This window comes from Vulpes vulpes, chromosome 11 (assembly GCF_048418805.1).
Source record: "Vulpes vulpes isolate BD-2025 chromosome 11, VulVul3, whole genome shotgun sequence".
In the NCBI taxonomy this organism is placed as follows: Eukaryota; Metazoa; Chordata; class Mammalia; order Carnivora; family Canidae; genus Vulpes; species Vulpes vulpes.
The window spans coordinates 52,529,937-52,602,025 of record NC_132790.1 but is presented as its reverse complement, the minus strand read 5'-3'; the positions used below and the strand labels follow the sequence as shown (position 1 = coordinate 52,602,025).

Here is a 72,089-nt window from a genome sequence, read left to right as displayed (position 1 = left end):
GTGCATGGAGCCTGCTTCTCCCTCTGCCTATGTCTCTGCCTCTCTCTCTCTCTCTCTCTCTGTGACTATCATAAATAAATAAAAATTTAAAAAATAAAATAAAAAATAAAATAAAATAAAAGGTGGTTCTAAACTCTTTGCAGAGATTGATGCATGCGGAGAAATTTTTAGTTCTAAAAGGGGCAGTTTGTCCTCAGAGAATCATAAGACTATGGTGTTGAGAATGTAGTAATGTTTTTATAAGCATTCCTCCCTGCCAGAGTGTAGAATGATTATAGAAGAAAGGTTAAAGTAAAGGTTCTCGATGTTTTGGTAGTAAAAATTGGACTCTGTAGGTAACTTCAGTTCAGTTGTAGTATGGTATCATGGGGAATGGAAGAAAAATGGTCACAAGGAAGACCAAGTGGCATCTGACATCGTGGACAAATGGGAGGGTTTTGACAAATACAGCATGTTGAAAGTTATCCCCTTTAGCAATGGCTTGGGAATATGGATGATGGCAGTATCTTTCCAAAACAGTTCCCTAGTAAAAGAAAGAGAAAAGAAAGGGTTTCATGTTTTATGTTAGTGAAAGTATGAATTCTTGCTCTCGTGTCTTAAATGGAACTGGTCTACCACATGAAGTCGTTGGCTTCCTAGTTAACTTCGTTTTAAGGTCACCCGTTCAAGAGGAGAAACAAGTGTCAGGAGGATCCTTTTCAGCTGGGAGATGTGTGCCCACAGTTTAATGCCTTCTGGTTTTGCAGTAGTGTCAGTTATCAGGAGCACCTTGTATTGTCCCTTCCAGTGGGGTTCTAGGGCCGTGTTCCTCTGGTGGCATTTCCAACATACCAAATCATGCATGACAGGATCTTTTGTATTGGGATCTGGATCAATTTTTTTTCTCACCTGCTGATGATGGATTTTAGAATAAGACACTAAAGACTTGCAGTGCAAAAAAGAGATCAACAGAAGGTTGTATACCAAAATATATAGGTCTACGGGTGACTATCTCACAAAGAGGGTACTACAAATAGTCAACAAGGCCAAAGGCAATACCTTAGGCCAAGGGAGTCCAGTAGTTTCAGTGAGTTTAAAGCTTTTGAGTTCCTTTAGTTCTTCAACTTTGCCTGATGATTGAGAGTGATAAAAACAGTGATAATTCTAAGAAGTTTGCAAAGTTTTAGTTAAACCTTATTATGTTCCCAGTGAAGTGGGTGCCTCAGTCACTAGTTTTCTTGGTGTGTAAACTCCAAGTAGGAAATATGTTTTCCAACAGTTTCTTTGCCACTGTGAGGGTGTCAGCCTTTTAGCAAGGAAAGGGTTCAACCCATCCAGAAAACATAAACAATAACAAGAACATATTGATAACCCGTACTGAGTGGCATTTGAATAAAGTCTAGGTGTTCAAATGGTCCAGAGGGAGGATGTTCAAAGACTTAGAAACAAAAAAAATTTTTCCAGGTTATGAACCTGACAGGTCAGACATTGGTGATACATAGTTTTTGCAATTTTTTACAAGTCTTTTCATCAATATTTATGTATAATTTGAGTCATCTTAGCTGCACCTTGGTGGTTGAATGAATGCAAGAATAAGAAGATGGGGTTTGCCAGGGAGTCAGTATAGGGGCCAAGGATAGGCTCCCAAAATGTGCCACTTTCGCATATTTGATTATTTTAAATAAAGGTTACTTAGGAAACAAGCAGTTCAAGACAGACCCTTCTCTGCTCTCCTGAAAGCAGGAAGCAAATCTCCCATATGAAAAATAGCCTCCCTATATGAAGGAGAAAGACATCTTTATCACCAGAGATACAGACTTTAAAAGTCAAGAAAGCTGTAGAAATAAACCTTGTTATTCTACTAATCTACTAATCTTTTCTACTAATCTACCTTTTCTACTAATCTACCTCTACTAATCTACCTCAGCCCAAATTCTGCTTAGAATTCCTTACTAATTAAAGCATCCAAACACCTGTTTTCCTTATCCTATCCATTACTCACAAATTTATCATCTCTTTGTCTAAAATGTATAAAAACTATCTGCCTTGGTAATGTCTTTAGGTCTCAATTTCATTACTGGACCTCCATGCACAAATAATTTTGGGTTTTTTCTCCTGTTAACCTTTTCATGTAAATTTAATACTTAGTCCAGCTGAGAGACTTTTGAGGGTAGGAGAAAAATTCTCCCTCTCTTACACCAGGAAGAATCAAGCAGCAATCTTAAGTCTCCCATGACCCCAACTATTGAATGTAAATTTGAGTTTACAGACATTGTTTGCCCATTATGATTTCTCTGATTCAAGAGCAGACTGCTGCCATGTTACAAGACCCTCGAGATGACAAGAGGCCAAGTCTGGCAACGAAGAGTCATTTTTTTGCAGAAGCAAGAATGGACTTCAGCCACATGTTCTGAAACCTTTGTAGTTTTTGTTGCTGCTACATGAAAATCAGTTGGGCATTTTTCTGATGCTCATTTTCAGTCCTTTTGGACAGTAATTTCAGGAAGTAAGAGAATAGCAGCAAATAATCATTTACTTACTGTCCATTTTTCATTGGAATTCCAGTGTATGTGAGACAACTTTGTTGCCATACATCCAAAAATCAGGGATGACCCCAAAGGCATACCAGCTGTCATTATAAATATTAATAATTTCTTCTCATGATTGGCGTGCTCTGGTAAGGGCATAGAGCTCTGTTTATTGGGCTGATTTAGCTTGTGGTAGGTTTACCCTCTCAAGTAGTTCACATTGCATATTAACCAAATAGCCAGTTTGGAAATTCCCTTTTCATTTTTATAGGATAACCCATCAACAAACAAAACTAGATCAGGATTAGTCAAATGAGTGTGTCATGAATCCAGACATGGTATCACAAAACAGGACGTGTTTATCTCTCAGTCATGGGGTTCACTTTCATCAGGCAAGGGCAGGACTGAGAAAGCAGAAGGATCTCATAGAAGGTTGGTCTGCTTGCAGAGAAATGCTGAGTCAACTCAGAATTAAGAAGACTTAAGACAACAGGTGGAGTTCGCAAATAATTGTCATCCCCTAGGGTTAAATCCACTGAAATGTTTACTAACTTTGCAACTACAGTAAAGCCTTAAGAAAGTTGGGATAGGCAGGAACAACTGAATCAAACTGTATGCTATAATAGGTAATATGCCTGTTCTTATCAGCATTCTCCTTTGTGAGCATTCCCAGGGCTTGATTATCTCTCTCCTGCACAGTAAGGTGTAGGGCTTTGAAGAGGTTAGGTAGCCCTAGGAAAGGCAGTTTTTGTAGTGCTTATTTTAATCTTATGATGGCCTGTTCATGTTTATCTTCCCAAGGAAGGAGTTCAGGGAATTGCATTTTCATAAGTTCATAGAGCGGGGAAGTTGATAGAGAAAAGTCAGGAACCCAGAGTCTACAATATCCAGCCAGGGTAGAAATCCACAAAGCTGTCACTCACGGTGAGCCTAGAGAATTCCTGAATAAGCTTAAAATAATTTTTGCAGAAACTGGATTTCTACAGCACTTACACTATGACTTACACAATCAATACTGTGTAAAGATAATTGCAATTTCTCCTTAGAGATTTCATGTCTTTTCTCAGCTGCTTGCAACAAATAAATGGAATCTTATACAGATGCTTCTTTGGTAACTGAGGATAGCAGGAGGTGGTCTACATATCATAAAAACATTGATTTCCCAAGGAGCTGGAGGAAACTTAAATCTTGATGGAGCACTTGGGAGAAATAAGAAGGAGCCTCAGTGAACCCTTGAGGCATGACTGTACAGGTAAACTGCTGGTTATTGTAGGTAAAGGCAAACAAGTATTGGCTGCTGAGGTCTACAGAAATGCTGAAGAAGGTAAAACATAGATCTACATCTGTGAATCATTTGAAGTCTGCTAGGACTTGTGACAAAAGGGTGTTAAGGTTTGGAACAACTGGGAAATGGAATATATATATATGAAGAAATAGATATATATTTCTTCTTCTTCCTAAATAAGCTCTACACTCAACATAGGTCTTGAACTCATGACCATGAAGTCAAGAGTTGTATGCTCTACCAATTGAGCCAGCTAGGCACTCTGGGAGAACTATCTTATTAATAGCTTTCAAGTCTTTGACAAATCTCCATCCTTACCCATAAGGTTTCTAGACTGGCAAAACTGGTATGTTACAAGGATTGGTGCAGGGAATGATCAGCCCCTGGGTAATTAGGTATTCTACTCTTAGTGTGAAGTGTTGTGTGGCCTCAGATTTTAATAGATATGGAGATAACTTGGGAATAGTTTTAGTTATGTCTGTCTGAAATTTTTATAGGTTCTGCACTTTTTATTCCCTCAATGTCAGTATTTTTTATTTTTATTTATTTATTTTTATCTTTTAATTTTATTTTTCCTCCTCCTCCTCCTCCTGTCAGTATTTTTTTTTAAAGATTTTATTTATTCATGAGAGACACAGAGAGAGAGAGAGGCAGAGACACAGGCAGAGGGAGAAGCAAGCTCCATGAAGGGAGCCTGACATGGGACTCAATCCCGGGTCTCCAGGATCACGCCCTGGGCTGAATGTGGTGCTAAACCGCTGAGCCACCCAGGCTGCCCTCTCAATGTCAGTATTAGAGGTAGCCCACAGATATTTGGGCACCTCAATTAAATTAGGGATCTTTTGCTGGAAATTCTTCCTCTCCTTATCAAGGAGAGATTGTAAGGAATATTAAAACATCAGGTTTAGGTAGTCTGTATATTCTAAGGTAAGATCTATAAGAGGGCTGAAAAGATCTCTGCCTTATAGATTGGTGGGAGCTGTATCACATAGCAAAAAAACAATGATTTCAGTGAAAGTGAAAGTTCTCAGTCATTTGTACTAATTGACATAAAAACTACCTGATGAAGATATTTGCAAATGTCTTATCAGATAAAGGACTAGTATCCAAGACCTATAAAGAACTCGTCAAACTCAAAACCCAAAAAAATAATCCAGTTAAGAAATAGGCAGAAGACATGAACAGACATCTCTCCAAAGAAGACATACAGATGGCCAACAGGCACATGACAAAATGCTCAACAGCACTCAGGATCAGGGAAAAACAAATCAAAACCACAATGAGATACTGCTTCACATGTCAGAATGGCTAAAATCAACAAGTCAGATGTTGGAGAGGATGTGAGAAAGGGGAGCTCTCTTACACTGTTGATGGGAATGCAAGCTGGTGCAGCCACTCTGGAAAACAGTATGGAGGTTATGCAAGAAGTTAAAAATAGAGCTACCCTATGACCCAGCAATTGCACTACTGGGTTTACCCCAAAGATACAAATGTAGTGGCTCAAAGGAGCACCTGCCCCCAATGTTTATAGCAGCAATGTCCACAATAGCCAAACTATGGGAAGACCCCAGATGTCCATCAAGAGATGAATGGATAAAGAAGATGTGGTATATATCAACAATAGAATACCAGTCAGCTATCAAAAAAATTGAAATCTTAACATTTGCAAAAACATAGGTAGAGATAGAGGGTATTACGCTAAGCAAAATAAAACAATCAGAGAAAGACAAATACCATATGATTTCATTCATATGTGGAATTTAAGAAACAAAACAGGATCATGGGGAAGGGAGGAGAACATAAAATAAGACGAATTCAGACAGGGAGATAAATCATAAGAAACTCTTAACTATAGGAAACAAATTAAGGGTTGCTGAAGGGGAGGTGGGTGGATAAATGGTAACTGGGTGATGGGCATTGGGGAGGCTACTTGATGTAATGAGCACTGGGTGTTACAGGCAACTGATGAATCACTGAACTCCACCTCTGAAGCTAATGATATGTTAATTAGTTGAATTTAAATAAAAAATAAAAAATAAATCTCAAAAAAGAAAAAAAAAAAAACCCTCTCCGTGAATTTAATTAGATACCACTCTATGGAGATTTTTTTTTTTTTTTTTTTTAACTCAGAAGAATTTGTTGCCCTATAAGAGTTAGGGTTTCAAGTGGAGTATAGGTCTGGTATCTATCAGAATTTGTCAAGGTTTTCTATTGATTTTTATTTTAGTTTACCCTTGACTGCTTATGAAAATAACTAGCAGTAGTTTACTGGAGAATCCTTCAGAGTCCTGTCACCCCTGGGAGGGGCCCATAGAGGGGCCTTCAAAGGCATTTGAGTTGGTTTTGAAAGATTTGTATATAACCTTTGAAAACAATCTTTTCCAGTGTCCCAGTTGATTATAAATGAGAACCAATGTCTGGGTGTTTTGATGATGGACCCCAAAGAGGAGGCAATGGGGGATGCCCAGGTATTGCTTTAGGTTTCTGCCCTTAAACCTATTACAACTGTAAGGGCACTAACTTGGCAGACTTTTGTTTACAGTCTTATTGCAAGATCCTTTCAAAGTACTCAGCTATGGTCACAAGTTCAGCCAGACCTGTGGCTTCCCATCCTATTTTCTGCCTTATAATCAATCCACTAATCTCAGGAGATAATATGTTCACAAATAAGGCGGCTAGAGCAAGTTGGGTAGCATCATCTATTATACAAAAACCAGAATGCTTTGGAAGAGAGCTTTAGACAGGCTTTAAAGTCTGTCACAGATACAACTTTCTTTTGCTTACAGGTTTGAATAATAGACCAATTAGTGCAGGCAGGGAAGATGCTATGAGTAACTTTTAAAACATCTACAGCTAGGACAGCCTGGGGGGTTCAGTGGTTTAGTGCCTGCCTTCCGCCCAGGGCGTGATCCTTAAGTCTTGGGATCAAGTCCCACATCCGGCTCCCTGCATGGAGCCTGCTTCTCTCTCTGCCTCTTTCTGTCTCTCTCTGTCTCTCATAGATAAATAAATATATTTTTTAAAGATTTCATTTATTTATTCATGGAAGACACACAGAGAGAGAGAGGCAGAGACACAGGCAGAGGGAGAAGCAGGCTCCATGCAGGGAACCCAATGTGAGACTCGATCCCAGGACTTCCGGATCACGCCCTGGGCCGAAGGCAGGCACTAAAATGCTGAGCCACCCAGGGATCCCCTAAATAAATAATTTTTAAAAATTATTTATTTAATAAATATAAAAGCTCTTTCACAAGCTTTTTCTGATTCATAAGGACATTACATTGGAGATTGAGGATCTTGAATATCATTTTTAGATTTATACTATTCTACTTCTGGCCTCCATTTTTGGGCTTCACAATGTACACAAGTAGGTAAAAATATGGCAACCCAGGATCATAGGCCCTAATAGGGACTCTAAATTTTTCAGAAAACCTTTGGGGATCCTGTCTGGATTTAGGAAATTCCTTATGACCTTTAGTTCAGTCTTTGTCCAAGGAGGGAAGATACCTGAAAAGGATCACCAGTAATCACAGTGGTGTTATTTTAAAAGACAGCTGGTTTAGTAGTTTCCTCAAAGTGGAATAGCAATTCAGATAGAGAGGATTAGTAGATTGTAAGTGCTCAGTACGAGTCACCTCCGTTTTTTAGGCTTTGGTTTCAAGTACTTCTTGTGTCTTTAATTTTTCATCAACCTTTTTCAATGAAGCTATTTAAATATCTTGAAGCCTTTTGGAGGCTTCTACATGCCAATTAAAATAGATACTCCATCTTGTTTGTTTGATTTGGGAACCCTTGCTTTCAAACACTTCTTAAATGAATAACCTAATTGAAATGTTCTCCATAATGGCCATTACAATTCTAGGTTGTCTTTAGTAAGATTTTGCCATTTTTGTAGAAATCTATAGCTTACAGGACCACAGGAAAAGAAAGGAAAAGAAAGAAAGAAAGAAAGAAAGAAAGAAAGAAAGAAAGAAAGAAAGAAAGAAAAGGAAAGAAAAGAAAAGAAAGGAAGGAAGGAAGGAAGGAAGGAAGGAAGGAAGAAAGAAAGAAAGAAAGAAAGAAAGAAAGAAAGAAAGCCAGAAAATGGAGCACTCATTTGTGGATCCATCCTCAAGAATTTGAGGATCCATTTCTTTAGTTAAGCTTTGGGTCTCTCAGATCCAAATTAATACCAAAGTAATCCAAATTAATTTGGATGGGTAGGGGATTTTTTGGTGGTACCTTGTAAAACACATTTTCTTGAGGTTGTCAGATGACCTAGTGTCAATCTAACCCATTCAATGACAAACTTATCCAGCACAGAAGTCTCACATTTAGATGGCCAGTGCACTAAGTGCTCAACCTGTGCCTATCAATTTTGCAGTTCTGGTTCCAAAATTCCCATTAACAATAGATCTATTATTTCTTTACCTATGGTAACATTAGTTGAAATCAACAATAAACAAGGAAATAAAACTGTGGATGCCAGCAGTAACCAAAGTACTATAGACTAACCTAGGGCTAAGGACTAGTGCATTGTTGGAGCCTCCTGTCAATATAGACCAACCCATTAACCCCAGACTGGGAAATGAGTTAATGGGAAAGCCAGTAAAAGTAGAAAGGTCCAACACAAGAAGAGCAAAACTCAGATCTGGGAGAAAATTACCCATGCCTTTGGAAACAGGAGGAAAGATGGAGAAATAAAAGGTTCAGCAGGCACCAAAGCCTCTGCTTCCCATTGTCCACATGGCCATTAGAGGATCCCATCCTCATTGCCAAAACTGTAAAAGAACAAACCTCGAGGAGGAGGGAAGAGGCAAGATGGTGGAAGAGTAGGAGTCCTCAACTCCTCTGGTCGCACAAATTTTAGCTTTCAAAACATCCTGAACACCAATGATTTCGACCTGAGATGTAAAGAGAAAATAGCTGGGATGCCACACAGAGAAAAGTTTTCCCTTCTGACAAGGTAGGAAGGTGAAGAAAAAATGGTGGGGGAGGGGAGCTGCAACAAGCTGGCCCCAAAGCCCAGTTGCGGAAACCCTGGGCAGGAAAGCCAAGCCACGAAAGCCGCCAGAGGACGAAAGCCCAGCCCTGGACAAGTGGGAACTTTAAAAATCCGCACCTGAGTTTTCCCTGACTGAAAAGTGCTTAGCAGGGAAATAGGGCAGAATCGCTGGAGGGGCAGTGAAGCCTCAGGATTCCCAGAGACACAATATGAGTAGGGGCGCCCAAGAGAGCAAGCCGTAGTCCAATCTCAGTAAAGGGCTGGAGCGCAGCAACCCTCCAGGGCATTTGGGGGAAGGCAGCTTATTATATGGGCTGGCTCTGGAGCTCCCCTTACCCTAAAGCCTGGCAACGGACAGAAGAAGCTGTCCTCCATTTCCTTCAGGAGAGGCAGACCCCAAGAGGGGAGAGAACAATAAGAACTCTCCTGCCAGTGGGCGCCCTTCAATTTATGCAGATCAGTGCACACATGCCTGCCCCCAGGAGCATTTAGGCCATGGCGGACTGGGAGACTGCAGTTTGGTACTGCGGGAAGCTCTTGACTCTGGAGCAGGAGATCTGGCTGCCACCATTTTTGTTTTTCCTTTTTCTCTTCTTTTCACCATTCACCTAGGAGAGGCAGGGCCTCTAGGGAACAAAGGCCTCACAGGATAAACAGCTCACACTGAGCCCAGCACCCAGCAGGAGGCAGGGCATCTCCGCAGGTACACACACCTGAGAATCAGCACAGCAGGCCCCTCCCCTGGAAGACCACCTAGAAGGACAGGGGAAGAGAAAGTTTACTGAACAACCAGCATTGGAAAGCTCCAGGACCGAGGGGAAATAGTATATAGAACTAGAGGGTTGTTTTTTGTTGTTGTTGTTTGTTTGTGGCTGTTGTTAATGATTCGTCTTTATTTCAGGTTAAAAATTGCCAATATTTTTTTTCTCTTTTCCTGCCTTAATTACAATATTTAAACAACTCTTGATTTTTAAGCTTTTTCCTTTTTGACTTTCATATTTCTACACTTAACTGTCTTAGATATATTTTTCATTTTTGGATTCCCTCCAATGTATTCAATTTAATTTTGGTAGATATGAGTTAATGGGTTTTTGTTTTTTGTTTTTTCTGTCTCATTTTGTTTTCTAATGGTGGAAGTTAAAACCTTCTAATACACGAAACAAAATACACCCAGAACCAAGTGGAATGCAGTGTTGGTTCATTCTGTGAAACTATATTCTCTCTTCCTTGCCATTTTGCCCCCCTCTTTCATCTTCTTCATGTTTTTGTGGTCAAGTTGGTCTTTACATAAGTTTTGCTGGTTTATATAAATTTGGGATTGAGCATCTTATAACATACAGAACAAAATACACTCAGAACAAAGAGGATCACCCTCTGGGTCCCCTCAGGGAGACTATTCTCTCTCCACCACCACTTCCTCACCACCTCCCCCTTCCTTTCTTCATCTTTGTTTTTGTTTTTTTATTCTTACTATTTTAAAATTTCCTTTTCACTTTAGTGCTCCTTTTGTTTTATTTTGTTCTTCTTTCTCTTTTATTTTCTGGTTTCTGACCTCTTCACAATTAGCTACAGTGTATTTTACTTAGGTTGTGGTTGATATTTTTAGCTCATCCTGCTCATAGAGCCACTCTGCACTGGACAAAATAACTGGAAGGAATAATTCACTACAAAAGAAAAAACCTGAAGCAATACTCTATGCCACAGATGTACAGAATTTGGATTTCAATATGATGTCAGAAATTCAATACAGAAGTACAATTATAAAGTTACTGGTGGGGATCCCTGGGTGGCGCGGCGGTTTGGCGCCTGCCTTTGGCCCAGGGCGTGATCCTGGAGACCTGGGATCGAATCCCACATCGGGCTCCCGGTGCATGGAGCCTGCTTCTCCCTCTGCCTATGTCTCTGCCTCTGTCTCTCTCTGTGTTACTATCATAAATAAATAAAAATTTTTTTAAAAAATTAAAAAAAAAATAAATAAAGTTACTGGTGGCTCTGGAAAAAAAGCTAAAGGACTCTAGAGACTCAGTTACTGCATAATTGAGATCTAATCAGGCCAAAATTAAAAATAGATTAACCAAGATGCAGTCCAAACTGGATACTGTAATTACTAGGGTTAATGGGGTAGAAGAGAGAGTGAGTGACATAGAAGACAAGTTGGTGGAAAGGAAGGAATCTGAGGAAAAAAGAGAAAAACAACTAAGAGCCCACGAGAGAAGGCAGTGGGAAATAAATGATAGCTTGAGAAGGAAGACTATATGTCTAATTGGGATTACAGAAGAGACTGAGAGAGACAGGACCACAAAGTATATTTGAACAAATCATAGCTGAGAACTTCTCTAATGTGGGGAAGGAAACAGGCATTGAAATACAAAAGATAGAAAGGGCTCCCCCAAAAAAATCAATAAAAACTGCTCAACACCTCGATACTTAATTGTGAATCTTGCAAATTTCAAGAGAAAGAGAAAATTCTTAGAGCAGCATGAGACAAGAGATTCTTAACTTATATGGGGAGAAATATCAGATTAACAGCAGACCTCTCCACAGAACCCTGGCAGGCCAGACAGGGCTGGCATGATATATACAGGGTACTAAATTAGAAGGGCATGAAGCCAAGAATACTTTATCCAGAAAGATGTCACTCAAAATAGAAGGAGAGATAAAGAGCTTTCAGGATAGGCAAAAACTAAAAGAATATGTGACAACTAAACCGGATCTGCAAGGAATATTAAGGGGAACCCTGTAAAAGAAAGAGGAAGCCCAAAGAAACAATCCACAAAAACAGGGACTGTAGAGGTAATATGATGACACTAAATTCATATCTTTCAAAAGTTACTCTGAACGTGAATGGCCTAAATGATCCCATCAAAAGACGTAGGGTATTGAACTGGATAAAAAAGCAAGACCCATCTATATGCCCATCTACTAGAGACTCATTTTAGACCTACGGACACCTCCAGCCAGAAAATGAAGGAGTGGAGAATCATTTACCATTCAAAGGATCCTCAAAAGAAAGCGAAGGTAGCAATCCTCATACCAGATAAGTTAGAGTTTATACCAAAGACTCTAATAATAGATGAAGAGGGACACTATATCATACTTGAAGGGTCTATCCAACAAGAAGACCCAACAATGATGAATATTTATGCCCCTAATGTGGGAGCAGCCAAGGATATCAATCAATTAATAACCAAAATAAAGAGATACATAGATAATAATACACTAATAGTAGGAGACTTCAACATGACACTCTCAGCAAAAGACAGATTGTCTAAGCAGAACATTAACAAAGAAAAAAGGGCCTTGAATGATACACTGGACCAAATAGATTTCACATTATATATACAGAACATCCCATCGTAATGCAACTGAATACACATTCTCCTCAAGTGCACTTGGAACTTTCTCCAGAATAGACCACATTCTATTGGTCTATTTGAGACAAATCAAGTCTCATCTGATACCAAAAGATTGGAATTCTCCACTGAATATTTTCTGACCACAGTTCTTTGAAACTAGAACTCAATCACAAGAAGAAATTTGGTAGAAACTCAAACATGTGGAAGTTAAAGAGCATTGTACTAAAAGATGAAAGGGTCAAGAAGTAAATTAAAGAAGAATTAAAAAGATTATGGAAACTAATGAAAATGAAAATACAAACATTCAAAATATTTGGGATAGTGATCCTAAGAGGGAAATACACCACAATACAAGCCTCCCTCAAAAAATTGAAAAAAATGCAAACACACAAGGTAACCTGGCACCTAAAGGAATTGGGGAAAGAACAGCAAAAAAAAGCCTACCCCAAGCAGAAGAAGAGAGATAATAAAGACTAGAGCAGAACTCAATGAAATATAGACCAGGAGAACTGTAGAACAGATCAATAAAACCAGGAGCTGGTTCTTTGAAAGAATTAATAAGATAGATAAACACCTAGCCAGCCTTATTAAAAAGAAAAAAGGCTCAAATTAATAAAATCATGAATGAAAGAGGAGCAATCACAACCAATACCAAGGAAATACAAATGACTTTAAAAACTATATGCCAACAAATTAGGCAATCTAGAAGAAATGGACGCATTTCTGAAAAACCACAAATTACAAAACTGGCACAGGAAGAAATAGAAAGCCTGAACAGGCCAATAACCAGGGAGGAAACTGAAGCTGTCATCAAAAACCTCCCAAGACACAAAATTCCAGGGCCAGATGGCTTCCAAGGGGAATTCTATCAAACATTTAAGGAAGAAATAATACCTATTCTACTAAAGCTGTTTCAAAGGATAGAAAGGAAGGAAATACTCCCAAACTCCTTCTATGAGACCACCATTACCTTGATTCCAAAACCAGACAAAGACCCCACCAAAAAGAACTATAGACCAATATCCCTGGTGAACACAATGCAAAAATTGTCACCAAGATACTAGCCAATAGGATCCCACTTACATTAAGAGGATTATTCACCATGACCAAGTGGGATTTATCCCCGGGATGCAAGGCTGGTTCAACACTCATAAAACAATCAATGTGATAGATCACATCAACAAGAGAAAAAACAAGAACCATATGATCCTCCCAATAGATGCAGAGAAAGCATTTGACAAAATACAGCATCCATTCCTGATCAAAACTCTTCAAAGCATAGGGATAGAGGGAACATTCCTTAATATATTAAAAGTCATTTATGAAAAACCCGCAGCAAATACCATTCTCAATGGGGAAAACCTGAGAGCCTTTCCTCTAAGATCAGGAACATGACAGCGATGTCCACTCTCCCCCCACTCTTATTCAACAGAGTACTAGAAGTCCTAGCCTCAGCAGTTAGACAACAAAAAGAAATAAAAGGCATTCAAATTGGCAAAGAAGTCAAACTCTCCCTCTTTGTAGATGACATGATATTGTATGTAGAAAACTGAGCCTCCACCCCAAGATTGCTAGAACTCATACAGCAATTCGGCAGTGTGGCAGGATACAAAATCAATGCCCAGAAATCAGTAGCATTTCTACACACTAACAATGAGACAGAAGAAAGAGAAATTAAGAAGTCAATCCCATTTACAATTGTACCCAAAAGCATAACATACCTAGGAATAAAACTAACCAAAGAGGTAAAGGATCTATACCTGAAAAACCACAGAACACTTCTGAAAGAAATTGAGGAAGACACAAAGAGGTGGAAAGACATTCCATGCTCATGAATTGGAAGAATAAATATTGTGAAAATGGCTATGCTACCCAGGGCAATTTACATTTTCAACTCAATCCCTACCAAAATACCATGGACTTTCTTCACAGAGTTGGAACAAATAATCTTAAGATTTGTATGCAATCAGAAAAGACCCAGAAGAGCCAGGGGAATATTGAAAACCAATGCTAGGGGCATCACTGTGCCGGATTTCAAGCTGTATTACAAAGCTGTGATCGTCAAGATGGTGCGGTCCTGGCACAAGAACAGACACATAGATCAATGGAACAGAATAGAGAACCTAGAAATGGTCCCTCAACTCTATGGTCAAGTTGTATTTGACAAAGCAGGAAAGAGTATCCACTGGAAAAAGGACAGCCTCTTCAATAAATGGTGCTGGGAAAATTGGACAGCCACATGTAGAAGAATGAAACTGGACCATTCTCTTATACCAGATACAAAGATAAACTCAAAATGGTTGAAAGATCTAAATGTGAGACAGAATCCATCAAAATCCTAGAGGAGAGCACAGGCAACACTCTTTTTTAACTTGGCCACAGCAACTTTTTGCAAGATACATCTATGAAATCAAGGGAAACAAAGCAAAAATGGACTATTGGGACTTAATCGAGATAAAAAGTTTCTGCGCAGTGAAGGAAACAGTCAACAAAACTAAAAGACAACCTACAGAATGGGAGAAGATATTTGCAAATGACCTATCAGATAAAGGGCTAGAATCCAAGATCTATAAAGAACTTATTAAGCTCAACAGCAAAGAAACAAATAATCCAATCTTGAAATGGGCAAAAGACGTGAACAGATATTTCTCCATAGAAGATCTACACATGGCCAACAAACACATGAGAAAATGCTCCACATCACTTGCCATCAGGGAAATACAAATCAAAACCACAATACAATATGATGCAATATAATACAATACAATACAATCACCACCTCATACCAGTGAGAATGGTGAAAATTAACAAGACAGGAAACAACAAATGTTGGAGAGGATGTGGAGAAGGGGGAACCCTCTTGCACTATTGGCGGGAATGTGAACTGGTACAGCCACTCTGGAAAACTGTGTGGAGGTTCCTCAAAGCATTAAAAATAGAGCTACCCTACGACCCAGAAATTGCATTATTGGGGATTTACCCCAAAGATACAGATGTAGTGAAATGCTGGAACACCCATACCTCAATGTTTATAGCAGCAATGTCCACAGTAGCCAAACTGTGGAAGGAGCCTCAGTGTCCTTCGACAGATGATGGATAAAGAAGATGTGGTCTATGTATACAATGGAATATTACTCAGCCATTAGAAAGGACAAATACCCACCATTTGCTTCGACGTGGATGGAACTGGAGGGTATTATGCTGAGTGAAGTAAGTCAGTTGGAGAAGGACAATCATCATATGGTTTCACTCACATGTGGAATATAAGAAATGGTGAAAGGGATTATAAGGGAATGGAGGGGAACTGAATAGGATAAATTAGAGAGGGTGACAAACCATGAGAGACTCCTAATTCTGGGAAACAAACAAAGGGTTGGGGAAGGGGAGATGGGTGGTGGGATGGGGTAACTGGGTGAAGGGCACTAAGGAGGCCACTTGATAGGATGAGCACTGGGTGTTATGCTATATGTTGGAAAATTGAATTTAAAGTTTTAAAAACAAATTTCAGAATGCCTGGCTGGCTCAGTTAGAAAAGCATGTGATTCTTGATCTTGGTGTCATGAGTTTGAGACCCACATTCGGTGTAGAGAACTAAAATAGCATAATAGTTTATTAAGCTTTAGAAGAACAAAATTCAACTGAGTGAATTTTAAAAATCTTATTGGCATTTGTTCAGCAGTTCATGAATTGGACAGAATCCAATCTAGCAGATAGAAAAGATCTCTGAAAAGTTATATAAGGCAAAAGATTTTGTAGACAGAAAGGAGCAGGAAAAAGTAAGTTACCCTAGGCATTAAGAGAAATTTGGTTATCCCACGATTACTTTACTTTTAGGGGATTTTGGGGATTTAACAATCAGATTACCTAACTAATGCTAATCAGGAAATTCCTCATTGACGGATTTAAAGTTCTATTTCTGGGACAGCTAAAGCTGTAATTAAGTTGTTTTTGTGAGTGGGGCTTAGCATAAGCAACTCCATTTGGGGCCTGTTGTCTTGTTTTTAACACTTCCATAGGTGACTTGTAGCAAGGCTCACCTAATGGATGAACAATGCCATCATTCGACAATATATAGAATCCTGGGAGAATAGGTACAGGGGTGGAGTGGCCACTTGAGGAAGAACTGAAGCAACATCAGTCTACTGCCCAACCTCTGCTGGAGCAAATGCCTTCTATCAATAGCATGAGAGAACCTGAAGGGTATGGAGCCAATGTCATAAAGACCACCTGCTGCAATTGGAGGGCATACTAGAAGCTCCTATGCCAACAGGCCCAGCAGCTGTCCTGTTTATCCTCTGGCATATGCTTTCTAGTGGCAGGCCTCAGCATGTTGTCACTTGATCTTTCGGTAGGAGGGATATACTGCATGCCAAGGTTCTCCTGCACCCATCTGAACCACCCCCAGTTTCTTTTCAATGTCTTAGTCACCAAGGTGGCAACAGAGAATGGATTCTGGTACCAGAGAAAGGGTGATGAAGCAGAAGAGAAACAGATGGCATATTCAAATGGTAAATGAGGAGAGTTCAAAGGTGATGTACAAAAGGTGGATGGGTTAAGCAAAGTTGACATGGGTGGTACAGAACTCCAGGGCTAGCAATATTTGAAAGCCATTACCACTGCTAGGAGCAGGCTAACTGACAGAAGCTGTGGCCTTCAGTTGAGGGGCACTGCCAAGCCATGGTTGAGTAGAGTACATGGTTCCCCACAGAGGGAAGTGGGAGAATAAGTATCCTGGACCCTACTCTCCTTCTGATCTCCTGCAAGAGCCTGCCACTGGTTTATTTCAACTGGAAACTAGAGGGCATTCCAAGGTCAGCCTCCCATGTCTTGGGACAGAGTTGAGAAGGACTGAGCATGAATATGGAGGGACAACTGGAAAGTATCTGTGCACTAAAACTGCAGTAGGTGACTGATGTCAGCCTCCTGTGACCATGTCAAGTGACCTCAAGGAAAAATTAAGAACAAGAAGCTAACCAGAAAACCAGTTAAGCAGAGCCATACAAGCAATATTTTGAAACAATCAGATATGATAGAAACCTAATGTATTAAGATGACCTAAGGGTCTTTCTCAAGTCTATGTGGAAATCAGTAAATCCCAATACTTAAAACTGCAGTAAGTCACAACTCATGAAGCACAAGTATTTGGAAGACTGTTTGCAAACATGTATATCCCTTTCTCTTTCTCTTTCTTAATCCCTTTCTCTTTTTTGTATGTCCCCCATAGCTAGCAAGCTTTGGAGCAGTTCTCCGAAGCAGTCTGAAAGACCCTTTCCCAGGTTATAGTTCTCAGTAAAACAATGAATGAAGCCTTTACTTCCTAACCAACTTTGAGGTTGGCTTTCTTTCAGCCATATCCAACACAACCAAAAAGGAAAATGGGAACCACTCACCACTTGTCAATGTCTAATCACTTCATTACTTTCCTTTTAAAATAATGATCTTAGATAACTTGACTCCATGACATAGGTGGTATGAGGTAGGGGCAGAGTTAACATTTATAACCATCCATGGGAAAGAGTTTTGAGTTCTGTCTCTTTAAGAATTAAATGTTCCCATTATAAAGGAGCTTGAGCAGGTTCTCTGTGTTTGGGGTGTGCTTAATGGATGTTTTTCAACATGACTAGGCAGTCAGCATGGTAGCACCCAGACTGATGTGAGAGAACAGATCCATCAGACCAGCCCTCAGCACTGCAAAGCTGACAGCAGCCAGTAGGAGAGTAGCTCTGTTTTGAGGTCCTGCACAGCTTTTGAAGCTCGGCCCACCTCTGCCAATACCCAATTTCTCTGAGAGCCATGGCACAGAGCCTATAGCAATGAGGTTTCTGCCCTCTTCTGAGCATAGGCTTATTCTTGTGAGCTCTATTTCCCCTGAGTGCTTTGCCTCCTTACAGATTGGGCCAGTGTGATTGGTATGAGCTCTAGACAGAATTCTTCAATTTTAATGTGCATATGAATACAAATCACTTGGAGTTTAAATGGTTAAACTGTAGATTCTAACACAGGAGATCTGAGAGGGGCCAAAGGGTATTTCTGACAAAGTCAGTTGCAGGTGTGCCCATGTTGTGTTCCTGTATGAGGCTTTGAGTAGCAAAGTACTGTGAATGTCCATTACTGGCACCTAACTTGCTGCACATCATATACCCCTGCAGAGCTTTTAAAGAAACTGCATCCCATGTCAATTAAACCCACAACATGTGGGTGGGACCCAGGGATTCCTAGTGGCTGCAATATATAGCCATGGTTGAGAACCTAGGAGTTTAGGACTCTTCATTTTACCCTGATTCCCTGCTGCATACAAAAGCTACATGATGGTGTTTAATTGGTTTGCTTATTTTCAAGTTAAATGTATTCATTTTTTTGCATCTAAAAAGAAGAGGGGAATTTCACCCCTCAATTTTTTTCTCCTATTTTGGAATGTGGAAGAAAGATTTGGAGATGGGGGTGGGGTGTGGATGGGGGTCTGCAATGTGACCAGAGAAAAAAGGAAAGAATATAAAACTGAGAATCAGTGCTCACTTTGGCAGTACATATACTAAAACTGAGAATCAGCTGTGGTCAAGTGACAGAAAGTAAATTGTCCTGGTGAGATTTTCATTCCTTTTCTGTCCACAAACTCTGAGCGCCTTCTTTTTTGGGGGAAAATAGGAAGTAAAAATTTCCTGTTTTAGAATGTTATCTTTTTAAATGAATTTTTAAGTTAGTTTTTAATTTATACTGGGGCATCTGGGTGGTTCAGTTGGTTAAGTGTCTATCTTCAGCTCAGGTCATAATTTCAGGGTTCTGGGTTCGAGCCCCATATTGGGCTCCCTGCGTGATGGGCAGCTGGCTTCTCCCTCTCCACTGCTGGTGCTCTCTTGCACCCTCTTTCTCTCTCAGGTAAATAAATAGATTCTTTAAATTAGTTTTAAATTTATACTTAAAAAATACTGATACTTTAAGCAGTAAGAAAAGGATTTATTTTTTTTTTTTTTTTTTTTTTTTTTTTTTTTTTTTTTTTTTTTTTAAGAAAAGGATTTAAAATGGAATTCAGCTTCTCCTTCCATTGGACACACCCCACCTCCAACCTAAGCCCTCTCCCATAGTTTTGTAAAAAAAAAAAAAAAAAAAAAAGAGTATTCTTTGCCTAGCAGGAGTGGAAAGAAAGGATAAATAAGCCAAGAAGGGGGATCCCTGGGTGGTGCAGCGGATTGGTGCCTGCCTTTGGCCCAGGGCGCGATCCTGGAGACCCAGGATCAAATCCCACATCAGGCTCCCGGTGCATGGAGCCTGCTTCTCCCTCTGCCTATGTCTTTGCCTCTCTCTCTCTCTCTCTCTCTCTCTGTGACTATCATAAATTTAAAAAAAAAAAAAAAGCCAAGAAGGGTCTCATGGGAGTTTAAATTTTATTGGTAACGACTGGAGGATCTGTCTATCCTGAGTCAGGCCATAGTCATAAGGAAAAGAGATTAAGGAAACTGTTTATTGTTGTATCCCAAATATTCAGAACAGGACATAATATATAGCAGGTGCTTAGCTAATATTATTGAATAAGTAAATGAATATTCTCTAAATCTAAGTCAAGTTGATGGGTTTTTTCTCTTGTGACACTTTATATTCAGCTTATACCATAGTTATGGACTTTTTTTTTTTTTTTTTTTTTTTTTTTTTTTTTTTTTTAGTTATGGACTTTTAAAACCCTCTTGAGGCTAGGAAGCCAAGCCAAGTATTTGCTAGATGTAACCTGAAACACCTATAGATTTGGGTGAATTTTTCAATTCCTGAAGTTCTGAAATATCTTGATGCTCCTGGGGCTGCCAAGAAATGACCTTTCTTACTTACCTGATAAGACTGAGAACCCTGTAAGCAAGGTACATGGAGAGTCTTCCCAAGGGCCTTTATTGGCTCCATAAATCCAACCTTAGTTTCTTAAAAACATCTGGATATACTGAATTTTATGTACATCATTTAAAACTATGACATTCCAATCAATGAGGTAGTTATATAATATGTCCAATTGTATCCTGTTATAAGGAAAATGGATTTTTATTTTTTTTTAATTTTTATTTATTTATGATAGTCACAGAGAGAGAGAGAGAGAGAGGCAGAGACATAGGCAGAGGGAGAAGCAGGCTCCATGCACCGGGAGCCCGACGTGGGATTCGATCCTGGGTCTCCAGGATCGCGCCCTGGGCCAAAGGCAGGCGCTAAACCACTGCGCCACCCAGGGATCCCAGGAAAATGGATTTTTAATTGAATTTATGCAAGTCATTATATTCCACAAAAATAAAAATACTTCATAAAGGTTCATAATTCTGGAGGGATTAGGTGGACGGAAAAGATAAAGTTTTAATTCTGTTTACAAAGCTATAATTTGCCAAATTGCTGTAAGTTATATGTAGCTTAAGAGGAAAAAGAAAAAGATTTCCTTAAATCTGGAAAATAAAACATTATAGCACTTAGCAACATTTCTAACAAAAATCATAAAAATTATAATCATCTTTATCAGTTCACATAATGATCTAATTCTTGTTCTGCTTAAATCCAATTTTTCCATTAATGTCCTGGAAATTCTTACCTAGTTTAGTGATATAATCTTAAAGATATCAGAAACCTGTATTTTAGAGTACTTGTCGGAGTGTCAGAGTCCTTTTCATGAATCTCTCTGAAGATGAAGCACATTTACAAAAGCATCAGAATAAATCAGTAACTGTATTTATATTTTAAATTCAGCTATCAAGCATAGCTAATTTTTAAATTTTAATTTGCCAATATATAGTATAACATCATGTGCCCTCCTTAGTGCCTGTCACCCAGTTACCTCATCCCCCCACCCCCTCCCCTTCAACAACCCTCAGTTTCTTTCCCAGAGTCAAGAATCTCTTATGGTTTGTCTTCCTCTCTAATTTTTACCCATTCAGTTTGCCTCCCTCCCTTATGGTCCCTTTCATTATTTCTTATATTCCACATATGAGTGAGACCATAAATTGTCTTTATCCAATTACTTATTTCACTCATCATAATACCCTCTAGTTCCATCCATGTCAATGTAAATATGTAAATGGTAGGTATCCGTCCTTTCTAATGGCTGAGTAATATTCCATTGATCACATCTTCTTTATCCATTTATCTGTGAAGGACATCTAGCTCGTTCCACAGTTTGGCTATTGTGGACATTGCTTCTATGAACATTGGGGTGCATCTATCCAGTCAATTCACTGCATTGGTATCTTTGGGATAAATATCCAGTAGTACAATTGTTGGGCTGTATGGGTAGCTCTGTTTTTAACTACTTGAGGAACCTCCATACTGTTTTCAAGAATGGCTGCCCCAGCTTGCATTCCCACCAACAGTGGGACAGGGTTTCCCCTTATCCCCATCCTCTCCAACATCTCTTTTTCGCTATTATTAACTTTAGCCATTCTAACTGGTGTAAAGAGGTATCTTATTGTAGTTTTGATTGTATTTCCTGGATGACAAGTGATATGGAGCATTTTTTCATATGCCTGTTGGCCATGTGTATGTCTTCTTTAAGGAAATGTCTGTTCATGTCTTCTGCCCATTCCTTGACTGAATTCTTTGTTTTTGGATGTTGAGTTTGATAAGTGCTTTATAGATCATGGATACTAGCCCTTTATCTTATATGTCATTTGCAAATATCTTCTCCCATTCTGTAGGTTGTCTTTTAGTTTTAGTTTTAGTTTGTTGATTGTTTCCTTCACTGTGCAGAAGCTTTTTATCTTGATTAAGTCCCAATAGTCCATTTTTGCTTTTGTTTCCCTTGACTTCATAGATGTATCTTGCAAGAAGTTGCCGTAGCCAAGTTCAAAAAGGGTGTTGCCTGTGCTCTCCTCTAGGATTTTGATGGATTCTGTCTCACATTTAGATCTTTCAACCATTTTGAGTTTATCTTTGCATCTGGTATAAGAGAATGGTCCAGTTTCATTCTTCTGCATGTGGCTGTCCAATTTTCCCAGCACCATTTATTGAAGAGGCTGTCCTTTTTCCAGTGGATACTCTTTCCTGCTTTGTCGAATACAAGTTGACCATATTCTGGGTTCTCTTCTGGGTTCTCTATTCTGTTCCATTGATCTATGTGTCTGTTTTTGTGCCAGTACCATACCATCTTGATCATCACAGCTTTGTAATATAACTTGAGGTCAGGCATTTGATGCCCCCAGCTTTGGTTTTCTTTTTCAACATTCCTCTGGCTACTGAGTGTCTTTTCTGATTCCACACAAATCTTTGGTTTTTTTTTTTTATGATAGTCACACAGAGAGAGAGAGACAGAGACACAGGCAGAGGGAGAAGCAGGCTCCATGCACCGGGAGCCTGACGTGGGACTCGATCCCGGGTCTCCAGGATCGTGCCCTGGGCCAAAGGCAGGCGCCAAACCGCTGCGCCACCCAGGGATCCCCATGATTCCACACAAATCTTAAGATTATTTGTTCCAACTCTGTGAAAGAAAGACCATAGCATTGTGATAGAGATTACATTGAATGTGTAGATTGCTCTAGATAGCATAGACATTTTCACAATATTTATTCTTCCAATTGAGTTTGGAATGATTTTCCATTTCTTTGTGCCTTCCTCAATTTCTTTCAAAAGTGTTCTGTAGTTTTTAGAGTACAGATCCTTAACCTCTTTGGATACATTTATTCCTAGGTATCTTACAGTGTTTGGTGCAATTGTTAATGGGATCGATTCCTTAATTTCTCTTTCTTCTGTCTCAGTGTTAGTGTCTAGAAATGCAACTCATTTCTGTGCATTGATTTTGTATCCTGCAATGTTGCTGAATTCCTGTATGGGTTTTAGCAATTTTGGGGTGGAGGCTTTTGGGTTTTCCCCATAAAGTATCATGTCATCTGCAAAGAGTGAGAATTTGCCAATTTGAATGCCTTTTAATTTCTCTTTGTTGTCTGACTGCTGAAGCTAAGAATTCTAGTACTATGTTGAATAACAGTGGTGAGAGTGAGCATTCCCGTCATTTTCCTGACCTTAAGGGAAAGGATCTCAGTTTTTCCCTAATGAGAATGATATTCGCTGTGGGCTTTTTGTAGATGGCTTTTATGAATTGAGGTATGTTCCCTCTATCCCTACACTGTGGAGAGTGTTTTATTTAATCATGAGAGACACAGAGAGAAGCAGAGACATAGACAGAGGGAGAAACAGGATCCCCGCAGGGAGCCTGATGCAGAACTCGACCACAGGACCTTGGGATCGTGACACAAGCCAAAGGCAGACGCTCAACCACTGAGCCACTAGATACCCTTGTGGAGAGTTTTAATCAAGAAAGGATGCTATATTTTGTGAAATGCTTTTTCTGCATCAATTGAGAAGATCCTATAGTTCTTGTCCTTTCTTTAATTAATATGATCTATCATATTGATTGATTTGTGAATGTTGAATTACCCTTGTAGCCCAGGAATACTTCCACTTTGTTATGGTGAGTAATCCATGAATAATCCATGAATAATCCTTTTAACGTACTGTTGGATCCCATTGGCTAGTATCATGGTTAGAATTTTGGCATCCATGTTCATCAGGGATATTGGTCTGTAATTCTTCTTTTTGGTGGTTTTTTTTTAATCTGGATTGGGGATCATGGTAATGCTGGCCTCATAGAAAGAATTTGGAAGTTTTCCTTCCATTTCAATTTTTTGAAACAGTTTCAGAAAAATAGGTAGTATTTTTTCTTTAAATATTTGGCAGAACTCGCCTGGGAAGCCATCTGGTCTTGGACTCTTATTTGTTGGGAAGTTTTGATTAAAGCCTCAATTTCCTGTGGTTATAGGTCTGTTAGATTTTCTAGTTCTTCCTGTTTTCACTTTTGGTAGTTTTTAAGTTTCCAGGAATGCATCCATTCTTCCAGATTGCCTAATTTGTTGGCATATAGTTGCTCATACTATGTTCTTAAAATCCCTTGTATTTCCTTGGTGTTGGTCATGTCTCTCCTCTTTCATTCTTGATCTTATTAATTCGGGTCCCTTTTCTTTTCTTTTTGATACGCCTGGCTAGGGGCTTGTTGAACTTATTAGTTCTTTCAAAGAACCAGCTCCTAGTTTTGTTGATCTGCTCTACAGTTCTTCTGGTCTCTATTTCATTGAGTTCTGCTCTAATCTTTATTATTTTTCTTCTCCTGCTTGGTTTAGGCTTTATTTGATGTTCATTCTCTAGCTCTTTTAGGTGTAAGGTTAGCTTGTGTATGAGATTTTTCTAATTCTTGAGAGAGACTTGTATTACAGTGTACTTCCCTCTTAGGACCACCTCTGCTGTATCCCACCTCTGCTTATCCCAAAGGTATTGAGCAGTTGTGTTTTGCCTCCATGAATTTTTCAAAAGTTCTTCTTCAATTTCCTGTTTGACGTGTTCACTCTACACTAGGATGCTCTTTAACCTTCAAGTATTTGAGTTCCTTCCAAATTTCCTCTGTTGTTTGAATTTAAATTTCAATGCATTGCGGTCTGAAAATAGGCAGGGAATAATCTCATTCTCTTGGTAGAGACTGAGACCTGATTTGTGATCCAGTATGTGATCTGTTCTGGAGAATGTGCCATGTGCAGTTGAGAAGACTGTGTATTCTGTTGGATTAGGGCGGAGTGCTCTGTATATATCTGTGAAGTCCATGTGGTCCAGTGTGTCATTCAAAGCCCTTGATCCTTATTCATCTTCTACTTTAGACGATCTGTCCATTACTGTGAGTGGGGTGGGGAGGTCTCCTACTATTAAAGTATTATCTGTGTGTTTCTTTACTTTGGTTATCAATTGGTTGATATAATTGGCTGCTCCCAAGTTAGGAGCAGAAATTTTTACAATTGTTAGGTCATGTTGGATAGACCTTTTATGTATGATATGGCATCCTACATGTCTTTTTTTTTTTAATTTTTTTAAATTTATTTATGATAGTTATACAGAGAGAGAGAGAGAGGCAGAGACACAGGCAGAGGGAGAAGCAGGCTCCATGCACCGGGAGCCCGACGTGGGATTCGATCCCGGGTCTCCAGGATCGCGCCCTGGGCCAAAGGCAGGCGCCAAACCGCTGCGCCACCCAGGGATCCCATGATATGGCATCCTACATGTCTTATTACAGTCTGTGATTTAAATGTAACTTGCCTGATAAAAAGATTTGTACCCCAGCTTTCTTTTGAGGTCCATTGGCATGATAAGTGGTTCTCCACCCCCTCACTCTCAGTCTGGAGTCTAAAATGAGTCGCTTGTAGACAGCATATGGATGAGTCTTGCTCCCCCCCCCCCCCCCACTCTGGTATTCTTTGTCTTTTGTTTGGAGCATTTAGCTGATTTACATTCAGAGTAACTATTGAAAGACATGAATTTAGTGCCATTGTATTACCTGTAAAGCCCCTGTTTCTGTACATTGTCTCTATTTCTGGTCTTACTCTTGTGCTCTCTCTTCGCTTACAAGATCCCCCTTAATATTTCTTGCAGGACTGGCTCGGTGGTCACATATTCTTTCAGTTTCTGTCTGTCCTGGAACTTCTTTATCTCTCTTTCCATTCTGAATGACAGCCTTGCTGGATAAAATATTCTCAGCTGCATGGTATTCTCATTTAGTACCCTGAATATATCAAGCCAGCCCTCTCTGGCCTGCCAGGTCTGTGGATCAGTCTGTTGTCGTCTAGGTCTTATACCACTGTAGATGAAGAACTTGTCTCAAACTGCTTTAAGAATTTTTCTTTTCTCCGAAATTTGCAAGCTTCACTACTATATGTAGCAGCACTGATCTATTTTTATTGATTTTTGGAACATTCCTCCCTACCTCTTTGACTTGAATGCCTGTTTCTTTCCTCAGATTAGGGAATTTATCAGCTATGATTTGCTCAAATATACCTTCTGCCTCCCCCTCATCTTCACACACCTCAATAATTCTGGTGTTAGTTCTTTTTATGACATCATAAAAAGATTTCTCAAAGCCTCTCCCCATGGGTATTGTTTTTCTCTCTTTTCTTCACCTTACTTAATTTCTATCAACCCTTCTTCAATGTCACTTTCTCTCTTCTGCCTCATTTACCCTGGCTGTTGGAGCACCCAGTTTAGACTGTATCTCAGAGTATTTTTAATTTTGGCCTGATTAGATCTTACTTCTGCACTAAAAAAAGTCTCTAGTGTCTTTTATGCTTTTTTCAAGCCCAGCTAGTAACTTCATCATTGTAATCCTGAATTCCAGCTCTGCCATCTTACTTATATCCATATCAATTAGATCTGTGGTAGAGAGTAGTTTCTCTGGTTCTTTCTTTTGTTGTGATTTCCTCCTTCTAGTCATTTTGCCCAAGAAGAATGGATGAATGAGTGAACAAATCAAAAATATCAACCATGATGCAAAGGAAATACACACTAGACAAAGCCAAAGAGGTCAGAAAGCAAAAAAAGAAAAAAAGGAGGGGATTGTGGAAGAAAGGATATAATTTCACAGGGTGAACAAAACAAGGTGATTTATTTGTTCCTGAGTGTATTTTGGTCTCTGTGTTAGAAGACACTGAATCTAAAAATTGTAAAGGAAGTTTATGTTATAAGCTTATGTATGAACTTATATATACATATAACTTATTTATATATATGTTTTGCTCTTTTGTATATCTATACATATATATACAAAATATATAGATGTATATATGCATATGTGTGTATATATACATATATATACAAAAATAAAATTGATTCCAGTTAAAGGAAGCCAAAAATGAAGAATATATCTTTAAAAAAGTACGTGTAGGGACACCTGGATGGCTCAGCAGTTGAGCATCTGCCTTTGGCTCAGGGCGTGATCCCACCATCCCGGGATCGAATCCCACATCAGGCTTCCTGCATGGAGCCTGCTTCTCCCTCTACCTACATCTCTGCCTCTCTCGGCGTGTCTCTCATGAATAATAAAATCTTTTTTAAAAAAGTTAAAATTTTTTAAAAGTACATATAAAAATGAAAGTTAAACAAAGACTTAAAAATAAAGAATTGATAAAATAAGAAGCTAGTTCAAAAGGGGAAAAAAAGAAAGGGAAAATTATAAACCTAAATTTGAACAAATCATGAGAAATCAACTAAAGTTCTATATACAATTTTCCTCTAGTGCTGGAGTTTTGCAATCCTGTGTGCTCCATAAATTTGGTGTTCCCTGCTCTTCCAGTTTGTCTTCTGATGGAGGAGCCTGCTGTGCTGATTCTCAGGTGTCTTTGCCAGGGTGAAGTCACACTACTTCTTGCCAGAGGGCTGGGCTCAGTGTAAGCTGTTTCTGGTTGCTCTGTGTGGCTTATGTTCCCTGAAGACTCTATGCCTCTCCAGAAGATGAAAATAAAAATGGTCACCACCACCCCACCAATCTCCAGCCCTGGAGCTGAAAGATTTTGGTCTCCCGTCTTCAGTAAACCCTTAGGGATAAGCTGGTCTTCTCTTTTGAGTGTGCCATACTCTGTAGACTCCTGTAGTGTGTGTCCACACTGATCCTCCTTGGGGAAGGCAGGTTTGCCCTGTTCTCCTTTATAGAGCCCCCACAGTTAGAGCTGTCACCTGGTCATCTGTGTACTCACATCACTCTGCAGGTGTCTTTAGGTCTAAAATGTGTCTCTTATAGGCAGCATATAGATGGGTCTTTTATCCATTCTAATGCCCTATGTCTTTTGTTTGGGGTATTTAGTTCCTTTACATTAAGAGTGATTATTGATATGAATTTAGTGACATTGTGTTACCTATAGAATTGATGTTTCTGGTGATGTTCTCTGTTCCCTTCTAGTCTTTGTTGCTTCCCCTCCACCCCCTACTCAAAGTGTCTCCTTTAATATTTATGAGACTCGTTTAGCAGCTATGAACTACTTTAGATTTTGTTTGTATGGGAAACTTTTTTTTTTAAAGAGATTTATTTACTTTAGAAAGGAGTAGAGGGGTAAAGGGGGAGAGAGAGAGAGAGAGAGAGAGAGACAATCTCCAGCAGACTTTTGAGGAGCCTGATGAGGGGCTTTATCACAGGTCAGACATCAGCCAAAATCAAGAGCTGGATGCTCAACCAACTAAGCCACCGAGGCATCTTGGAAACTATCTCTCCTTCTATTCTGAATTATCTTGCTAGATAATATGCTGGCTGCATATTTCCCTCCTTCAGCACATTGAATATATTGTGACTTCTTTTTGGCCTTCCCTGTTTCTGTGAATAGATCTGCTGCACACCTGATCTGTCTTCCCTTGTAGGTTAAGGACTTTTTCCCTTGTGACTTTCAGGATGCTTTCCTTGCCTGTGTAACTTGTGAATTTGACTTTAATATGTCTTGGTGATGTCTGAATTTGTTTAATTTAATGGGTGTTTTCTGTGCTTCTTGGATTTTGATATGTTTCCTTCCTTAAGTTAGGGATGTTTTCAGATGTAATTTGGTCAAATAAAACTTCTGTTCCTTTTTCTCTTTTCATCTTGTGGGACTCCTATGATTCGAATGTTATTACACATTAGGGAGTTGAAGTTCCCTAAGTCTACATTCATGATCCAATGCCTTTCCCTCTTCTTTTCACCTTCATTTTTTCCATAATTTTATATTCTATATCACTGATTCATTACTGTGCTTCAACCAGTCATTGTCATGGCATCCATTTGGGTTTGTATCTCAGTTGTAGCACTTTTAATTTTGGCTTGAATAGTTTTTAGTCTTTATCTTTGCAGTAAGGGATTCTCTAGTGTCTTCTATGGTGTTTTCAAGTCCAGCCAGTATTCTAATAATTGCTGTTACTAGTTTTAGTTCAGACATCTTATTTATATCTGTATCAATTAAATATCTGGCTGTCAGTACTTGCTTTTTCTTTTTGGGTGGATTCCGGTCTTATTTTCTAGGTCAAAGAAAACTTAAAAAAAAAAAAAAAAAAGATCCTAGGTGTGTTTTACTCTGTTTACTAAGAGAAGCTTGATCAAAAAAATCTTTAAATAAGATTTTAAAGTTTAAAAAATTAGGGATCCCTGGGTGGCGCAGCGGTTTGGCGCCTGCCTTTGGCCCAGGGCGCGATCCTGGAGACCCGGGATCCAATCCCACATCGGGCTCCCAGTGCATGGAGCCTGCTTCTCCCTCCGCCTGTGTCTCTGCCTCTCTCTCTCTCTCTCTCTGTGACTATCATAAATAAATAAAAAATTTTAAAAAAATTTAAAGTTTAAAAAATTAAAAACAAATAATAAAATAACAAAGAAATTGCTTTTTCTATATTAAAAAAAAACAAGAGGCTAGATCCTGTTTTCCCTACAGCTAAAGCTTTGCAGCATACCACGATCAGTAGATTTGGTTGTTCAAGTTTTGTGTTGGTCTCCTGGGGGAGGGGCCTGCTGTTGAGTCTCAGGTGGACTTATCCTAATGGAGATGCACCAGCAAGGGGGGCAGGTCTTGGTGTAAGCATCTCTGGCCTCCACTGCGTGGTGCTGTTTTTCTCACTGAGGTTGGTCTGTGCTGGTGGGTGAAAATGGCTTCACCCCTCTCTTATCCATGAGGGGAGCTTGTGTCCATCATTCCTCAATAAGCCCTTAGAGAGGAGCAATCACCCTTCCTATGTCCCTAGCTTCTGTCAGATCCTGCCTTCACCCTGTGTCTGAGTTGTCTGCCTGCCAGGTGGCACAGCACTCCTGTTTTATCTCAGGTGTGACTGGGTTTCAAAACTCCAAACGTCAGAGATCTCGATAGCACAGACCCATGCTGATCCTTTAGGGGTGGGTTTTGCTGCACTGTGTCTGGTGCTGGCTTGTCCAAGAAAATGGTCGCACAACTGGTAAATCAAAGCACAAAGCTGATGCCAAGGTTTGCTGCCCTCAGCCTGAATCTTTGTTCCTATGCTACTGAATGGGTAGCTCATGGCATCTGTTGGGTCTTTTACCCCAACAGAGAAGTGCTATCACCTCTACCACATGCATTCCAAGCAGGGGAACTATTTCTCCTCAGACAACTCAGGGGATCCTTAGACCATGCTGCCCTCTCCAGGTCTCCACTCTTCTTCCCCACCAGAGCCCTGCTCAACTCACCAGGCATGACTCTGGTGATGACGTTGACTTCTGAAATTTGACTGTCCTCTGCTGTTTATAAAAACATCAGGTAATTATTTTATTATTTTAATTTTTAAAAGTTTATTTGACACACACACAGAGAAACTGTGCACATATGCAGGAGTGCCAGGCAGAGGGAGAGGGAGAAACAGATTTCCTGCTGAGCTGGAAGTCCAAAGCAGGCCCAGGACCCTGGGATCATGACCTGATCCAAAGGCAGACAACCAACTGGGCCACCCATGCACCACTATTTTTTATTTTTAAACTTGTGGTATTTAAATCCTCTTTTTCCCAGTCAATGGTTTTGGGAAGAATTTTTTCTTGTGTAATCTCCTGCCCATGTTTTCACTCTTTCTCTCTTGCTTCTCTCTCTGCAGTCAGGCTTCCCTCCCCTCCGCAATGCCTGTGGCTCTTTTCTACCCCAAACCAACTCTCTGCAGTTCCTACCTCCCACAAGTTGGCCCCTTTTTTTCTGCCTATCGACATGCAGCTTTGTTCCCTCAGTCTACATTTCAATTTCCTGGGTGTCCAAAATGATTTGATATTTTTCTAGCTGTGTTCAAGGGAGGAGGCAAGTTAGGGTTGCCCTACTTCTCCACCATCTTAACCCTCCCCCTGGTCTCTCCTTTCCACTTAAAGTCCCTTTTACGAATTCTTGCAGAGCTGGTTTAGTGGTCAGGAACTCCTTTAGTTTTTGTTTGTCTGGGAAACTCTTTATCTTTCCTTCTGTTCCGAATGCCCTTGCTGGATAGAGTATCTTGGCTGCAGGTTTTTTCTCATTCAGCGCTTTGAATATATCATGGTATTCCCTTTTGGCTTGCAGAATTCCTGTTGAAAAATCTCTTGCTTGCCTTATGGGCTTTCCCTTGTCAGTTACTCATTTATTTTGTCTTGCTGCTTTTAACATTTTTTATCACTATTTTTTGCAAAGTTAATTACAGTATGTCTTGGTGTTGGTCTGCTTTTGTTGATTCTGTTGGGGGTTCTCCATGCCTCCTGGATCTGGATATGTTTCCTTCCCAGATTAGGGTATTTTTTAGCTATTATTTCTTCAAGTCAATTTTCTGCCCCCTTTTCTTTCTTCCTTAGGACTCCTATAGTACAAATGTTATTTTGATGGAATCACTGAGTTCCCGGAGTCTATTCATGTTTTGCATAATCCTTTTCTCTCTCTCGTTCAGCTAATTTTCCATTACTCTGTCTTCCAGGTCACTAATTTGTTCCTCTTCTCCATCCTGCTGTTCATTCCATCAAGTGTTTATCATTTGATTTATTGTGTTCTTCATCTCGACTATGTTGTTATTCCTGTATTAATAGCCTCACTCATGTCTTAAACTCTTTTCTCAAGTCCAGGGAATTTACTTATGATTATTGCTTTAAATTCTTTATTATTAGGCATGTTACTTTTGCCTAGATTTCTGGTTGTGACCTTGTCCTTTCATTTGGGACAAATTTTTCTCTCATTTTGCCTGCCTCTCTGTATCTCTTTTTCTGTGTTAAGAAGGTCAACTGTGTCTTCTGTTCTTCAAAGTAGTGACTTTATGAAAAAGAGTTCCTGGAGTGTCCTGGAAGGCAGCGTCCCCTGTTCACCAGAACCTGGCACCTCAGGAGAGTATCCTTGTGCATTGCTTACACCCTGCTGTTGTGTCTAAGTCACTTTTCCTTTTCATTCATCTGAACTGACCCTGTTGTGGGTTGTGCTTGCTCTGCAGGGTTAGTGGAACCCAAGCAGGCCAGCTCTGGTGGGAGGCAGGGTCCCACTTGGCTTCTCCCAAGTTCCCACCAGGGAACTTGGGAGAAGGATGATAATGTTAGCAAAACTTGCAATGGGCTACTAGTCCTTTGCAGGATCCCCTGAGGCACTACTGTGGATGGGAATGTACAGCTGGGTGTGGTGTGGTGGTTGGCCTTGATGCAGTAGTTGGGCTAGGCAGAAGCTGTGTTCCTGGTGGCTTTGCAAGGTGTGTGACTGCAACTAGGGAACATAATATGCAACATAATTGCATAATTGCAGCCATAATTGCAACTAGGGAACATAATTGCAGAGATGCAAGTAGGTGTGGTATACGATGGTGCCTAGTGGCACTGGGCCAGGGAGTGCACAGCCAGTCATGCCGGTACAGCATGCAATTGTGGCTGGGGGTGTGTCGCTAGGTGAGACACACGAGGATGGCTGGAGGCAGACAGCTGGTCAGGCATGGCAGATATGCATGGCACAAGGTGGCAGCCATGCACCTAGTGGCTGGATACCCATACAGTTTAACAAAATTTGCCCTGATTCTGTGACCAAGGCTAGCAGGCTTGGAGTGGGCAAATCCTCAGGAGAACTTGGGCATAGCATACTGCTAGGTTAGGTAGTCTAAGTGTCTATGCCATCCTACCTCCCCTAGGTGTCCCCTAGGGGGTAGTGGAGGAAAATGGCCCCTGCCAGGTCCTTTGTTTTCAGTCTCCCAAACACTCCAAAGTCAATATGAACTGATGTCTCCTGTTTGCCCCTGGTGTTGTGTAAACTGCTTTTACATTCCTCTCTGCACAGGCTGCTGTCTAAGGACAGCACTCACCTATCACTTGGCCTCCCAGCTTGTCCAATGTTTAATCAGCTTGCTTCAAAAGCTCATTACAAGTCCCACTGGTTTTACAAACACACAATTCAGCTCCCCTGGTTTTTAAAGCCAAATGCTATGGGGATCAGTCTTCCCCTTGTGAGCTCCCAGGTACAAGTGCCCATTTCTCTGCCCTCTTTGTGTGTGCAGTTCCATCCCTCCTGCCAGGCAGCCTTCCTCCACCTTTCTGACCATCCTAACCTTTCAGATGCAGCTTATTCTCTATGTTTAGTTATGGAGTTTGTTCCACCACCCTTCAGATCACTCTAGGTTTATTGACTTGGATGTGGATAATATCTAGTTGAAAACATGGCAGTCCAGGGTCCTCCTACTCCACCACCTTCCCAAGCTCCCTGATTATTATATTAACATCATATGATTAATTGCCTAATTACATCTTTGCCTGTTTAAGAAACTATGTAGACATATATGAGTCAGTTATCATTACTAGATATCCTCCTGTCTTCCCAGATTTACTTTGATTTCCTAGTTCTTCCTATCTTATGGTGCCAGTACCATCCAGACCCTTCTTATGGTGCCAGTACCATCCAGACCTAAACTCCTCTCAAGAATTCCAACAGCCTACAATGTCCTGGTGGCCCCAGTCATACCTGCTCCCTCAAGCCTTCACAAAGGAGCCCAGGTGGAGAAGCCAAGCACATGCCAGAGCACCTTCCCCAGTTTTCATTAACAGAGATATACCCATTTTTATAAAATTCTAGAAAATGAAAACAAATCTACAGTGACAAAAAAGCAGATCAGTAGTTACCTGTGGCTGGGGCCAGGGCAAGAATGCACTATAAAAGGGACTTTTCTGGGAATGATGCAAATGTTCTGTATTTTGATTGTGGAGATGGTTTTCAACATGGAGATGGTTTTCAACATGGAATCACCTATCAAAACTCATTCAATTGTATACGTTAAATACATGCAGTTTGTTACACATACTTTATAACTAAATAAATTTGATTTTTAGAATGAAAAAAAAAAACCAACAAACAACTGACCTTGATAGAACTTAACCACCAACCTAATAAAAACTCTAAGTGTAGTAATTTTAGTGGGTACTAACAAGCACTATTTTAAGTGCCTTATAGTTATGAACTAGTTTTATCGTCACAACCTTATGAGGTAGCTCCACTTTACAGATGGAAGAACTGAGACACAGGGAAGCTAAGTGACTTGCCCAGGGCCACACACCTAAGAAAGTGGTGGAGCCAGGAACTGAGCTAGGGTACAAGCAAAAAAATCTATGCTCTTAACTACTATATTTCTTTTTAAAACAATAATACAAGACTAGGGATCCCTGGGTGGCGCAGCGGTTTGGCGCCTGCCTTTGGCCCAGGGTGCGATCCTGGAGACCTGGGATCGAGTCCCACGTCGGGCTCCCTGCATGGAGCCTGTCTCTGCCTCTCTCTCTCTCTCTCTATCATAAACTTAAAAAATAATAATAATAATAATAATACAAGACTATTTCCTAAACACAAGAGCATTTAACAGCAACCAACAATGAGAGTGAACACTACATGCAATTGCAAAATGCCAAAACATTTCCCTTGAAAGTTAGGAAGAAGACATGGAACGTCTGCTGTTCACTATTCAAAATGTTTGTTTAAAACAGTTTTGTTGGGCAGCCCTGGTGGCTCAGCGGTTTAGCGCCACCTTCAGCCCAGCGCCTGATCCTAGAGACCCGGGATCAAGTCCCACATCTGGCTCCCTGTGTGGAGCCTGATTCTCCCTCTGCCTGTGTCTCTGCCCCTCTCTTTCTCTCTCTCTCTCTCTGTGTCTCTCATGAATAAATAAAATCTTTAAAAAGTAAAATAAAATAAAACAGTTTTGTTATCACACAACTTAAATGACATACAGAATGGAAATGAAGAAAGTACTATTATTTGTTGTATACTAAGAAAAGTTAGGAAATGAAACTAAAAAAAAAACACTATTAAAACTAAAAATAATTTAGCAAGGCAATTGGATCCATATAAAATTTTTAGAACTCAGTAATTTTTTTAATACTAGCAATAACCAATAGAAATTGAGCTGTGAAAAAAAAAAAAAAGAAAAAAAAGAAATTGAGCTGTGGCTTTCATATATAGACCATTTTCCTCCATACATGATCCTGAATACTTTTCCAGGAAGTAAGGACATTCATTCTTTTTTTCTTTTTCTTTCTTTCTTTCTTTTTTTTTTTTTAGGACATTCATTCTTAATGAAAACCTACACCAGACTGGTGGTGAAGGGTAACATACTTATGAATAGAGCTGGCTTTCCGCCTCCAGACACAGAATGGTAGGACAATGAGCAAAGAACAAACAGAAGGTAAAATTATAGCATCCAATAGGCAAGGGGTTCTGACCAGTAAGGTGCAAATCACAGTGGAGGCATGGGTCCATGTGGTAATATGGGGTAGGGCTCCTTCTCAGAATACAGGTGCTCCCAAGATAAAAACATTTTTAGGTAAGTCCTATCTGTAGATCTTATAAATATATCTGAAAACAGAAATTTAAAACATTTATTTACAAATGGCAAATTTCTAGTTGTGTCCTTGTTTCAGTAGACCTCCCCAATACACATTCTTCCTAATCTTTTCTGAGGTGCCTCCCCCCAAATCACATCCAATTCTTATTTTCTTGAGCCTCAATTCTCTTCTTTCTTCTCCACTATCTCAGACATAAATTGGAGCTCACAATCATCTCTCCCCTGAAGTTTACATATCTGACATTGCGCCTCTAACCTTCTCCTCTGCTACACTGTCAATCCTACTGTCCTGCTAAGAGAAAAGGGGCAGACACCAGAGGCAAAGGCTCCCAACAATGGGGCGCTCCTGCAAGGATTGGAAGAGAGGTGTTTAAGCTAATGTCTCATACATGACTATAGGATTCTGAAAAGAGGGGATCCCTGGGTGGCGCAGCGGTTTGGTGCCTGCCTTTGGCCCAGGGCGCGATCCTGGAGACCCAGGATCAAGTCCCACGTCGGGCTCACGGTGCATGGAGCCTGCTTCTCCCTCTGCCTGTGTCTCTGCCTCTCTCTCTCTCTCTCTCTCTCTGACTATCGTAAATAAATAAAAATTAAAAAAAAATGGATTCAGGATTCTGAAAAGACTTCCTGTTTCTTAACTTTATGGGGAATGAAAGATGGCCTGGAAGATAATTATAATAATAAACTGTACTCCTCTCAACTTGGTATTAGATGGCAGTTACAGGTGGATTGAACTACTTGATATGGAAATCAGAGTTTCTATGAATCAAACCACAGAAAGCAGGTAAAAGTACTTATCAGTGGAACAACTGCTGACTCTAAATCCTGGATATACAGGTTCACACACAGATGCATGCTCAAGCACAAATATTAGTTGAGGCTGAGGTACCAGAATTAACATTCCCAGAGGCATATGTAGAAGACATGAACAAGAACAAGGCCTTTGTATGTGGTATCCTATGGTGTCCATCTTTAAAAGTTTTAGGTCTAGTGGCAGAAGGGAGTACATGCCCAGATTAAGAATGGTTGGAGAGTGAGTTTGAAAAACTTAAACAACTAGTCTATGAAAATTATTAACTATATGCTAAAAGACATAGATACCATACCAAAACTCAAAGAACTTACATTAAGTTGGGATGAAGTATACACATATGCCTTGACAACTGTTCTCAATGCAATTTAATAACAACTACTAATTGTAACAGACTAATTTGAAGCATTGAGGTCAAGTCCACGGAAGTTTAAGAGGAAGGAAAAAGCATTTTAAGAAAAAAGTCTTTCTGAGATGAGCTGGATCTTAAACAGTCTGAGGGACAAAAATTAGCAAACAAGAAGAAAAGGTTCTCTAGATAGGAAATACAAGTGATGAGGATATAGATTATAATGAAACTTTTTAAAAGGCCATTCACAAGATAGGAACCAGAGCATTGGAGAATGACTTTATGCAACTGTGAAAAGAATTACCTGGAAAAAAAAAAAGAAGCATATAACCACTGTCCTTGAGAAGCATACATATGATTATGGGATTCATAACTAAAACCAGAGACACATTTTTAAACAAAAAAGAGAGGCGAGAGGGAGAAAAGGAGGGAGAAAAGAATGTAGGGAGGGAAGGACCTATAAGCATATGAAATGTGTAGTCCTTACTTCTCTCATAGTAGGGAAAAATGGTACTATGACTCTCCTACCTTCATACCCAGCAGAAAGAATACAAGGAATAAACCTCCTTGATTAATGATTCCAAGAGGAGATCAGAGTATCTTTCTTACAATGAAAGTTTAACTCAAGTTTCTTGCTCTTAGAAAATCATGTCTTAACAAACTGTGTGGGCCAGAGCTGAGTGCCTCTCGCCATCATGAGTTCGCTGATGGTGATTAAAAGTGGAACGCTGACTGAAGGCTTTCCCACACTCAATACATTCATAGGGCTTCTCTCCAGTATGAACCCTTTGGTGCACAGTGAGCTGAGAGCTGTCACGAAAGGCCTTCACACAATTGTTGCATTTATACGGTTTCTCCCCAGTATGAGTTCTTTGATGAACCATAAGGCTAGAATTATGACTGAAGACCTTCCCACATGCATTACATTCATATGGCTTCTCACCAGTGTGAATTCTCTGGTGGATAATGAGGTATGAGTTTTGGTTGAAGGATTTTCCACACTCCTTGCATTTATATGGCTTTTCACCTGTGTGAAGTCTCTGATGTCGAATAAGACATTTACTCAGACTGAATGCCTTACCACACTTATTACATTCAAAAGGTTTTTCTCCAGTATGAATTCGCTCATGATCAGCAAGTTGAGAGATCTGACTGAAGGCTTTCCCACACTCACTACATTTGTAGGCTTTTTCTCCAGTGTGAAGGCTCTGATGTCGAATAAGACATTTACTCCGACTGAAGGCCTTGCCACATTCATTACACTCATAAGGTTTCTCCCCAGTGTGGATCCTCTGATGGTCAATAAGATTTCTATTAGAACAGAAAGCTTTCCCACATTCATTACACTTGTAGGGTTTTTTACCAGTGTGAAGTACCTGATGACGGACAAGATTTTTACTCCGACTGAAGGCAGCCCCACATTCACTGCATTCATAAGGTTTCTCCCCAGTATGGGTTCTCTGATGGTCAAAAAGTTTGGAACTCTCATTGAAAGCTTTTCCACATTCATTACATTTATATGGTTTCTCACCATTATGGAGTCTCTGGTGTTGAATAAGATGGGAGCTATGTCGGTAAGTCTTTCCACACACTCTGCACTCATAGGGCTTTTCCCCCGTGTGGGTTCTGAGATGAACGATGAGCTGAGAGGTCTGCCTGAAGGTCTTACCACATTCATTACATGCATAGGGTTTCTCTCCTGTGTGGATTCTCTGATGCCCAATGAGGTGTGAACTCCAATTGAAAGCTTTACCACATTCATCACATTGATATAATTTCTGTCCCTTCAGTACTCTTTGATGTGCTGCAGCACTAGGGGACAGGTGTGGATGCTTCCCACGTTCTTTATATTCATCACATCCACCTTTTGTGGATTTATCTTTGTCCTCACGTGTTATTTTGAAGAAAGCATTTTCCAGTCTGCTCCCTTCTTCATCTGAGGGTTGCCCTTCCAGCTTTTCTGAAGTATCTTCACAGGCAGCTCCTGCCTCTGGTTCCCCAGAAACCACTGCACAGAGCCCTCTTGACGTCCCATCAGATGACTCTGGTCCCTTAGAAACTGCCAGCTTCACAGGCAACTCTGAACACCGCATCCTAGTGTCACCTGCGGCCAAAAGAGAAGAAGAAAACAACTTTTACACATTTCTGGTCCTACTGAGGAAACAGAGTCATCAGGAGTCTACGTACCTGAAAAAAACCTTCACATCAGGGGACACATCAGGAGATGACACATTTTGAACAGGAGAAAAATGGGAAATAGCTCAAGTTTCTCTTCATGGACAGAAAGATGAAGAGGGGAAAGATGGTCAGTAGGGGAGGGTGGAAGAAGGGCTGTCAGGACACAGCCCATTAATTGTTCTAGTTAATTATCCAGTTAAAAAGACAACCAGAAGGCAAGAGAGCAGACTGTAAAGGTGGTGTGACCTCACAGGAGTCACTTAGTAAAATGATGAACTACATAACGTCCTTTCCAACAAGTTGCTGTAAGTTTCCATGGTTCCCAGTAAAAATATTGAGGAGAGAGGAGTGGCAAATACCTCAAATCAAAGATGACAAACAGTATGGGCAAACACATTTAGGGAAAAAAACGTATCCAAAGAAGTGATTCTCACACGTGAGAAGATTCAGGTGACAAGATTCAGAGAAGACACAGGCTCAGAAATGCTGGGGGAAAGAACTGGAAGGGACAGCAGAGCTCTAAAGGGGGGATCCTCTAGTCTCTGGAGCAATGGACTGGTAGAAGTCATACTGCAAGGACTGCATTCCTATAAAAATTAAGAAAGGGATCGATAATTTGAAATATGAATCAAAACATGTCTTTGGTATCTTGATAATGTGGAATCATAGAAAACTGAACAGCTAAATATTTCCTTTAGAATTTGGAAATGGTGGAAGAAGCAAGCGATCAGTCACGTCTAAACACAAAACTGTTGGTTCCTTTTAATCGTATCCTTTAATCGCAAGCCATTGTGGCATTTCAGCACACAGAAAGTCACAGGTATCACTGCCTGTCTGACTCCTGAGCCCACCACCCTCTGCCATGTTGGCTACTGTCCTAGACCTGCCAACCAGAGAACCTATCCTGAAAACACTCCCTTCCAGGAAGCTGTCCTTGCTTTGTGTCAAGTAACTGGTCTCAATACCAGTCAGTCAATACCACGACTGACTAGACCAGGGCACGAGGCCCAAGTGTAGCTTCTCTAATATGTTACACCTCAGCCTCTGCTGCGGCCAGGAGCAAAGTTCTGCCCAAACAGAGATGACACTTGGTGGCTGAACCACCCTTAGAGTCCCTCTCTAAGTAAATTCTGAGCTGGAAATAGGGCAAAAGAAAGAAAACTAAAACAAGTAGGAGATCTAAGCTGAAATGAGGCATGGAGAGAAGCCCAGCCATCAGGAGCCACTGCATGCCGAAACTGTGGCAGCGGAAAGTCTAATAATGCAGCAGCTATGAGGGGACAAAAGATTCAGAGTGAAGAAAATGAGTAGCAGTGGGAGGACAAAAGAGATACGCAGGGAGCAACTGCCTGACATTCCCTGGCATAAAAATTATGTGCTGTTGCTGCTGAGGGCCCTGTTCCCCAAAGGATGCTCTAGCTGGTGGGTTTTGTTTGATCAGGGTTTCCATTCCTTCAGCCTTACTGGAAGTAACACAGCTCAGTACTTACAATAATAATGTGGGCGGCTCCCTATTCCTTACAACTACAACTTCTAAATAAACCACCTTAGGCCAATTAATAATGAAGTAAAGACAATGCTGATAACTTAAGGCTAAGCCTCAGATGGCACAGAGAGGCTCATTACACTATCCTCTCCGCTCTGTCTCATGTTGGCAACTTTTCACAATAAAAGTTTAACAAGCAAACAAACAAAAAAGAATGTAGCAAAGAAAATGTAAAGAAAGGAATGCAGACTACACTACTGGGGAACAGAAATCATTACCCAATGAGGCCACGCTGCAATAATTTCCCGGCATGATGCTCCGGTACACGGCTCTCTGACCGACTGCCGGACCTTTCCACTTCCTCTCAGTATAGTCCACAGACAGGAACTCGTACGCTGCAGACACCTGGAATGACAAGCTTCTATCGCTCAGGGATATTATATTCCCAGCCTGAAGACAGACACATCAGGGTATCAAGAGCCCAGGGTGGTGGCCTGGTGGGTAAAGGGTTGATAGGGGAACAGAAGCTGGGATGACATATCTTAAAGGACAAGTCCAGGCCCAGAGTCCATGAACTCAGCAGGCAGGACCTAATTCATTAGGCAGGGAAACCGCAGGAGTAGTCTCAGAATTGGCCAGAGCCCTGAAGATGAGCGCTAGCTATGCCCAGGCCACAGACTTGGGAACTCATGGAAGACAGAGTCCAGCTCACCTGGGGCCTGACCATCTGAAGCACAGCTGCTGCTGCTTGGTCTCCTGACTTCCCAGCCGGGGAAAGAGCAGGCACCTGCGAAGCACACGGACCTGAGGGAGGAAAGAGAGCTGTGAGAACAAGCCCTGCCTCGGCTCCCACAGGGTCTGTGTCCCAGTGAGTGGGTTCAAGAGAACCCAGGCAGCTCCACACACTGCCTCTCATCCCTCTTCCATACAGGCGTTATTCTAAGTGTGCTAAATTTTCCATGCAGATGTTATTCTCAGGGTGCAGAGGGTCCCTGGTCAAACAGAAATGGCCATTCCTCCCAGCCCTCCCTCACTTCAAACTCTCTGAAGGAAGCTATACTTCTGCCCACTTTCTCTCCCCGTGGCTTCCCTGGTCTCAGGCCAGCCTGACGTGCCCCTCACATTTCTGGCCCCTCATTACTGATTTCATTCCCTTCCTTCTCATTATGGACATTGCAGGCACTCAGGCCTCACAGCATCCCTTTTTGCTCTGTCACAGATCTCACTGACTCGCAATGCCCTAATGCTGCCTGCCTTCCCAGTTCCTAGCTCTCTTCTAGACCCCTATTACAGGCTTCCAGTTACCTACTGTACGTCTCATTTGGGTGTCCCTCATCATCTGAAATTCAGAGTCAAATATGGATGTTCTTTCACGTTCTCTTCCTGACCTCCCACTTTCTTTTAATGATTCTCATTCCTTTTCTTCCCTTAAACTTGCATCCATAGATAGTCCTCTAATTAGCTTTAGTTTCATCATGATTTCTATCAGATTTCCATCTGGCTTCTTTTAGGCAACTGACCACATCATAATAAAATTCATTTGGAAAATCAAAGTTTTCTACCCAAGAGAATTTGGGAAAAAATAAGTTAAGGACTAATAATTCCAACATCAGATTTACAATACTAAGCAGCAGTCATAAAAGTAGAGTAGTATTGACATGAGGACAATTTTATAACAGGATAAGGGTTGAGAGATATACCCATACATCAATAGTGACTTATTTTTGACAAAAGTCCCAAAAGTACTGAAAAGAGAATGGACTTTTCAAAAAATGGTGCTCGTACACCAGATGTTCATAAAAAAAAAATAGTGCTAGACCTCTTCTGCAGAATACATATTGAAATTATAAGGATTGCACAGATACCTGTTGTACATGACCTCATAACTCAGTGCACCATGTCACAAATGATGCTTATCTTCCCCAGAGACCACCCCGCATCTCCCACCACCATTTAGTACATTTAAAAAAATCACTACCTTCACTCAGAAGCCATCCCCTACTTCGTCAGAAGCCAATACGTACTCAACATCCTCCAGATTCAGCCGATGGCATCAGGACAGACAAAAAAAAGAATGACTAAACACAGATGGAAAGAGGCTCCCAGGAGAAAGCATGCTGCCGTCCAGGTAACAGAAAGAAACTACACTCTTGTTCTCAGGGCATGAAGAGTCAAGCAAAGGACTACATTTGAAGACACCCCCCCTCCCCCCGTGAAAATGTAGAACCAGGCCTAACCCAGAGGCAGTCCACACCGAGGTGCCATTCCTGGAACTTAAGTTCTGTGGTTTTTCCGAGATAAGAAACCCCCCCCCCCCCACGCCCTGACTGGAAAGTCCCTGAATATGCTCATATTGACCTTCAAATAGACCAATCCAATCATGTCATAACCCGTATGCTATGCTGATCCCGCGGTTTTTTGCCTTTAAAAGATGCCTGTAATTGCCAATCGGGGCTCTTTCAACTATGAGGCGGAGAGCCCGTTTGCCCAAACGTTCAATAAAAACCCTCTTGCTAGTTGCATCTGCCTGTCTGGGGTCTGAGTCTCTGGGGCGTCCACCGGGACACGTTGGCTCCCGTGAGCCAGGGTCCAACACATTAATGATTACACAGGCTGAGGAGTCTAGTCTGCTAAAGTTCTGGCAGAGATGGGATCCCTGGGTGGCGCAGCAGTTTGGCGCCTGCCTTTGGCCCAGGGCGCGATCCTGGAGACTCCGGATCGAATCCCATGACAGGCTCCCGGTGTATGGAGCCTGCTTCTCCCTCTGCCGATGTCTCTGCCTTTATCTCTCTCTCACTGTGTGCTTATCACAAATAAATTAAATTAAATTTTAAAAAGTTCTGGCAGAGAAATGAAGCCTTGCTGTAAAAAACTAAGAGAGAAAAAGAAGTAGTATTTGAGAAAACAAAACAAAGGAAAAGGATGGAATGATAAAGTAGGTGGCCCAAGGCCCACAGACAGACCTGAAGATCAGCAACAATAAAAGATGGCTGAAAGGAAAGGATGCCTCAGGATCAAGAGGAAGAGGCTCAGGGGCAGGCCAGGTAGCTCAGCGGTTTAGCGCTGCCTTCAGTCTAGGGTGTGATCCTGGAGACCCGGGATCGAGTCCCATGTCGGGCTTCCTGCATGGAGGCTGCTCCTCCCTCTGCCTGTGTCTCTGCCTCTCTCTCTCTCTGTGTCTCGAATGAATGAATGAATAAATAAATAAAATCTTAAAAATGAATAAATAATGAATAAATAAATAAAATCTTAAAAAAAAAAAAAAAAAAAAGAGGGGCAGGTGGTTCCGTGTAAGCCCCAGCAGCACAAACGGATAGCAGAAACAACAGCTCAGAAGGAAGCTAGAAGTCAGAAGGAGGGACAGAGCCTGTAGAACAGACTGGAGAAGAGCAAGAAACTAAAGTGTGGAAGAACAAGAAAGCTGCTCAGGGTAACCAGAAATCAGGCAGTGAGGCTAAAGAGAATGAACTTGAGGCCAGAGACAAATATTCTGAAGAAATGCACCAAGCAGGAAATATAAATGGCAAGACCTATCTCAGGAAATGGAGACCCACAGTGCAATTAGCACCAGAAACAAGCCTCCAAGCAGGCCTGTTCTGAAGCAGCTGTCACGGAAATGTCTGAAGAGGTCAGTGAAGCATCTGGACAGAGGTGATGAGAAGACCGACAGACAGGAAAATGAGGGCAAAAGCCAGGAATTTGGCAAAGGATTTCAGGTTTCTAAACAAAGGAGGCACCACAAATACGGAGAGACATGCCCGCCCCCAGGGCCTTTCCGAATCCGGATGAAAGAGCCAGGGCACAGGAAAGACATGGGGACCAGTGAGCTGAACCTGCCCAGTTCAGGTATCCCAATGCATCAAGGTTTCTCCATGTCCCAACTAGTTTTTGAGAGAGAAGAAACACTTCACTCACCCCAGGCCCAGGAGGAAACCTGAGCTGATCAGGCCTCTTCTCCCACAGCTTCATACTTTGACCCCAGTCTCAACCCCACAATTGAAAATGGCTTTGTGAAGCACAGGGAAACACCCAAGCAGTTATCCAGGGCATTTTTCAGACATTTTCCTTTCCTTTTACCTTTCCTCTTGCCTTTCCTTTTTCCTTTTTCCTCTCCTCTTTCCTTTCCTTTTTCCTTTCCTCTTGCCTTTCCTTTTTCCTCTTTCCTTTCCTCTTTCCTTTCCTTTCCTCTTTCCTTTCCTTTTTCCTCTTTCCTTTCCTCTTCCCTTTCCTCTTTCCTTTTTCCTTTCCTGCCATTTTGCTTCAATTCATACACAATGTGAATTTGTTTTCTCTTAAAATCCTCATTAAGCACTTTCTTATTCTTGTGTTTTTCCTATCACTGTAAGGATACATACGCTTTATTTTATCCGCTGATAAGGAAACAAAAAGACTGCTTCCAGTACATAATTAAAATCTTACAGTACGCTTAAATACATCGCTTAAGAAATGAGCTCAAACCTAGCACCCAAAACTTGGTTTCTCCATACCATTCTCCAATAAATAGAACTAGGGATCCTTGAAGAAGTGGTGGTGGTCTCCAGGCTGGGGAAGGGAAGAAACAACATGAGTATTCTGTGGTGCCAGGAAGGCGGGGAAAGACACCAAAAAGGATGTGGGCTCTGCAAGGGGAAACAGAAGCCAACCTCAAGGCGCTCCCCATGGCCAAAGCTGGAATACCTTAAGCAATAAAGTATGTAATATTAGCACTGCATCATAACCCAAAGAATACATACCCAACATCACACACTGATATAACTAACCGAATAAATAAAACAAAGGGAAACAAGGCACAACTCTTCCTCTGACAGTATTCCAATGAACAGAAAAGAGGGAATAACAGAAAGTCACCATTAGACCATTACACTAATAAGATCCACCGGGAGGGCTAATTAGCGGGCGAAAGTTAAGGAAAAACAGGATATTGCTATGCAAGGTCTCAAAGTATCTTCCCCAAAATAATCACCAGTTACAAAGGGAGAGACAGTAGGTTTACAGTAGTGACACATGGCAGACACCAGCAGGTCAAAACCAATAGAGACAAAAAAAAAAAAAATAGCGACAGTAACAAGACATATGGACACCATCCCCAATGGAAGCAGAAGAAAACATCTGACAAAACCAAAGTAAGAGTCACTCTAAAAATACCAGCACGACATACTTCAAAGTGTCGAGGTCACAAAACACACGAAAAGATGGAGAGACTGTCACATACTGAAGGGGACAAGGAGACATGACAACTAAATGGAATGAGGGATTCTAGATTGGGTCCCAGAACAGAAAAAGGTCACTAGTGAGAAACTGATGAACTCTAAGTAAAGTCAGCAGTTTAATTAATAGTACCACACTACTGTAAATGTCTTCAGTTTGCTGACTGTACTATGGTTATCCAAGATGTTAACGTTAGGCAAAGTAAGTAAAGAATATCAGGGAACTCTGTACAGTTTCTGCAACCTCCTGTAAGTCTACAATCATTCAAAAAGACGGCAGCCCGAGTGGCCCAGCGGTTTAGCGCCGCCTTCAGCCCAGGGCCCGATCCTGGAGACACAGGATTGAGTCCCACGTCAGGCTCCCTTGCCTGGAGCCTGCTTCTCCCTCTGCCTGTGTCTCTGCTGTGCTCTCTCTCTCTCTCTCTCTCTGTCTCTGTCTCTCATTAATAAATAAATAAAATCTTAAAAAAAAAAAAAAAGAAAGAAAGAAGAAAAAGCTTTTTTGAATTGAGGAAGGTTATCTTTTTTCTCTGATTTATTTTTATCTTAGGTTACAGATTAACTTGGCAGTCAAAGATACTAAACACTGTCACTCTTCTCTCTTAACAGTATCTACTGAGCACCTACTATGCCCCAAGCACTAAGGTCTCTGTAGGGAACAGAGACAAACAAACAAAAACCTGCCTTGCAGAGCTTATAGGAAGACAGACAACAAAGTGAAGGAAATATACAGTATGTTAGTGCCTGGCACGACGCAGTATAATAAAACAAGGAAGGAGGCTACGAGGTTTGAGATCAGGGAAGGAAATGTTTAAGCTCAAAAATCCAACCTTGTAGAGCACATCATGATTCACCTGACGGAGCTCTTTCAGATTTTTTTCTGATACAAAAATACTGAAGACTGCCAAATAAAGTAAGTTATGGTTACTATACACTATGTATATTTACCCCCAAGCAACTCTCCAATATCACGGAAGGCTTATACACCAAGACCTCTTGGACACGAGGACCTCAGAAAACTTAAAGTGGCACAGCTACTATTTTTGATGCTGTTGTCGGTTTCCTTTCTAGGTACAAATTGAGGTTTACCTTCAAAACATTCCCATCATTTCGACCTACAGGAAGGATTACGGTTTTTAAACCAAAGTCTGTCTGCCTTTCTCCAGCATTGACATTGACATGTAAGAACACCCTCCTTCATCAGGCCCTCAAAACACACACACACACACACACACACACACACCCGTGTAAACAGATGCGAGTTCTCCGACATTCCTTCAGCAAATTACCACTAAAGCCACTCGCTGACATTTCCCTGCAAATAATGTACCTACCACTACCGAGTTTTCACTCTTGAACTAGTTTCAAACAGGATGGTGTTCTTTCCTGGCCACCACTTTTAACCCAGAAGGAGACCATTCTCGGACTTCTGAGGCCTGTGCCAGTCAGATACAGTACAGTGGTTTCGGGTTAGAGCTGCACCGTCTGTTTAAAACTCCCTTTTATTAAAATAAAATCTTTCAAGAATATATCACCGAAAATAAAAACTCTCTTATATATTTCGCTTTCATTTTGAAAGGAGACAAGATTTTGCTATTTTTCTGCACAAACGCCACTTGTTGAGCCCTGAGAGCTTTATGCAATGTGTACTATGGAAAATAAACCAAACTGCAAACAACACGTTCTCGTTATACTCACGGAGATGTGTCTTAGCGGTGCCACAACGCCGGCACCAAGTGACCACCGCGTGAGCAGATGCATTCCGCCGGCTCAAGGTGGTGTGACTTCCAAGGAGCCGGAGTGTAAATGTACTCAATGCCACTGAATGATGCCGCACGTCAACCAACAGAAGCACTACGTACTGTGTGTACAGGGGTCTGCATAATCAGCACAGCACATTTTACAGCTGCCCGAAGCACCCGGACGCAACTCTGCGGACCGCGGTTCCTCCTCCCCTCCGGGCACTCCCCGCGTCGTCTGATAGTCCATATGAGCCCGCTTTGTTCGCGTAATTGGGAGAAAGGACGCCGCGCAGAAGCCAGGACTCCCGACCGGTGCCCGCGGCTGCAAGGCGCTTCCAGGTCCGCACCGGAGCCCCCGCCACCCCGCCCGCCCCCGGCGCAGCCTCCAGGCCCGGCCCCGGCCGCCCCCTCCCGCCCCCTCCCCCCCCGCAGCCCGCGCGAACCCGGCCCGGAGCGCCCGCCCGGCCGCCCCCGCGCCCCGCCCGGCCCGGCCGCTCACCGACTCCGTGGGCCCCGGACGCTCGGTCCTCCGGCCACGCCACCCGCCCAGGGCCCCGCGCCCCGCGCCCGCCCCTCCGTCGGCTCCGCTCGCGCACGCGCGCCGCCGCCCGGGGCCTCTCTAGGAAGCTGGGAGGGCCAACGTCTCGGCTTCTCCCGGCGCCCGCGGGAGGCAGGCGGGCCTGTGAGCGCGAGGCTCGGCCCCCGGCGCCCCCGCCCCGGGGCCCGCCCCCGCCCTCCGCCGCCCTCCGCCGCCAGGGCTAGCCCCAGAGCCCAGGAGCCCACGCCGCTTCCAACAGGTGCGCCGACTGCCCCCCGCCCCCGCCCCGGGGAAGAACAGGATCCCAAACCAGGGGCACAGCGCGGAGCACGAGCCGTGGCTGACCGGTTCTGGCCAAAGGGAGAGCTGTCGAGGGGGCCGCGCATCCCTCCGAGGACCTCTCCCTGCCTGGTCACCACCGCTGCCGGGGGCACTTGCTGACTTCCAGCCACGCACACACACGGGACCTCCCATGACCTCCAGTTGTTTACTTTTGAACAAAAGTCAGCTGTGGGACCCAAGAAACTCAGAAAATGTCCCCCACCTGTGGCCCCTAGATGAGTAACAACTGCGGCCTCTAGCCCAAGTCAGTTCCAAGAAAAATCTGCAGAGCACGCCCTTAAGGGAATGAGGAACTAAGAGCTTGAGAAACTCCTCCACCCTTACTGGAAATCCCCTAGACCCGCCCATAAAAACCCAGCTGCAACCCACCTCGGGGTCCAAGTCCCTGCTCCGCTGGGTCGGGGATACCTGGACCCAAGCTCGAGCTTGCAAATAAACCCTCGTGTGCTTGCATCGGTGTGGGCTCCTTGGTGGTTTCCCGGATTCGCGATCTTGGGCACAACACACTGACTCAGCAATTCACCAATCGGGCAGCCTCTAGTCTAGCAGACAGAAAGAACGGAGCTGCAAGAGCTATACAAGGCTAGGGATTTCACAGGCAGAAAGAAGGGAATAGGGGAAAAAATATATTGGGTGAAAGGGTAGACTGGTTATTGCAGTGTGACTTTCCTTACAGGGGATGCCAAGGTTTTATCAGGTAGATTACCTAACTAATGATCCTCAGGAAAGTCTTGATTGACTTGCTAAAGACAACAGACCCAAAATGGAGTCGCTTATGCTAAGAGAAAAGGAAAAAAAAAAAAAAAACTGGAGGAGTGAGCCTTATGAGGAAGAACAAAAGACACAAATCTTTCTTTGGGTTTGCAAATCAGGAAGGGCAACCCAACTCAGTCGTGTGCCCATCTGAAGAGGACCGGGGTGGGGTAGGTGGTATTTTTAAAGCTGAAAAACACCCTGGAGGGGAATTTCAGTTGCCATGGATTACTCGGTGATTGGTTGACCTTTTTTGCTCAGCACTGTGGGACAGGGGAACTTTTTAGGTGTCTAAACCTCAAGATGCTTATCATGACTCCAAGGAATGTCTGCTCTTCTAAGGACTCCACAAAACACTGGCTATTGCAAGATCCAGTCAGACTTTTTCAACCCTTCCGTGGCTCCCCTTCTTCTTCCACCTCCATCACCAAACTGAAATTTAGCTACAGTTTTGCTATCCCAGAAATGGAATCTTTTTTTTTTTTTTTTTTTAAGATTTTATTTATTTATTCATGAGAGAGAGAGAGAGAGGCAGAGACACAGGCAGAGGGGGAAGCAGGCTCCATGCAGGAAGTCTGAGGTGGGACTGGATCCCGGGTCTCCAGGATCAGGCCCCGGGGGTGAAGGCGGAGCTAAACCGCTGAGCCACCAGGGCTGCCCCAGAAATGGAATCTTAAACCAATCAATCAGGAATTTCCTGAGCAGTATTAGTTAGGTGATCTGCTGATAAAAGCCCCTGTCGTCCCTTGTAAAGAAAGTAGCCTTGTAATAAACAATTCACCTTTTTGTCTAGCGTAACATCCGTGTTTTCGTTGCCTTCTGTCTATAAAATGTATTGCCTGGTATAACTCTCGGAAGCATCTTTCTATCTGCTCGACTGGATGCTGCCTGATTTATGAATCACTGAATAAAGCCAGTAAGACCTTTCAAATTTGAATTTTGTTTTTTTTAATTGGTTTCAAATTCCATGTCTGGGAGACCAAAATATAAGTAAGTCACCAAAACTATAAGTAAATTAAGTCCATTTTGGTGAAATGGGACTTAGCATTAGCAACTCCATTTTGGTCTTCTTGTCTTAACAGCTAACCGATTTACATCAGAATCTCAGCCTAATTGAGAGATGTGAACAAAAGCTTAAGACATTAGCACAACTCCCAGCTACTACCCTAGAATTCTCATGGTTTTTGCTGAATCTCTGTGTGGTAATCACAGGCACAATGTCAGGTTCACATTCTTTAAGTTGGTTATTCTCTTTGTAACCTTTCTGACATTATAATAATAGGGAGATTATCCCCTTGGTGATTAGTGGGTGCAAGTATGCATTTAAAGCTTTTGAGTGTGGGATCCCTGGGTGGCGCAGCGGTTTAGCGCCTGCCTTTGGCCCAGGGCGCGATCCTGGAGACCCAGGGTCGAATCCCATGTCGGGCTCCTGGTTCGTGGAGCCTGCTTCTCCCTCTGCCTGTGCCTCTGCCTCTCTCTCTCTCTCTCTCTCTCTCTCTCTCTCTCTCGGTGACTATCATAAATAAATAAATAAAAATTAAAAAAAAAATAAGGCTTTTGAGTGAACAGAGTGTGCCAGGGGGACTACCATGATTACAATAGGTAGAACGATTCCCAATGTCTGGAGTGCACCGTGGCCGTGGAGTTGTGCCGTGGAGTTGTCATGGTCCTCAAGACCCAAACCGATCAGGGTCAAATAAATCAGAGAAAGTCTCCACTGAAGGAGTCACTCTCTAAAACCAACTGGCTGGGTCAGTGATCTTATATAGCTGAGAGTCAACTTTCCCTAGAAGCATTCATCCAAGTGCAACAGGTGGTGTTGGCCACAGCACAAACACCTCCTTGCTCAGCCACAAGATAGTGAAGGGCTAACCCTAGTATCAGGAACAAATTTGACCAGAGAGTTTAGGGATTTTTGTTGGGCGGTTACTGCTTTAACAGTCAATTCCGCAATATCTTTGAGAGTTAAATAGAGGTTCATGATCACAGCCTCACTTGTACTTGCTCCTAACCATGGGAGTGAGATCTGCCAAAAGAAGCAAACTCTGAATCATGAATGCCTCTGGCAGTTCCCATTTGTTTCAGTAATGCAGATTGAGGGGAATTGGCCAGTGAGATGTCTCAGTTTGACTGTGGGCAGTTAGGGATACGTTTAGATAACCCATAAGGCACTGTCTGATTGAGTGTCAGCCATCTAGGCATTCATGAGCCCAAAAATAGGTTTTTCCTCAAACCTCCACAGACAAAAATCTGCTAGGGCACACACTACTCCCGTGAAAGTATTGTTACTAATGAATTTATTCACTGGGATTTTTTCATTTGCCCAGCTAAACCCCAGGATCATCAGCTAGGCTTTCATTGTACTTTGGAAGGTAATTTCCTGTTCTAAAATAAAAGGTGGTTCTAAACTCTTTGCAGAGATTGATGCATGCGGAGAAATTTTTAGTTCTAAAAGGGGCAGTTTGTCCTCAGAGAATCATAAGGGTGCCTGCGTGACTCCGTCATTTAAGGGGCTAGCTGCCTTTGGCCCAGATAGTCATCCGGATGTTCTGGGTGGGGTTCATATTGTTCTCCCTGATGATGAGTGCCTGCTTCTTACTCGCCTCTGCCCTTCCCTCTCTGTCTCTCATGAATGAATAAATAAAATATTTTTTAAAAAGGAAAATCAGGGGGCACCTGATTGGTTGGGTGGTTGGGCTCTGCCTTTGGCTCAGGGCATGATCCTGGAGTCCTGGGATTGAGTCCCACACCAGGCTCCCTGCATGGAGCCTGCTTCTCCCTCTGCCTGTGTCTCTGCCTCTCTCTTTGTGTCTCTCATTAATAAATAAATGAAATCTATTTTTAAAAAAGAAAAATCAGAAGAACATCATGGTATGTAGTGATTTTTTTCTTTTATCATTTTAAAATTTTTAATTCATTTAACTAACATACATTGTATTATTAGTTTCAGAGTTAGAGTTGAGTGATTCATCAGTTCCATATAACACCCAGTGTTCATTACATCGAATACCCTCCCCAATACCCATCACCAATTAACCCATCCTCCACCCACCTTCTCTCCAGCAACCCTCAGTTTGTTTCCTAGAGTTAGGAATCTCTTATGGTTGGTCTTTCTCTCTGGTTTCATCTTATTTTATTTTTCTCTTTCTTCCCTATGTTCATCTGGTTAATGTCTTAAATTTCACATATGAGTGAAGTCAGCCTTTCTCTGACTGACACATTTCACTTAGTATAATATCCTCTATGTCCATCCATGTTCTTGCAAATGGTAAGATTTCATTCTTTCTGATGGCTGAGTAATATGACATTGTATATATTACATATATATTTTCTTTATCCATTCTTCTGTCCATGAACATTTGAGCTGTATTGTGGACTTTGCTACTATAAACATTGTGCACGTGCTGCTTTGAATCACTGTTTGTATCCTTTGGATAAATACCCAGTAGTGCAATTTCTGTGTCATAAGGTAACTTTATTTTTAACTTTTTGAGGAATCTCTCTACTGTTTTTCCAGAGTGGCTGCACCAGCTTGCATTCCCATCAACAGTGTAAGAAGGTTCCCCTCTCTCCTCATTGTTGCCACATTTATTGTTTCATGACTTGTTAATTTAGGCCATTCTGACTGGTGTGAGGTGCTATCTCTTTGTGGTTTTGATTTGTATTTCCCTGATGCCAAGTGATGTGGAACAGCTTTTCCTACGTCTGTTGGCCATTTATATATCTTCATAGAGAGATATCTGTTCACGTCTTCTGCCCATTTCTTGACTGGATTTTTTGTTGTTAGGGGGCGAGTTTGAGAAGCTCTTCATAGATTTTGGATACCAGTCCATTATCTTTGTTTTTAAAGATTTTATTTATTTATTCATGAGAGACATAGAGGCAGAGGCAATAGGCAGAGGGAGAAGCAGGCTCCCTGTGGAGAGCCCGATGTGGGACTCCATCCTGGGACTCAATCCCAGGACTCTGGGATAATGCCCTGAGCCAAAGACAGACACTCAATGGCTGTGGCGCGCTCTGGGGGCGACAACCGTCCAGGGCTGAGGGTAAGGGAATGAGGAAAAGAAAGAGACATAAACAGAGTGGGAACAGGAGGGACATATGGCCGGATTCAGCCACAATGCCAACTTTATTTGTAATATTCACTCTTTTATAAAGCAGGGTTGTTTAACAAGCAGGATATTTTGAGCTTAGTTCTCCAGACATGTCCTTTCACAGTAGACAGCAACAGTATGCGCCCTTGAATAGATAGCTATAGTATGCGTCCTTGAGCCACAAGCCTTCAACAACAAGGGTGAGACAGGTGGCCGTGGTTAGAAGAGTCAACAGAGAGCCTTTGCTCGATCCATTAACCCCTTCCTGGCACGCGGCTCCCAACAAATGGCAGAGCCACCCAAGAGTTCCCTTATTTTTTTTTTTTTTTGTTATTTAAATTCAATTAGCCACCATAAAGTAGACCATTAGTTTCAGATGTAGCGTTTCGTAATTCTATGTATAACACTCAGAGCTCATCATATCACATACCCTCCTTAATGCCCATCATGCAGTTACCCCACCCCCCACCTCCCCTCCAGCAACCCTCAGTTTGTTTCCCATAGCTAAGAGTCTCTCATTGTTTGTCTCCCTCTCTGATTACTTCCCATTCTTTTTCTCCCCCTTCCCCTATGATCCTCTGCACTTTTTCTTATATTCCACACATGAATGAAATCATGTAATTGTCTTCCCCTGATTGAACTTATTTCGCTCAGCATAATACCTTCCAGTTCCATCCATCTTGGTGTAAATGGTAAGATTTTAATTTTTCTGATGGCTGAAAACATTCTACTGTATATATAAACCCTGCCTCTTTTATTCATTCATCTCTTGATGGACAACTGGGCTCTTTCCACATTTTGGCTATTATGGACATTGAACATATATACATTGGGGTTCAGGTGCCCCTTCAGATCACTACCTTTGTATCCTTGGGATAAATATCTAATAGCACAATTGCTGGGTCATAGGGTAGCTCTATTTTTAACTTCTTGAGGAACCTCCACACTTTTTTCCAGAAAGGATGCAGCAGCTTGCATCCCCACCAAGAGTGGAAGAGGGTTCCTCTTTCTCTGCAACCTCATCAATATTTGTTTTTTCCTGACTTGTTAATTTTAGCCATTCTGACTGGTGTGACATGGTATCTCATTGTGGTTTTGATTCATATTTTCCTGATGCTGAGTAATGTTGGGCATTTTTTTCATGTGTCTTTTGGCCCTTTGTGTGTCTTCTTTGGAGAGATGTCTGTTCATGTCCTCTGCCCATTTCTTGATTGGATTCTTTGTTTTTCAGGTGTTGAGTTTGATAAAGTTCTTTACAGATCTTGGATACTAGCCCTTTATCTGATAGTCATTTGCAAATATCTTCTCCTATTTTGTAGTTTTGTTGTTTGTCTTTTAGTTTTGTTGACTGTTTCCTTTGCTGTGCAGAAGCTTATGATCTTGATGAAGTCCCAATAGTTCATTTTTGCCTTTGTTTCTCTTGCCTTTGGAGATGTCTCTAGCAAGAAGTTGCTGTGGCCTAAGTCAAAGAAGTTGCTGCCTGTGTTCCTCTCTAGGATTTTGATTTAGGATTCTTGTCTCACACTTAATCTTTCATCCATTTTTTAGTTCATCTTTGTGTATGGTGTAAAAAATTGGTCTACTTTCATTCCTCTATATGTGGCTGTCCAATTTTCCCAACACCATTTGTTGAAGAGACTTTTTTTCCATTGGATATTCTTCCCTGCTTCTTTGAGGATTAGTTGACCACAGGGGAGAGGGCCCATTTCTGGGTTCTCTATTCATTACATTGAGCTATATATCTGTTTTTTGTGTGTTTGTTTTTTAAGATTTTCTTTATTTATTCATGAGAGACAGAGAGAGAGGCAGAGACACAGGCAGAGGGAGAAGCAGGCTCCATGCTGGGAGTGCAATGTAGGACTCGATCCTAGGACTCCAGGATCACACCCTGAGCAGAAAGCAGATGCTTAACTGCTGAGCCACCCAAGTGTCCCTATGTATCTGTTTTTGTGCCAGTATCATACTGTCTTGATGATTACAGCTTTGTATTATAGCTTGATATCCAGCATTGTGAAGTCACCAATTTGATTTTTCTTTTTCAACACTCCTCTGGCCATTATGGGTCTTTTCTGGTTCTATAAAAATTTTAATATTATTTGTTCCAGCTCTCTGAAAAATGTCGATGGTATCTGAATAGAGATTGCATTGTATGTGTAGATTGCTTTGAGTAGCATAGACATTTTCACAATATTTGTTCTGCCAAGCCATGATCATAGAATGTTTTTCCATTTCTTTTTGTCTTCCTTAATTGCTCTCATACGTCTCCTATAGTTTTCGAAGTACAGATCCTTTACATCTTTCATCACGCTTAGTCCTAGGTATCTTACTGTTTTTGTTGCAATCATAAATCATAAATGGGATCAGTTCCTTGGTTTCTCTTTCTTCTGCCTCACTGCTAATATATAGAAATGCAACTGACTTTTGTGCATTGACTTTATATCACGCCACATTGCTGAATTCCTGAACCAGTTCTAGCAGTTTTTTTTTTTTTTTGGGGGGGGGGTCTTTTGGTTTTTTTTCCTGGTGATATCATGTCACCTGCAAAGAGTGAAAGTGACTACTTCCTTGCCGATCTGGAGGCCTTTTATTTCTTTTTGTTGTCTGATTGCTGAGGCTATATTGAACAACTATGTTATATTGAACAACAGTGGTGAGAGTGGGCATGCATCCCTGTCATTTTCCTGACCTTAGGGGAAAGGCTCTCAGTTTTTCCACATTGAGGATGATATTCATTGTGGGTTTTTTGTAGATGGCTTTTATGATTGAGGTATGTTCTCTCAATCCCTACCCAGAGGAGAGTTTTAATCAAGAAAGGAAGCTGTATGGGGATCCCTGGGTGGTGCAGCGGTTTGGCGCCTGCCTTTGGCCCAGGGCGCGATCCTGGAGACCTGAGATTGAATCCCACGTCGGGCTCCCGATGCATGGAGCCTGCTTCTCCCTCTGCCTGTGTCTCTGCCTCTCTCTCTCTCTCTCTGTGTGTGTGACTATCATAAATAAATAAAAAAAAAAAAAAGAAAGGAAGCTGTATTTTTATCAAAAGCTTTTTCTGTGTTAATTGAGAGGATCATATGGTTCTTGTCCTTTCTTTTATTAATGTAGTATATTACATTGATTGATTTGTGGATGTTGAACCACCCTTTTACTCAGGAATAAATTCCACTTGGTCATGGTATAAAGGCCTTTTAAATGTTGTTGCACTTGGGATCCCTGGGTGGCGCAGCGGCTTGGCGCCTGCCTTTGGCCCAGGGAGCGATCCTGGAGACCCGGAATTGAATCCCACGTCGGGCTCCCGATGCATGGAGCTTGCTCCTCCCTCTGCCTGTGTCTCTGCCTCTCTCTCTGTGACTATCATTAAAAAAAAAAAAAAAAAAAAAAAAAAAAAATGTTGTTGGATTCTATTAGCTGGTATCTTGGTGAGAATTTTGCATCCATGTTCATTAGGGATATTGGTTTGTAATTTCCTTTTTGGTGAGGTCTTTGTTTTTGGGATCAAGGTAATGCTGGCCTCATAGATGAGTTTGGAAATTTGCCTTTCTTTTCAATTTTTTGAAACAGCTTCAGAATAGGTATTAATTTTTCTTTAAATGTTTGCTAGAATTCTGCAGGGAGGACAAATGGCCCTGGACTCTTGTTTTTTGGGAGATTTTTTATTTGTTCTTCAATGTCTTTTTTTTTTTTACTTATTTTATTTAAATTCAATTAGTTAAATATAGTTTATCATTCATTTCAGATGTCGAGTTCACTCATTCATCAGTTGTATATAACATCCATTGCTCATTACATCACATGAATTAAGGATATTGCTCCAATTCTTTGCTGGTTACGAGATCTGTCCAGGTTTTCTCTTTCCTCCTGCTTCAGTTTTGGTAGTTTATATGTTTCTAAGAATGTATCCACTTTTGCAGAGTGTCTAATTTGTTGGCATATAATTGCTATTAATATTCTAATTGTATTAGTTAAGTGTTGTTTGTGACATCTCCTTTTTCACTTGTGATTTTATTTATTTGATAAATAAAATCTCTTTCTCTCTTCTTTTTGATAAGTCTGGCTAGGGGCTTATCAATTTTATTAATTTTTTCAAAAAACAAGCTCCTAGATTTGTTGATCTGTTCTACTGTTCTTTTGGTTTCTATTTCACTGATTTCTGTTCTAATCATTATTATTTCTCTTGTCCTGCTTGGTTTAGGCCTTATTTGCTGCTCTTTTTCCATCTCCATTAGGTCTAAAATTAGGCTGGTATTTGAGAATTTTCTTGTTTCTGGAGAAAGGCCTGTTTTCCATATAATTCCCTCTTAGGACCATCTTTGCTGCATTCCAAAGGTTCTAAACTGTTCTGTTTTCATTTTCATTTGCTTCCATGTATTTTTTAAATTCTTCTTAATTTCCTGGTTGACCCATTCATTCTTTTTTCTTTTTTTTTAGATTTTATTTATTTATTCATGAGAGGCACACACAGAGAGAGGCAGAGACATAGGCAAAGAGAGAAGCAGGCACCCTGTCAGAGCTTGATGCAGGACTTAATCCCAGGACCCTGGGATCATGCCCTGAGCCAAAGGCAGACACTAAACCGCTGAGCCACCCAGGTATCCCTGACCCATTCATTCTTTAGTATTATGCCATTTTAACCTCCATGTGTTTGTCTTCCTTCCAAACTTTTTCTTGTGGTTGGCTTCAAGGTTTATGGCATTGTGGTCTAAAATATGCATGCTTAATCTCAAACTTTTTGTATCAGTTGAGATCTGATTTGTGACCCAATATGTGTTCTATTCTGGAGAATGTTCCATGTGGACTTGAAAAGAATGTGTTTTCTGCTGCCTTAGGATGAAATGCTCTGAAAATTCGTAAAGTCCATCTGATCCAAGGTGTCATTCAAGGCTCTTGATTCTTTGTTGATCTTCTGTTAGATGATCTGTCCATTGCTGTGAGTGAGGTGCTAAAGTCCCCTACTTTTATTTTATTACCAGTGAGTTTCTTTAATTTTGTTATTAATTGGTTTATAGAATTGGTTGCTCCCAAGTTAGGGGCATGGATATTTATAATTATTAGATCTTCTTATTGGATAGACCCTTTTATTATGATATAGTGTCCTTCTTCATCTCTTATTATACTCCTTGGCTTAAAATCTACTTTTTCTGATATACAGATGGATACTCCAGCTTTCTTTTGATATCCATTATCATGATAAATTGTTCTCCATCCCCTCACTTTCAATCTTTTGGTCTAAAATGATAGCATATCAATTAGTCTTGCTTTTTATCCATTCTGATAGCATGTGAATTGGTCTTATTTTTTTATCCACTCTGATACTCTATGTCTTTTGATTGATCAGTTAGTCCATTTACATTTAGAGTAATTACTGAAAGATTTAGTGCCATTGTATTATCTGTAAAGACGCTGTTTCTGTAGATTGTCTCTGTTCCTTTCTGGTCTTTCTTACTTTTGGGCTGTCTCTTTGCTCAAGTGATCCCCCCCCCCCTTTTTTTTTTAATATTTCTCGTAGGGCTGTGTTCCCAAACTCTTTCAGCTTTTTTTTTTTTTTTTTGTATTGGAAACTCTTTCTCTCTTCTTCTATTCTGAATGACCGACCACCTTGCTCGATAATGTATTCTTGGCTGCATATTTTTTCTATTTAGTATGTTGAATATATCATACCTGTCCTTTTTGGCAGCCAGGTCTCTGTGGACAGGTCTACTGCCAGCCTTATGTTTCTACCTTTGTAGGTTAAGGCCTCCCCCCTCCCCCCCCCCCCCGCAGGTGCTTTCAGCATTTTCTCTTTCTCTTTGAAATTTGCAAGCTTCAGTATTATTGTCAATATGTTAACCTACTTTTATTGATTTCAAGGGGGTTTCTATGTGTCTCCTGGACTTGAATGCCTGTTACTTTCCCCAAATTTGGGAAGTTCTCAGCTACAGTTTGTTCAAATAAACCTTCTGCCTCTCTCTCTCTTTCCTCAACTTATGGGACCATATTGTCTGGATATTATTTCACTTTATGGATTTGCTGAATTCTCTAAGTCTCCTTTCATGATCCAGTATTTGTCTTTCTCTTTTCTTTTCAGCTCCCTTATTTTTCATCATTTTATCTTCTATATCACTGACTCTCTCTTCTGCTTCATTTATTCTTGCTGTTAGAGCCTCCATTTGGAACTGCATCTCAGTAGTAGCATTTTTTTTCTTTTGGCCTGATTAGATTTTAGTTCTTTCACTTCTAAATAAGGGATTCTCTAGTGTCTTCTGTACTTTTTTCAACTTCTGATAGTATCTTTTTTTTAAAAGATTTTATTTATTTATTCATGATAGACATGAGGGGGGCAGAGACACAGGCAGAGGGAGAAGCAGGCTCCGTGACAGGAGCCCGATGTGGGACTCGATCCCAGGACTCCAGGATCATGCCCTGGGTCAAAGGCAGGCGCTAAACCACTGAGCCACCCAGGGATCTCCATCCTGCTAGTATCTTTATAATCATTATTTTAAAATCTACTCTTAGATTTTAAAGATGTCTTTAAAATATACAGACATCTTACTTATATCTGTATTGATTAAATCCCTGGCAGTGAGTACTACCTCCTGTTCTTTCTTTTGGAGTGAATTTCTCCATTTCTTCATTTTGTACAGAAAGGAAAGAAGAAAGAGAGAGAATAGACAACAATAACAACAATAAAACCAGAAAAAAAAAACAAACCAGAAGAAAACAGAAACAAAACAAAATAAGAAAGAAATGAAACAAGAAACAAAATAAAAAACTAGATCCCTGGGTGTATTTTCGTCTGGGTGGTAAAAGAAATTAGATCCCTAAATATGAAAGAAAGAAAAACTTATATACAAAAATAAAAGGAAAGGAAAGGAAACCAAAAATAAATAAATGTGTATGTATGTATGTATATATATATATATATATATATATATATATATACACACACATATATAACATATATATAAAAATTAAAAAAGAATTGAAAAAGTAAAAAAAAAAAATAGCTGAAAAATAAAACTGAAAGACCTAAGGACAATAAAAACCACAAATGCTACTACTTGTTTTTCCTGAGAGCTGAAGTTTGCAGTCATTTCTGATCAGTTAACTTGGTGCTAGCCAGTTGTTCCTTCTGGTCTTCTGGGGCAGAGGCTTGTTGTGCTGATTCTCTGATGCCCCTCCCCTTGTGGAAATAAATGCACCTCCTTTGCCAGGGAGCCCAGATCAGTGTAAGTGGCTTTGGATTCCACTATGTGGCACTGTTTTACTCCCTGAAGCTTTTGACACTGATGAGCAGAATGAAAATGGCCATCCTCCACTCTCTAGCCTTGGAGCTGAAAGTTCACACCACACACTCTTCAGTGAGCCCTCACAGAAAAGTAGTCAATCACTCTTGTTTCCTTGGCATCAGTCCAAACTCTGTGTTCACCCAGCCTGTGACTAAGCATTTTTATCTCAGGCATATGACTGAGTTTCAAGTCTCAAATTTTACAAACTCCTGTGGTGCAGTCTTGTAGCACCCTTCCCAGAGAAGGAGGGGGGTGTCTCACCATGCTTTTGCCTTTTGCTGGGCCCCTGCCAGGAGAGCAGTTGTGTGACCATGAAGTGGTTCACAGTTTATTGCAAACAGAGCAGAGAGCAGACACCTAGACTCATTGTTTTCAGCTGGCTTCCCTGTTCCTATGCCGCACTTCTTGTGACCCTGGAGATCCTAAGACCACATCGTCCCACATAGGATTCTGCTCTGCTTCACTACCTGAGCACCTTTAAGCCAAGGACTTCCCCCACTGCAGCAGGCTTCTAAAAGTTCTGATTTTTGCACTCTGCTGCTTATGATACTTTGCCATAGCCTCCTTAAGCTGGCTCCCTCCCCTCAGCCATATCCTCCAATATATAACCCTGGATTCAAGTCTCCATACCTCCTACCTTCCAAAGAGTGGTCACTTTTCTATTAGTATAATTGTAACATTTCTTTTCTCAGCTCTCTGATTGATTTCTCAGGTGTTCAGAATGATTTTAAAACTGTATAGCTGAATTCCAGGGACCAGATGAATTTAGGGTTCCCTATTCCTCTGCCATAGTAACTCCTCCTTCTTTATGTTACCTTTATAAACTTCTGAAGATTCTGGTACTACTAATACCCAGCCAGTGAAATATTGAGATCTGATGAGAACGGAGAACTGAAGATTGGAAACGTTATGCGTGAAAAATAAACAGAAATAGTTCTTTTAATCATTTCAATTTTATTCCATAAGGGTTTATTTCACATGCCCATTATAAATGGTCAGAGATAAACAGACACCCTGTTCTGGAAGTGTTTGGTTGTAAAATGACTATTTGTATACAAAATACAATGACGTAAAAAATGGCAAATTCAGGGGTACCTGGGTAGCTCAGTAGATTAAGTGTCTGACTCTTGATTTCAGCTCAGGTCATGATCTCAGGGTCAAAACTGAACCCTGAGTCAGGCTCTGTCCTGGGCACGGGGTCTGGTTAAGATTTTCTCTCCCTCTCCTGCCCTCTCCCACCTCTCTCTTTCTTTCTCCCCCTCTAAAAATAATAATAAACAATCAATAATAAAAAATGGCAAATTCACAGCATGGATGCCATCTGTTGCTCATCCTATGATTGGGGCCCATAGTGGCAATTTATCACATGTTCTTTGTTTTCACTTGGTACAGGGCCTTAGCTGCTCCTGCATCTATTTTCCTCAAATATTTTTGATTTTTAACTTGGCTATATAAAAATATTTTTGCTGGACAATATCATTTTTGGTAGATTTGGTACATGGGAAAGTAAGATATTGGCTTCTACATATACTCCCATAGGCCTCTGAAAAATGGAAGCCCATTTTTAAGCCTCCCCCATACTTTTCCTTACTTTCTGAACATTTCACTTGCATATCCCTCAGCACCCTAAGGTCAATGTCTAATATTCATCTTCTTTTCCCATAAAACCAACTTTCTTTCCTCACACCACAGTTCCAATGTTAGCATTCTCACAGCTACCTCTCACAACTTTGATTCCCCCTCTCCTTCCCACAGATTACTCCTTGAGAATGTCTCTTACATCCTCCCTTCCTTTGCTTCACACCACTCCAGTCTAGGCAGTAATTGTCTTGTATTTAATCTACTACACTAATTTCCTACTAAGCTTACCTATTTTTATTTTTCCCACTCAATCTTTACTACATCAAAAAGTAGGAAAAGAGGAATGTAGGAGAAAGTATAGGGTATAAAAGACACGAATGTGGTAGCACAAGTCCAAACAGATCAGCTGATCTTAATATATGTAAGCACATTATGTTCCCATTTCTTAAAAAAAATTTATTTAATAATTTGAGAGGAGAGACAGAGAGAGAAGGGGACAGGACAGAGGGAGACAGAGAATCTCCAGCAGACTCCCTGCTGATCAATGAGCCTGATGTAGGATTGAGCCCCATGACCCTGAAATTATGACCTGAGCCGAAATCAAGAGTAGGACACTCAATTGACTGAGCCACCCACATGCTGCATTATGTTCCCTTTATTAAAAGGCAGAAAGGGGAAGAGAGGGAGAAGGAGAGAGACTTACAAGAGAACCACATAAAACCAAATCAATAGAAAAGGTTAAAAAGAATAATAGAAAAATATACACCAAGCAAATTCTAACCAAAAAAGCTGGTTGTGAAAATATGGATATGACAAAATAGACTCCAAGGTTAAGCATATAAAAGGTACAAAATAAAACATTTCACATTGATAAAAAGGAACAACCAAGTCAGGAAACCTAGAAGTTATCCTCAATTCCTCCTTTTTTCTCTACTCCCCTCAAATATCAGTCTAAACCATTTCCAAAATATATCTCAAACCCACCCACTTCCTTCTGACTCCAAAGCACCTTGCCCCTGGTCCTGGTCTGTCTTCTCTGAAATGCACTCCCGCAATCGTGCCCTACTTGACCTCCCCGCTTTTCCACCTGACCCCATAATCAATATTCCCCCAGCACACAAATGCCTTAACCTGGCCCCTGTCCACTTCTGACAATGTCCCTGATACTGTCACTCTTAGCTAGTTATAATGGCCTCCCTTCTGTTTATTACCCGATCAACCAAATCAGTTATGCTTCATCTTGGAGCCTTTGTAGCAACTCTTCCCTCTGGCTAGAATGCTCCCCTTCCACATCTTGAAGGATATAACAGCCTTTTTTCATCTAATTTTCAGTTTACACGGTACCTTCTCAGAAAAGAGGATCAATTTTTTAATGTCTGTTGATATATAAGAGTATAAGAATTACTGTAATTGCCTTCCAACCTATATGTTACCTACAGAAATAAACTGCTGAAGATTCTATACTACTAAGTTTAGTTAGTGAAATATTGAAATATGATGCAAACAGAGAGCTGTGGATTTTCCTTCAATCATCCTATTTATTTCCCTGCATAGCACTTAGAAAATATTTTCTGAGATTTTCTTATATAATTATGTCTTTTTCTGTCCACCAAGAGGCTTATATTGCCCGTGATCATGTTCTCAGTATCCTAGACAGTGTCTGGCATAGAGTAAATACTCAATAAATATATGAATGATTGTCATAAATTTACAAGCACCTCTGAACCTACCAGCACAGCTTTAAAACATATAAGGCATAAAACACTGCCTTCGGCCCAGGGCATGATCCTGGAGTCCCGGATCAAGTCCCACGTCGGACTCGTTATATGGAGCCTGCTTCTCCCTTTTCCTGTGTCTCTGCCTCTCTCTCTCTATCTCTCTGTCTCTCATGAATAAATAAATACAATCTTTTTTAAAAAATAAAGAAAAAAGAAAAAAACATATAAGGCATAAAACAGATGAAAATTGAGAGAGAGGCAAACCATAAGAGATGCTGAACTCAAGAAAACAAACTGAGGGTTGCTGGAGGGGAAGTGGGTAGATGGAAGGGATAATTGGGTGATGGGCATTAAGGAGGGCACACTCCTTAATTAGAATCACTAAATTCTATCTCTGAAACTAATAAAAAATATGTATATATAAGGAAAATACTGATATATCTACAAACAGAAATAAATAATCAGAGGAGGACACCAACGTGGCTCCCTTAGAAAGATATCAAGCAAACATCAAAACAACAAAAAAAACTTTTTATTTTTTTATTTTTTATTGTTGTACAAAAAAGCGTTTTAACCCAAATTTAGGTTAATGGGAGCTTTACAATCTATGTTTCTGAATTTTAAAAAAATTAACACATATTACTTTTACAAAAGGGATTAAATATTTCTTCATTTCCCCCCAAAACCAAAAAATCTTTTAGTATTTTTCTTTTTCTTTTTTTAGTATTTTTCTTTTTTAAAAAAAGATTTTATTTATTTATTCATGAGAGACACACAGAGAGAGGCAGATACAGGCAGAGGGAGAAGCAGTTTCCCCGTGGGGAGCCTGATGCGGGACTCGATCCCAGGGTCCCAGGATCAAGACCTGAGCCAAAGGCAGACAGCCACTGAGCTACCCAGGTGCTCCTTTTAGTATATTTCTGAGGATTTAGACAATCTATTCAAAGGGATTAAATATGTACAAGATAGAAGGATGACTGGAAGTTTCATAGCATCAGGATTAGATATAGCGTTATTCCAAGAAACATAGCTGCTTGGCCCTAAAAAAATAAAGTCCTGGGGCGCCTGGGTGGCTCAATGGTTGAGCGTCTGCCTTTGGCTCAGGTTGTGATCCCGGGGTCCGGGGTCCTGGGATCAGGTCCCGTGTTGGGCTCCCTGCCAGGAGCCTGCTTCTCCCTCTGCCTGTGTCTCTGCCTCTCTCTCTGTGTCTCTCATGAATAAATACATAACATCTTAAAAGAAATAAACTGCTATACATAGCCAATCGCCTTCTACAGCTAAAACTGCCTGCCAGCCTTTTTCTGTCACACAGAATGACAAGATCTGTGATCTGTGCAGGGCGGGGTTCACTGGATGGCATGGGATAACACGCCAGGCTGAATTCTCTCCCTGTAACAGGGGCTACTATACAATCAAGGGGTTGGAAAATCTGACCTAAATTCACTTGCACAGCTCTATTTTCTCTACCATTGTTTTTTTTTTTTTTTTTTTTTTTTTTGCTACCATTGGTTTTGTAAGGGAAAAAAAAATTGTGGGTTTCTGTCTATGCATTAACAACAACAATAACAACAACAAAAACATAAGAAAGAAGGGTACCAAAAAAAAAAAAAAAGAAAAAGAAAGAAGGGTACCTAGCCCGCTCAGTTGGTAGAGCATGTGACTCTTAATCTCAGGGGTCATGAGTTCAAGCCCCACATTGAGGATAGTTCAAGCCCCACATTGAGGATAGCCCCACATTGAGGATAGCCCCACATTAAGAGAAAAAAAAACTATAAGAAGTAGACGAAAAGACTGGCAGATTATCTTTTTAATTTCTTATTTTATTTACATTTTCTTATATTTCTACAATGAATAAGTACTATTTGGGTAGCAAAGAAAATGATGTAAAAGAAATGCAGTAACTGCCAAATCAAATTCTCTGGAGGAACCAATGCCCACCCAAAGGGTAGGCCATGGCAGTGAGGGTGCTGCTGACCCCGGTTCACTTCCCATTCTTCCTGAGAAATGGCAACCCTGGGGCTGGACAGTGGGCTATTAGACAGAACTCTTGTCCTCGACCAATGTACATGATGTTCCTATCGGAGAGTAGGTGGTGGCTGGTCCCCTTTCCACAGTATCTCTAAGGCAGCTATGCTGATCACTGCAATAGACAGGCAACATAAGTCAGCATCCTATCCTTATCACTTGCACTAAATTCAGCAGCAGCAGCAGCAGCAGCAGTTCTGCATGCCCCCCAGATTGGAGCAGGTTGGCTTTAAGCACTTCTACAAACTCCAAACTTCATTTTCCTTTGTTTTCTCTCTTGACTCCAACAAGGGATACCTCTGTCTGCGAACTTACAAAGCAGCTAAAAAAAAGTCATCAATGGACCCAACACTTTGAGTTATTTTCCTTATGGTATCATTGCAATTGGAGACCATCTTCTCTAGGGATAATCCAAAATGTTCACTGCTTTTCCTCCGAGGGTAGGCTATATTTTTGTGATCAAGACCAGGGATTTGCCTTGGGTGGCTCAGCGGTTTAGGGCCTGCTTTTGGCCCAGGGCGTGATTCTGGAGTCCCGGGATCGAGTCCCACATCAGGCTCCCAGCTTCTCCCTCCTCCTGTGTCTCTGCCTCTCTCTCTCTCTCTATGTCTGTCATAAATAAACAAATAAATCTTTAAAAAAAAAAAAAAGACCAGGGATTTGGTCTTTTTTTTTTTTAATAAAGAACAGCTATTTATATAAACACAATTTTGAAGAATGACACAAACTCAGAAAATGTAATCAGAGTATTCCTTCTCACATAGGCTATTAAAGCCCTAGTATTTCAAAATCCTTTACAAAAGGAGATAGCTTAATGAGTTCTCGTTCAGGGACTTTTTTTTAATGTTACTTTTTCTTCTTTTTTTCATCTGTTTCCATTTTAGGCTTAACTTCTTCAGCTGAAAGAGCTCCCAGTTTCTTATTCTTTGCTTCCTTAATCTTTTCCTTGATGGCAGCCACATCAATTTTATTTTCAGTAGAAGCTTCCTTTGGTTTCACAACTGGTTTTTCCTTAGGTGGAATAAAAGCTTTGTTTCTTTCCTCTTTTTTCTTACTGAGAGCTTCTGCTTGTTTAGCCTTTATGACTTCCATTTTCTGACGCTACTTTTGACTTGCCTTCAGAAAATATTCACCACTAGCCAATTCTTTATCAATTTGACTCTCTGGCTGTGGTGGTGGGAATGGTGTGTACTCTTTCTTGACAGTTTTCTTTAGTTCCTTGCGTTTATTCACATTTTTGTGTTTGAACTGTGGCAAGAATCTTTCCCAACTTTGTGATCTTAATTCAGAATCTTTTGCCAACTCTCATTTAGTCATTAAGGTTTTAATGTTATAAATTGGATGAATATTCTTCATAGTATCTAGGACTACTTTTCCGACCTCTTTTAAGCCACTAAAAGGTCCAATGACTGAAACCGTGTTTCCCTGAACCATAATATAACAGTTTGTTAAGGGTTCCAAAGCCTTTAATCTAGATCCTTTGGGACCAATGAGACATTGTCTTCTTTTTACAAATCTTTCTTTATTTCTTACTAAAGAACCTATTTTCATGATGTAACATGCAACATCATCCTGAAGAATTCGTACTGCCTGTTCAAATGAAACACTTTTTGCCAAAAGTTTTATTAGGTCTCTGGCCCTAATGATGATATATGGATTGAAAGTCTTCTTTGTTGTACAAACAGTCATACTGCCCTCGATCAGGTCCAGGGTTGCATTAATGTGATGTTCATTCAAGGCTTTCTGTACCAAAGGCCAGCACTCTTCCAAGTAAGCCTCTATATTTTGGGAACAAAGTTGCAAAACTGCTCTCTTCCAAGAGTCCTCTGGGATTGTCCTTTTTTTTTTTTTAATAAATTAATTTTTATTGGTGTTCAATTTACCAACATACTCTTTAGAAAAAGCCGTTTCCTTCCAACCATCAGGAACAGTGAAGAGTTCTGATTCATCTCGGTTCTCTGGCTTTGGCTGCTTGGGACAAAATTCACTTCTCCCATTGGCCCTGGCTAGCCCGTTGATGGAGGAGGATACCCTCTTCCAGGATTTGGTCTTAATAGACATTCTCTTCCAATAGGCCTGGTAGATACCAATTAATGTCTAATTGACCAACCTGGCCATTCCCCCACCCCAAATGATCAGCTGCAAATGTGTTCCAGAAGGAGATCTTCCTCCCTCTCCCCCTCACTCTGAGCTCTTACCTGACCCTCCCTCTGCAGCTTTCTCAGTTGGGCTTGAACCATTCACCCCCAAGCCACCACAACAATGCCCCAGACCCCCGAACCACCACCAGGCCAACTTCTCCAGATTTAGTGGCAGCCCAACCACCACTCATACCTATCATCATGACAGCCTATTAATAACATTGCTCTCCCTCTCTAGGAAGCTGGGAGATCTTCGGGGCTCTCTGGTCTTCGAGCTCCAAGATTTTATCAGCTTGTTCCTGAGCTAAGGTGTCATGGTTTCTACATTCATCCTAATACCTGGGGAAAGTTAGCATGGAATTCATCTCCCTGAAGATACAAGGGAAAGTGAAGAGATCCGCCATATAATCTAATTATGCACCTTGCATTGTGTTGAGTTTCTTAGGGCTGTTATCCCATTTTTTTTCCCTCAGAGCCACCTAGAGATAGCTACCACCATTTTATAGATAGAAGTAACTGAGGCTCAGATAGATAAACCCACATGCTCCAGACCGCACAATTAGGAACTGTTACAGTTAGGAGCTACAGAGCTGAGAAATGGTCCCCCAAAGATGCATCACGGTTCCCCCTCAGGAAGAAAGCACTCTGGAGATATAACATCAGTGCTACATTCCTGGCAACCTCCAAGTCCAGCTTGTACCCTGTCACTGTAGGCTGGATAGCCTTGTTGACTGTCCTTGTTTACTAGAATCATTTCAGAGTTGGTGACATTGTCATATAGTCTGAACACTGCCATTTGTGCACAAAGGTGCTATGGATCAGAGAGCATGATGGAAAGATCTAACTTATTCCTTAAGTGCCAGCATCAGATTGAGGTGGTAATTTTTCTCATGACCTTGGAACTAGAGAAATTTTCCCAGAAAGAGGGTTTAACACCAAACCTCCTCTTCTTCCACCTATCTAGATTCCCCTCTTATTCCACCTACATGGAAACCATCAGGAATCTTCAGTGAGTGACCTTTGGCTACATATTTTCAAAAATCCCACATGGACAGTGGTAGATTAGTTCCCAAAAGTCAACAAGGTCTTACCTTTTCACCACTCCTGGACTTGGGAGTATTGTTCCACACTCCAGAGTCATAAACCCTTTCCTTTCTATAGTTTTGAAAATCATGTATACCTTTAAGTTTGGAAGTCCATTCAAGACACCTGGAGGTTTCTATGGATGGGAAGTCAGAAAAGAAAAAGCTTTTGCAGAGGTGAAGAAGTGAAGAAGGGAAAAAAACTTTAGCCTAAGAGATCCATGCACTAAGCCTTGCTTAGATGAAGTAATCTGTCTTTTTTGTTCTTTCATTCCACACATGACCACGGGTACCAAGCAACATTCCAGGGACTACAGGAAGCTGTAGGGTATACTAGAGAACACTCCAACAATGCCATCACATCCTCAATCTCATAATCTGTTCATTCTTTTCGAAGCATTTTTAATAACTTAGATTAGTGTTTGTGCCTTTCACTAAAAGGTAAGTTATAAAAGAACAAAGCCTGCATTTTTCTCACCACCACTCTCTCCAACATATAGTAAGTGCTCTCATGCTAAATGAGAATATGAATGAATGATTGAGGATTTAACTTCCATTCTCATCATTGCCACTGTTCAACAGTAAGGCTGTTTATTAGACTGGGGAATCCAAGAGAAGCCTGTTTATGAGGACAGGGAGGTGAGGTTTGCAACTCCCTGTCTGGTAAGATAATCACTTGATGTCAATTTTTTTTAAGATTTTATTTATTTATTCATAAGAGACACACAGAGAGAAAGGCAGAGACACAGGCAGAGGGAGAAGCAGGCTCCATGCATGGAGCCTGATGCGGTACTCAATCCCGGGACTCCAGGATCACACCCTGGGCTGAAGGCAGGTGTTAAACACTGAGCCACTCAGGGATCCCCTCACTTGATGTCAGTTGACATGATTTTTATACCACACCCCCCATTTTACCACGTATATATCTCTCCCCTTGGCAGTCAGAGGCAATTCGGGGAGAATTTAGAATTGTTACAACAGGGATGCAAAGAGAATGAAATGAAATTTAGTTTGACATCTGAATAAGATACTTGAAACTGCACATCAGAGATGGTAGTCTTGAAAATCAAGATGTTGATTAACAAAACCCAGTCAAAGAGCAAAGGTTAATGGTTTTCCATACATGTCATATTTTTAAAAAGGGGGGGGTAATATAAAATGATTTTAGGACTGGGACAGGGAAGAAACATAGGGTCACAAGTGAAATGAAGAAGCATAAAGCAGGAGGAGTTTGATGTGGCCTTCTGGAACTGGAGAGACCATAAGGAGAGGAGGGAAGCACATATGTGGAGTGTACCAGCTTCTAATTGTGCATATATCATTGTTACCAGTGACTCAAGACCACTCCCTCGAAATTCAAGTCCCCACTGCTGTGGCCAGGAGCCATCTGTCAAGGGTCTTTTTTCGACAGCTGCCTACAGATTAACCTTGTTCAAACAGTAGGAGAGACATGATCTATGACCTGAGGCATGCACAGCCTATCCAAACCACCTTTTCACATAGGTCATTTGTAAGCATCCTAAGACAAGACAATGGTCCCGGTGGTCTAAAGAACAAGCACTTCTCAGAGTATGGTCTGGGGATCCCTGGGATTCCTAGGACACCTTCAAGAGGTCCACAAAGTCCAAATTATCTTTATAACAATGATAACAACAACAACAATAATAATGTCACTCTCCTCCTTTACTCTCTTTTTTTTGTATATCTTTTATTGGAGTTCGATTTGCCAACATATACCTCCTTTACTCTCATTTTGAGTATACAGTGGAGTGTGCAGAAGATATATACATATCTGTCATAGTCCAACAGACTGAATGTAGGAACATATATGAAAACCCAGATATCCTCTATTAAATCAGTCTTTAAAGAGTTAGAAAAATGTATAACAATGCCATTCTTCTATTTTGTTTTAGAACGTAGTTATTTTTCATAAAAAATATGTTGTAAGTAATGTAAATATTAACATGTGATAGGTTTATATAATCACTAAATAAATGAATAAATATTTTTAAGTGTCTCACTTTTACTTCTAATAAGTAAACCTCAAGAGATAAAACCACACAAACACAGCTCTTTAGGGTCCTGAACATTTTCAGAGTGTCAAAGATTTCTAAGACTAATGAGTTTGAAAACCACTAATTTAGAAGAATGACATTGTGAAATGGGAAAAAACTCTGCACTTGGGTGAGAATGAACAGAACCAAATGAAGAGTAGAAGCCAGTTCAGTAGAGAAAACCTACCTATTATGCCTGCTAACCTATAAGCATCAAAAGGACTCAAGTCTAGACTATTTGTATCTTTATTCCTCACATCTAACCCACTGACCGGCATGGTGCAAAAGAAATATTTGTGCTATTGGTAATTACTCAAGATAGGATGAGTTTGAGATGCCATGAGACATCTAGGTAGAAACAAGTAGGGAGACAGATGTATGAAATTGGAGTTCACTGTAGTAGATATTTAGATTTGGAAGTCATCAGTTTGTGGGAGGTGGGTGAAACAATGAGCTAATTCAAAGAAGGAAAGCGTGAAAAGTGACATGGAAAGAGGGTCAGGAAAACTCCAGGGAACACTGACATTTATGGAGTGGATGAAGGAAGAGTTTGGTCCATATTGAGAGCCCAGTAATTGTTTGATGCTATATACTAGGCAGGGTGTGTCAAAGAAGGTGAACTGAGAGTATGTTATCACTGACGTCTAGGTTGAGGGGATGCTCAAGAAAGTAAGAGTAGCCCTGGGGCAGATATGGCTTACTTTTCTTACCTATTCATCCTTTACTTGAATAGGCTTACTTTTCTAGGTTGGCTTACTTTTCTTACCTATTCATCCTTTACTTGCTCATCCTTTTCTTCTTGACTACTTTGAGTTGTAGCTGTCCAATAGGGTTGGCTTACTAGGTTGGCTTACTTTTCTTACCTATTCATCCTTTACTTGCTCATCCTTTTCTTCTTGACTACTTTGAGTTGTAGCTGGCTGGCTTACTTTTCTTACCTATTCATCCTTTACTTGCTCATCCTTTTCTTCTTGACTACTTTGAGTTGTAGCTGTCCAATAGGGTAGCCACTAGCCATATACACCTATTTAAAGTAATTTAAATCAAAGAAAATTTGAAATTAATTTCCTCAGTCATACTACCTAGCTACATTTCAAATGTTCAGTTACCACAAATGGTTGGTGGCTATCATATTCTTAGAACAAATATAGAAATTTTCCATCATCATAGTACATTTTATTGGACAGAGCTGCTGATGTAGAGGCAAGAAACTGAAAATATTCAGCCTTCTAAGAGAACTAAGGGTGGCCATATATTTAGTTCTAATATGTAAGAGAAAGTTTTGGGTGAAATTGTCTTTTTGTAAAAAAAAAAAGATTTTATTTATTTATTCATGAGAGACACAGATAGAGGCAGAGACCTAGGCAGAGGGAGAAGCAGGCTCCCTGCAGGGAGCCTGATGTGGGTCTCGATCTCTGGAACTGGGATCATGCCCTGAGCCGAAGGTGACACTCAACCGCTGAGCTATCCAGGGGTCCCTGAAGTTGACTTTTATCACAAAACTTTTTAAAAGCCTTCTGGGGAGAT

The 72,089-nt window shown here is 41.0% G+C and overlaps 1 protein-coding gene and 1 pseudogene across 1 annotated transcript; both read right to left on the bottom strand.

Moving 5' to 3' along the window:
• Positions 1–36,363: 36,363 nt before the first annotated feature.
• LOC112912709 (uncharacterized) lies at positions 36,364–47,565 on the bottom strand. Its single transcript, XM_072727414.1, has 4 exons — positions 47,475–47,565; positions 40,739–40,830; positions 40,305–40,431; positions 36,364–38,466 (listed from the first exon to the last, which is right to left on the bottom strand). The coding sequence occupies exons 2-4, from the start codon at positions 40,751–40,753 to the stop codon at positions 37,016–37,018; spliced, it is 1,593 nt and encodes a 530-aa protein (XP_072583515.1). The 5' UTR covers positions 40,754–40,830; positions 47,475–47,565; the 3' UTR covers positions 36,364–37,015.
• An 18,419-nt stretch (positions 47,566–65,984) lies between these two features.
• Positions 65,985–67,364, bottom strand: LOC112933264 (KRR1 small subunit processome component homolog; annotated as a pseudogene).
• Between the last annotated feature and the right edge of the window lie 4,725 nt (positions 67,365–72,089).

Excerpts from the sequence above, each read along its gene's own strand:
- LOC112912709 (XM_072727414.1), bottom strand. Across the intron at positions 38,467-40,304 it reads TTGCAGCGTGGCCTCATTGG|GTGACACTAGGATGCGGTGT; the intron begins GTAATGATTTCT and ends TTTTGGCCGCAG.